Raw genomic sequence first — 72,089 nt, 5'->3', positions numbered from 1 at the left:
CAGACCAGAGACCTTTAGGCTCCTTGAAGAGGGCATAGGTCCAAGACTGCAACACATAGGCATGGGTAAAATCTTTCTCAGCAAGACCTCAAAAGCACAAGAAACTAAAAGGCAGATCAATATGTGGGATTGCATGAAACTCAAGAGCTTCTGTTCAGCAAAGGAAACTATCAAGAACCTCAACAGAGAGCTGACAAAATGGGAGAAAAAATTTACCACCTATTCCTCTGATAGAGGATTAATATCTAGAATATACAGAGAACTCAAGAAACTCAGCACAAGAAAACAATAACCAAATCAAAAAATAGGCAAGGGCACTAAATAGACACTTCATAAAAAAAGGAATTCAAATGGCCAATAAATGTACGAAAAAATGTTCAACATCATTAGCAATCAGAGAGATGCAAATCAAAACTATCCTGATATTTCATATAACTCCAATTAGAATGACAATCATTTAAAACACAGCAACAAATTATGACAAGGATGTGGAAAAGTGGGAACTAAAACATTGTTGGTGGGATTGCAAAATAGTGCAGCCTTAGAAAACAGTATGGAGTATCCTCAGAAGAACAAGAATGAACGTACCCTATGATCCAGCAATACCACTTCTGGGTATCTACCCAAAAGAAACCAAACTACCAAACTAATACATCCATGTGTGTTAATAGCTGCACAATTCACCATTGCTAAACTATGGAACCAGCCAAGATGTCCATCAACAGATGAATGGATTATAAAACTGTGGGATATATACACAATGGAATTTTACCCAGCCATAAAAAAGAACAAAATTATGTCATTTATATATAAATTAATAGAACTGGAGAACATGATACTAATTGAGATTAGTCAGTCAAAAAAATAAAAATTAGGATGTTCTCCCTAATATGCAAAATCTAGGAAGAAAATGGGTCATAGGAAGAATTTTAGATGAAGAAGAAGATGAGAAAATAAGGTGACATGAGGGGGTCGGAGGGGAGAAGAGGGAAATTCTGTAATGTTCATGATGTTCATTCACAAACATATCAAATTCAGTCACTAAGCCAAACATGAGACGGAGGCAGGAGAGAGGGAATGGAGTTGGCATTGGGGAAGGGCTGACTAGGTGATGTGTGCATGTATGCCTCTACCATCTTGTACTCCATTAAGGTATATGACTACAATGCACCAATAAAAAATTAAATAATCATAAAAAGACAATATCATACTATTAACAATCAAAAGCCAGTTCATACAGGAGAAAGCATAGATACAACACTAAGAAGTTGACAATTCCAGTCAAAAAGGACTTCCTAAGTAAAGAGAAATTTATTGGATAAAGGGAGTTCAAGGCGAAAGGACATGGAGCAACACAGAAATTAGATGTAGGGTAAAGAAGTACCAAAAGCAACACATGTTTTACATGTATAATCTTATTATATTATCCCAAGAAATATAGACTATCATCACTCACATCTTCTGCCTGTAGAATTAGATTCAAATGGTACTTAGCAATTTACATGAGACTATTATCTTATAAGTGATAAAATTAAGTTCCAATTTTGGATTAATCTTATTCCCAGTTCTATTCTTTCTATTTATTTCTTCATTCTTTTGTTCTGTTCTTTTCATTTGCTTTTATAGGTAGAGTTCTTTACACAGCATCTAGGTTTCAATTTTAAATTGCTGAATTGGTATAAAGGAGCATGAATAAATAAACTAATGGGGTCTATGAGATTACTGCAATCTGTGTTACTAGTTACAAATCTATTTTTCCTTCCTTCCTTCCTTCCTTCCTTCCTTCCTTCCTTTCTTTCTTTCTTTCTTTCTTTCTTTCTTTCTTTCTTTCTTTCCTTCTTTCTTTCTTTCTTTCTTTCGTGGGTCTGGGGATGGAACCCAGGGGCATTCGACCTCCGAACTACAGCCCCTACACTGTTTTTTATTCTTTATTTTGAAACAGGGTCTCACTGAGTTGCAGAGGGCCTCAATAAGTAGCTGGGGCTGTCCACGAACCGCGACCCTCGGGTCTCAGCCTCCGGAATGCTGGGATTACAAGCATGCGCCACCACGCCCAGCTTAGAAATCCATTTTCTAGTTCCCCTATGCTGTGATTATTTTTAGGAGCATAAATTATATTTCTGGGTAACAAGAACCATATTCTCACCTGAAGTTGAATTTGGATTGTCCATCACTGAAAGAAAACACAAAGTGCCCAAGTGAAGCAAGCAGCACAACACAATGATATTGTTTTCAGCTCCTTTCTTAGTTACACACTTTGCTTTATCTTGCAAGGGATGGGGAGAAGCTAATCATTGTTTCAGCTTATAAAAACTTATCTTTCTTGGGCTTCAAATTTGGAAAGAAACCCAGAAAAAAAAAACAAAGACAGAGAGAGAAAAAGTGGAACTAATAAAGAATCTAACTATAGCAGTGATTTCAATGTCTGGGCACCTCGTTTGAATGGTCTCCAAAAAGTCTATTCTTTACAGTTAAATGGTGTTCCTGAAAGGAAACAAGATTGACACATTTTTTATGCCAAACAAAACTGAATAATGGCCAACAAAATACACAAAAATAAATATGTAGAAAAAGAATCTGATTTTCATGTTAAGGAAATTATTTAAAAATAAACTGGCATCTTTCTGTTCCTGTGAGATATATCAGAAAGAGATAGCATAGAAAGTGTGGAACATAAAATACATACCAAGAAAGGGACAAGGAAAGAGGAAGAAAAGAGAGGAAAGCAGATATGATTATTGGATAGGCAGAGCCCAGACTCACAGCCCAGAGACTGGAAACCACAGAGCCCACAGCTACCCCCTCTCAACCTTGTTCTCTGAGCAGGTTGATAGGAAACCTGTCTGTGGCTTTTTGGTGGCCAGCAGAGAGTTGGCAGACAGTGAGCAGAGGGAGTCATTAGGAATACTCAATTCTTGGGATCAGAAGAATCCTAGTTCACAGATGGGAGTGTATTAAATTACAAGGGCTGCCATAAAGCCTTACCTCTCCTTATTTCCTCGTCTAAACAGAAATCTGCTGAAACAGAAATCTACTGTCTCAGAGTTCTAGAGGATAAAAGTCAGATCAAGGTGTGGGCAGGGCTGGTTTTGCTGGAGGACTGGAAGGAAAGGATCTGCTCCAGTTCTCTCTCCTTGGCTCGTTGATGCCACCCTCTCCTTATTTCTTCATCTAACCTTCCCTCTATGTGTACCCGTCTCTATGTCCAAATCCCCCCTTTTATAAGGATACCAACCATATTGGATTAAGGCTTACCCTAAAGATCATATTTTAACTCTGTACAATCCCTTTCTCTAAATAAGATTGCATTCTGCGGCACTGGGAGTTAGGATTTGGATATAGGAATTTGGGGGGGAGCACAATTCAACTTGTTGCAGGAGATAAGCACTTACTGAAAGCCAGAAGAGATACCTTAGAATTTTATTATTTCTCAACTTCCGTTTTTCTTAATTTAATGAGGAATTACAGTGAATTTTCTCCTAAAGAAATTTACAAATCTTTACTGTCAGACGTGGTATATGAAGAAAACAAGCTGGTTCATAGAGCCCTTTGGGGTTTCACTAGTCATCTATCTAATTAAAATGAAATTGGCTTTTCCTTGTTACTGACATGATGGAATATGTTTTAGTCATTTACTTTAGAGACACTGTCGGATCATTCCTTTCGCATTTGTAGGATGCAGGTGGCTATTTTTATAACCAATAACCAGCAATGAAGATGCAATACAGCAGAACCCTGGCACCTCTTTCTCCCTGCCACTTCCCAGAGACAAGATGCTGTGTCTTCCATTTCCAATTCCTGAAGAATCAAGCAGAAAAAAAATCTCAGTTCTGTGAAGTGATAATCACTAAGTGATATCCCACTAAGTTGTGGAGGGCCTCATTATATAGGTGAGGCTGTCCACAAACCTGTGATCCTCCTGTCTCAGCCTCTCAAGTGCTGGGATTACAAGTGTGCGCCACCACCCTTGGATGATAATCACATATTTTAAATTTAATTAAGAAAAATAATAAAGTTGATATTAAATATGCTTGTGTTCATCTTTTTAATAAACATTTTGAAAATCCACTGAGCGGTGGTAGCTGAGCAATAGACATTGTCCTTGTCTTCTAGTTCTTTTCAGCCTGGTAGATGAAGATTCGCTGATATGCAAAGCTGAGGTTTCTGAAAGCACTTTAGAGGAACAACTGATTAAGAGCTAGTGAAGCCAGATATATACATCTATATTAAAAAAGTTCCTGAAGACCACTGTTTCAAATAATCTTGAAATTATTTGCCACTTGAAAATATACCTTTACAAATACATGGTGAGCCGGGCGTGGTGGCGCATGCTTGTAATCCCAGCATTCTGGAGGCTGAGACAGTAGGATCCAGGTTTGAGGACAGGCTCGGCTACTTAGTGAGGCCCTCTGCAACTCACTGACACCCTGTTTCAAAATAAAGAATAAAAAGTAGGGCTGGGGTGTAGATTGGAGGTAGAATGACCCTGAGTTCAATCCCTAGTACCACAAAATAAATAAATAAATAAATAAATAAATAAATAAACAAACAAACAAACAAACAAATATGTGGTAAAATTTCAAATTTTAAATGGTGCCTAAAACCTTTTCAATTATTTCTAATCTAAAATTAATTACCAACAATACCAATTTAGAGCACTGTTAAGAGAAATGAATGAAAATACTTAACAACTTTTGAAAATAATGTAGAGAAGAGTCAAGTTTATTCAAGCAATGAAATACAAAGCAATGTATCTTAGTTTTATGTTGCTGTAACAGACTGTGTAATTGATGAAGTGCAGAATTTTATTTCTCATACTCCTAGAGTTTGGGAGGTCCAAAATTAAGACACTCACAGCTAGTGACATCTTCTTGCTACATCATAATAGGGCAGGTAGCAACACATGAGCAAAAGGGAGGCAGAAAAAGAGGAGGCCGAGCTGATTACTTTATAAGAAACTCACTCCCAAGGTAATGAACACCATCCTGATATTATGACATTACTCCATTCCTGAGGGTTATGCCCCCATGAACCAAACACCTTTAATCAAATTCCACCTCCCAACCCCACCATATTGGAGATCGAGTTTCTAACACATGAATTTGGGGGAACACATTTAAACTATAGTACACTTTATTCAGTCAATACAACAAACAGAAGTGTCTCCTTGATCTGATATGATTACTAGTTTTGAGAGCTAACCCAGAGGGAAAGGTGGTTGAAACAAGCATAAAGGAAGAGAAAATGACAAATGGAAGAGAAATTGAGAATGAATGAAAAGGAAAAAAAAAAAAAACGGGCATGGTGGTGTACTATTGTTGTAATTCCTTACTTGGGAGGCTGAGAGAGGAGAATGGCAGTTTTGAGCCCAGCTTCAGTGACCTAGCAAGATTCTGTTTCAAAATGAAATGCCTGAGGTGTAGTTTAGAGGTAGAGTATTCTGAGTTCAATCCCCACTAACAAAACAAAACACAATGAAAAGAAGCAAAGACAACTCAAATATCCTCTACATTTAACCCTCTGAAAATCCAGAACCACTTTAAAATAACTTGTTCCTCTTCCTTATTCATGCCGTCTCTGCCCAAATATATATATATATATATATATATATATATATATATATATATATATATATGCATGTACGTGTGTGTGTGTTTCTGCATGTGTGTGTGAATGTGTATGTACATATTTTTTTACCTTTAGAAAGTAAAGAAAGCTCATGAATAGAAAGCTCACCCTATCCTGATATTTTCCAGAAGGTAGGTGGAAAAATGAAAAACAAATATGAAATTGCTTTTCATAGCAGATTCTTCCCTTCAGTTTCAGGAAAGGACTTTGGAAAGAAGGAAAAGAGGCAGAGCCTGGTGACGCCCCATGATCATGCAATCCCAAAGCTACAGGGGAAAAGGGCTCTCTACACGTGCTCTCTCTCTCTTTTATCTTTCTGCTTTTTGCTAGGACACATCTGTGTGTGTGTGTGTGTGTGTGTGTGTGTGTGTGTGTGTGTGTGTACTGGGGATCGAACCTAGGAGTAGTCTACTTTCAAGCTATACCCGAGCCCTATTTTACCTTTGAAACAGCGTCTCACTGGGTTGCCGAGGTCTTCTCTACCTTGCTGAATCTGGCCTCAATTCTGTGATCTTTCTGTCTCAGCCTCCCAAATACTGGTATTACAAACCTGGACCATCACTCATGGCACTAGGCCACATCTTGATCCGATCTAAATAAACAAAAAAGAGAACTTTTTTTTTACTCACTGTTGAGTCTTGCTAAGCAGAAAGCCCTCCAGATGTGTTTACTAGATAGAAACAATTGGCACCTAGCTGCCCAATGAAACAATGAGAAAACAAACAGTGCTTAATACTTACACAAACCTCTCACGTGTTTTATTTTCTTTAAGACATCTGCACCTCCAACTTTCCTTTTGATTGTATCAGCCTGTAGCCATGGAGGGCCTACCAGATACCAGGAATTGCTTTCCTGACAATCATATATCCCACATTTCATTCTTCTGACTTCTAACTCAAAAGCCCTTTTTATTCAGCCTCCCAGTTTCAGCTGTCATAGTCTGTCAAAATCACTATTCTTCTCTCTGGTATTTATGGTGAAAGGAGTCATTACTAGTCATCAGGAAGCCATCTGTACAATGTCATTGAGTAGTGATACATAGACTCATTCGAACTTAAGCTGCAGCATCCGACAGGATGGATATCAACGCCACTAAATCCATCTTCCTCATTCCCACACAAAAGCACCTGTAATAGCTATCATATCTGCACAGCAGTATGAAGGCGAGTATACCACAGTTATCAAGAACTGCCCCGCCGAGCAGAATTACAATATTACAAACAGGAAAGCAGAAAATAGGCTCTCTCTCTCTCTCTCTCTCTCTCTCTCTCTCTCTCTCTCTCTCTCTCTCTCTCTCTCTCCCCCTCCCTCCCTCCCTCTTCGGTACAGGGAACTAAACACAGGGACATTCTATCTGTGAGATACATTTACAGCCTTATTCTATGTTTTATTATGAAATAGAATTCCACTAAGTTGCTAAAGGCCTTGCTAATTTGCTAAGGTTGGCCTCAAACTGCAATTGTCCTCCTGTCTCAGTCTCCCATCTTACTTTATATACATGGGCAGACAAGTCCTGTGTTCAGGTGGTTATAGTGGTCAAGCATGTAGTGGGATTTCCTGGTACTATGAAGATACCCTGTGGTCTCCAGCTCAATTCTAACCCTATAAAAGAGTGATTTTTATTCATCCGGAAAAGCCTTAGAGGGAGCTCAATTATCTGTTTTTTAAAATAGTTTATTTCTTGGCTTATTTGTATATCCTAAAGTGACCCACTATTAATTCTCTTGCAGAGTTTATTGGTAAGTACATCATCTTTGCCTAGTATATAAATCCAAATTAAATTGTGTTAACTTATGAAATATTGTAAGTCTATCTGCAAGTCACTACATGGTCTAGACAGATCATAAATGTACATGAGGTGGTGAGGTTGGACTGTGATTATTTTTTCATGATGGATATTTCAATACATCAACACAGACTTACTGTACTTTTCTACTAAACATGAAAGAGTATGTACTTTAAGTGGACAAACAAGTAGGGTTGATATTTCACAAAAGTTCTTAAAGCCCAAACTTCTTAATTCATTTCTAATTATCTCACTAATGACAGAGATATTAACAAATGCAACAAAATAGCAGTGCATGCTGGGTGGCTAGTGGAGACTGAAATGTGGCATGTGGGAAGAGAGAGGAGTGGTGTAGACTTGTGGGGGGATTGAAGAGCAGGGTCCCTTGTGAGGAGAGCAGCGGGTCCTCAGTTCCAGCCAGCTGTAAGAGAAGCCCAGGTCATCGATGTTCACACCTTTAAAAAGGAAATCAGAAAGTTGTATTTTATGAACTTTTAAAAGTATTGACACTTCATTTTGAGACTAATATATAGTTTGAAGTTTCCTTTAGAAAAAAACAAGGGTATGTAGGCTGGATTGTTGGAGGACCCACAGAATCATACACACACACACACACACACACACACACACACACACACACACATTGGTGAGAGGTGGGTGGGACAAATATACAGAAAAGCAAAGGGCCCCATCATTTGCAACCAGAATGTTGTGCCATGTTAGACAACATTTACTCACTTGACGATTTCTATTTACCTTGAATTTACTCCAGAAAACAGTCACTCTTAGTTGTGATGGGATAGCTGTTTTCAAAAAGTTATATGGAAAACAGGGATTTAGGGGTAGAATGGGCTTTATAATATTGTGTAGGCAAGGACTATTATCCTAGTGACAAAAGCCCATGGGAAGAAATTTTAGAAGATCAGAAGATAAATTTTTTAAAAATATCAGTTAAATATGTGTGCAGCTACTTTGTTGTTCCTTTTTTTTGTGCAAATCCTGTGTAGTCATGCTTTAAAAAAATGCCAATTGAGCCTATTTTTACCAAAGAAACACTGTGGTGTCAAATACCTGTCATATAATTTTATTATGTTTTTATTGAACACGGTCACAATGCCATGACATGCACCCTCACATTGGCCTTCTTGAAACCTCGATATCACATATATGACCTTTAGTGTATTACATCAGTGTATTTGTCTTAGATTGTCAGGCAAAATGTTATTCCACTAAAAACATAAATTTATTATTCATTTTCTTATTTTGTTTTGTGCCTTGAGTTTGAATTAAAGAGAGACAAAAAACAACAAATCCTATGACAAGGAAAGTACCCTGAGGGAGACTTGGGGGCTCCATAGGGTCCCTGAACATACAGACAGACTATTGTGAGCACATGTTCAGACATCCTGGGCCTGGTGTCTTAGTGAGAGACAGACATATTTAAAGATTAAGCTTGAGGGCCTTCTCTTGTCTGACTTTCCAAAGTTCCCCAGTCTCACTGTCACAGCTGAGAGTCACTGGTGGTATTCCTGGGCACATGGAGGGTCTTCAGGGCTATTTTCACTACCACTAAACACCCCTAGCTCTCAGGGTCAACATGAACCTCAGGGAGCTTTGACCTTAAAATTTTTGAACCAAGACACTGCTCTGATGTCTGCCTAGAGTCCCTGCCCACAGAAAGCACAATCTGAAAGAGATTCTTCAGTGTACTAGTAATTTGAACGTGGACATGTTCACCGGATTTGGAGCAAGGGGAAGTTTTTAAAGGCAAAAGAGAGAAATTTATATAGGCTTTTGGTATGCAAAGTCCATTGTCCTTGGGGACCCTGGAGGCAGCAGTTAAGGTCTCCTTTTTGGCAGAGATACTGTTGCTAGGCAGAAGCAGACTTGAAGAAAGTCAAATATGAGCCTGGTGTGGTGGTACAGGCTTTTTATCTCAGAACTTGGGAGGATGAGACAGGAGGATTGCAGGTTTGTGACCATCCTGAGCTACTCAATGAGTCCTTCTGTGATTTCGTGAGACTCTTTTACAAAATAAACAATAATAAATTATGGCTAGGGGGATAGCTGAGTGGTATAATGCCCCTGGATTCCATTCCCAGTACTGCAAATAAACAAATAAATAAAAAAGAAGTCACATATGAAGCTGATGACAGAATCCTGTGCATGTGTGCAGGTGGGAGGCATGTAAAGCACAGGGTGCAGATAGAAGGAGAAGGAATCTTCATGGGGCGATAAGAACTTCTTTGAACATATTTATCTCAGACAGGCAGGTGCAAGCCCTCTCCTGGTTCTAATTTTCCTCACTCTGACAGAGATGAGTTTACTTTGCCTTCAGCCAATTTGATAGCACCTAAAACCCAGGGTCTACAGCCATTTGTAGCTTATTCTCACATATGTAACCCCCATTGCTCTAGTCTAGGTGGGGAAGTTAGAGAGACACAAGGCTGAGATGAGGCCAACTCCAGGCTGGATGCAGAACCTGGGAAGAAATGACAGAGAAGGTACAGATCTGAGGCTCCCTGCAACAACGAACCCTCACCAGGTCATCCGAAATAATCTAAGTAACTTTTAATATGCAGTTCCTAGAGGAAAAATAAATTGTACTTCTTTTCTTTCTATAGAAACACCTTTCAACAAAATCACTATCACATACAGAGATGATCAAAAGAAAGATGCACACATAAAATATGAGGAAAAAGAAATAGAAAATAATGTCCATATCATATTGTCTTGATTTTGTCATATTTGGGGGTTTTTAACTTTGGGAGACTTGGTTTCTTATAATTATTTTTATTCTAAATTAATATGCATGTTCATATCTATGATATATAATCTTGCATTATTTTTTTTCTAAATGAGGAATCACAGAGTTATTTTTCAAAACCCACAAAATCTGATCCATATTTTCTGGTAAGAAAACTGGGAAGGAATCATGTGCTACAATAGAGAGGAAAGAATAAGAATAATAGAGGCTGCCATGACCATGGGAATGCTTTAAAGGCATTCAAAAAGTGTGAACTGAGGTTTAGAGAACTGTGTGTATATAAAGGGGGGGGATTGAGCCTGGTAGGCTGAGACAGGAGGATCGCACAGGTTCGAAGCCAGCCTCAGATACTTAGTGAGGCTCTCAGCAACTTAGTGAGACCCCTGTTTTCAAATAAAGTATAAAATAGGTCTGGGAGTAAAGCCCAGAGGTAGAAAAGCTCCCTGAGTTCCATCCCCAGTACCACCAAAACTTAAATAAAATAAAGGCAGGTGTAGATCCTAGACAATTTACAAATACAAATGTATCATATAAAAGCTTGAATTAAGCTTATTCAATACTGACATGGTTGGAACACTAAGAAAGCACCCATCTTTCTCTTGTGTGGGGAGAAGAAAATCTAAACAAATCAATCCCTTTTGAGACCACTATCACCCGTTTCCCACCTCATCTTAATTGTGTCTGCTATTGATTTTCTCCACACAGGCCCTTTATGGTCACGCCTTAGTGTTACTTTGATTATCTAAATAGTAAATTTTTCCTGCTTATTTCTTCAGAATTATGTCCATTCATCTTCATCTCTCAATTCCTTTGACTTGCTTTTCCATGGTGCCTGTAGACTGAGCAGAGTAAGCATTGATACTTACACAGTTTTTACAGTGATAACTGATAATCACTGCTTTGCAGTCCCCACCTTGGAGCAAAATAATTTTCTCACTAAAACAGGCGCAAATGTATAAGTCAGGGCCAGAGAGAAGAAGAGGGACTTTCCTGGCCAAGGTAGAGTAGGCATTAATTAAAATCAGTCATAGCATTTGTAGCATAAATGTATTTCATTGACACAGAGCTATAAAACCCAAATGAGTTCACCCATAAATGTAAGATGAAGGTAGTTAGTTCAATGCAATTACAAAGATTACTGGGTTACACATATGCAAATGAAGAAATCTGGCTATGAAAAAGATGACACTCTAAGGTGCCACACCCATCACTGAGAGTATATAAATACTCAATGTCTAGAGTGAAATTCAAACTCAGAATCTTCTCCAGTTAGTCTCACCTGAGCTCACATCTCCTCTCAACATGTCCTACAGCTGCTGCTCAGGAAACTTCTCCTCCCGCTCCTTCGGGGGCTGCCTGCCCTACTCTGGCTCCTCCTGTGGCTCTTCCTACCCCAGCAACCTGGTCTACACCACTAACCTGGGCTCCCCCAGCACCTGCCAGCTGGGCTCCTCTCTCTACAGTGGCTGCCAGGAGACCTTCCGGAGGCCCAGCTGCCAGACGTCCTGCGTGGTGTCCAGGCCCTGTCAGCCATCCTGCTACCGCCCGAGGATCCCCACAACCTGCAGTCCCTGCCAGTCAAATTTTGCTGGATCTCCGGGCTTTGGGTCTAGCAGCTGCGGCTCCCTGGGCTTCGGATCGAGAAGTTCCTGTTCCCTGGGCTATGGATCCAGGAGCTTCTACTCCTCTGGCTGTGGATCCAGTGGCTTCAGACCCCTGAGTTGTGGAGTCCGTGGCTTCTCATCCGTGGGCTATGGATCTGGATTCTGCCGCCCATCTTTCCAGTCTTCTTGTTACAGACCCACCTGTGGATCTGGATCTGGGTTCTATTGATCATGTTATCAAATGTTTAATCTTGTAGATTAATGCCATCATTATTTTTTCTCTATTCCAAATTTTTATTGTCTACATTACGTTTGAGAAGAATTATATATGTTCTATAATTATCAATGTCTAGCTTGTCTCTGGCCAGAAATTATTGCAGATAGATGTCATCTGCAAACCATATAATTAGTGTATTACCTCAAAATAAAGTCTAAATTCTGCATTGGAGATGAATTTATGTTATTGTGTTTTATTTCAAAGTTTTGGGAGAAGCCAAACTATTGATTTGATTAAAATATATTGATCCTATTAATTCCCTCTGTTTGTTTTTCTCATTTGTTTACTTACTAGGGTATTTTTTTGTGAAGCATTAGAAGGATTATAAATAAGTCATCAATATCCATGTGAAAATAGGTTTTGAAAGTGTGCAGTTGGGATTAGAATAAACATTTGGAGGCCTCAGATTTTATTTTTTTACTTAAACTATAGGTAGGGAAGGCATATTATTTGAATATGTAATCTTTTATTAAGATTCATAGTAAGAAACTGAATTGATTCATCCTTATAATGAAGATCCTCATGTCTACGTCAAAATATATAGGATAGCAGACTAGTTTACATTTCTGACAGGAATACAGGAAACAAAATAGTATTTAGATTTATATGATATGGTTATGCATCTACGAAAAATGAAAATAATACAAATTTTAACATTTTCTTAAAGTTGAGTAACATTTTTTGGTAAAAATGATGAAATGCTTCCATCTTAATGATGAATATTCAAAGATACCCACTTATCCAAGTATATATAATGACCAAAATTACCATGGAAGTTTGGTTATAAATCAAAGTCACAGAGTCAATATTCCACCCTGGCTATTTTGTTTTAATTTACTTTAACAAAAATAATAATTGAGCACATCTATGAGTGGGATCGTTTCCATTGCTATGGCAAAAATACCTGAGGAAATCCTTAAAAGATGAAATATTTATAGTGGTTCCTGCTTTCAGAGATTTCAGCCTATGGTTGTTTGGCTCTGATTTTAATGGGGCTGTTGTGGCAGCGGCAAATCATTGTGGAAAGATGGACCAAAACAAGGCTGCTCACTTTATGGTGACTGGAAAGCAGAGTAAGGGAAAGAAATGGTTCAGGGAGAAATACTTCTAATGGCATGCACCCAGTGGCCCCAGTCTTCCCCAAAGGCCCCAACATTCTAAAGATTTCACCAGCTCCCAAGTGTGACCAAATCTTCAACGCATGAGCCTTTGCAGGACTTTTGGGAAATGCATTCAGTTCATCTCCATGAGGCCCCAAAGTGTTTTAACATTGCTCAAAAGTCCACATCCTGAGTGTCCTCTGAGAATGGAAGTACCTCTTAGCTGAGACAACCCAAACATCAAGTTATATTACTTCCAACACAAAATAGTATGACAGACACAGGGTAAACATTTTCAGTCCAAAATAGAGAAAGAGGGACAGATGAAATTGAACCTAACCTGAAACCCAGCAGGGTTAACGTTAACTTCTATAGAACTATGTCTTCATCTGGGGCATGTGGTGAATGCAGGCAGTAAAGGGCTTGGCCAGGCTTCCTCTATTTCATTGCTTGGTTACAGTCCCCTTGGCCACTCTCTTGTGCTGGTTCTGCTCGCTGGCTGTGAGGGACTTCCTTTGGCAGGTATCCCACATTTCTGGCATGTCTAAATTTCTACATCATTTATTGAAACTTCAGCATCACTCTTACAGCTTTATGTATAACCCTATCAGGGGCCAATTTCCACTTCTGTCATATGTTGTCTGCCTTGCCAAGCATTCCTGAGACATCTTGGCAAAAACCTTCATGACCCTGTACCTCTTGCATTCTTCATGCCTGCAAAAACAGCATCATGTGCTCTGTTGCCAGTGTGAGCAGTAGCTTGGCTACCTTGGACTATGGCGGTAGCATCCTCTGAGTGCCTGAATAGCTGAATATGATGAAGTAAATCCTGGGAAAACATCTTAGGCAACCTTGGAGGAGCAAGGCAACCCTCTGCTCTCTTCTCAGACCAAATCTTTCAAATGACTTGACACTTTTATATCCTTGAGCTTGTGGGTGAATGGAGTCTGGCCAATTTCTGAGATGCTATCACAATGGAAATGAAAGAATAATTAAGAGCATAAAATCTGGTCACTGAGACAATGTAGGTAAAACTGAAGATCACTGTGCTATGTAAGATAAGTCAGGCACAATGTAGATGAAACTGCAGATCATTATGTTATAAGTCAGGAATAAATAGACAAATGCCATATGACCTATCTCTTATATAAATCTGAAATGGTTGCTTTTCCCTAATGTACATGATATACATTCACAAACCTATCAAGGCAATCACTAAGTCAAACTTGAGAAAGAGAGAGGGAAGAGGAAATGGGATGGAAATTGGGAAGGGCTAAATGAGTGATGTGTGCATGTATGCCTCTATCATCTTGTACTCCATTAAGATGTATGACTACAATGCACTGATAAAAAAATTAAATCAAATTAAGAATTATTATACTTTGAATCTGAAATATCCCCTAAATAGTTACATGTTAAATCTTGATCCTCAATCTATAATCTATAAAGGTAAGCTTTTGGGAAGTGATTAAGTCATGAGGGTGCTGGCCCCACCAATGGAGTTCATAGCCAAATGGATGACTGGGAAATGGTGGAAATTAGATGAGGTGGGACCTAATTGAAGGGTGTGGTCCTTAAAGGTGTGCCTTTGGGTACTAAATCTTGCTCCTGACACCTCTCTCTGCTCCCTGTCCAGCCGGATGTAAACAGCTTCACTCATCACGCCCTTGACCACAATGTGCTCCTCACCTGTTTTCACCACAGGCCCAGAAACAATGGAGCTACTTGACAAGAGCCTGAAACATCTGAAAACATGAAGAAAAACACATATTTCCTCCTTTATGTTGTTTTTCCCTCTGGTATTTTTGTCACAGCAAAAAAGAAAAAGAAAGCTGACCAACGCAAGAATAGAAAGATAGTTTCCAGAGACTCAGAAGAGAGGGCAGGAGAACAGGAGGGAAGGATGGGGAAACGTTGCTTGATAGGTATTAATTTAGAGATTACTAGGAGTAAAATGTTCTGGTGTGCTATTGCTCAGTAGGGTGATAATGGATAACAATAATGTGTTGTGCATTTCAGCCAACTAGAAGAAAAGATTTTGAGTATTTACCATAAAGAAATGATGTTTGAGAAGATAGATGTTAACTTCTTGTACCATTACACAATACATACATACTTCAAAAAGCATATTATTACCATTAGTGTGCCCAATTTTATATTTTTATGCATTTTAGTGAAAAATAAATTTTATTTAAAATTTAAAAAGAGGATTTTGTCATTTGCAATAACATGGACGTTATGCTAAATAAAACATCCAGTAGTATATGATGTCACTTGTGTATGATGTCATTTATCAATATGCATAAACATGTATGAGGTTAAAAGACAGAAACCCCTGACAGTAGTGCAGTATGTAAATTGAGGTAAAGATACATGGCCCTAAAGGCTTCTAACATTCTCGCACTGTACAGCAGGTGATAAAAGTACTAATTTATATTAATAAAGCATGCTTTGATCATTAAAAGTCAGTAATGTCATACTAAAAAAGCAATAATGTCTACTAAAACTTTCTTTTATATTTTCTTAGGTATAAAAAAGGAAAAGAAAAAATAAAAGATATAACAGTTAAAAGTAACAAAAATGCTATTTGTGCTTTACTAACATCAGACAAATCTGGTTATGCAACAAGAGATTATCTGCAGACCTAGATATTTCTTATCTATTTGTTTCTCTCCAATGGATTTGAGAAGAAAATTATAATATAACCTATAAAAAGAAAATTTAGGAATGAATAATCATTGATGACAAATGGAGAGTCTCTGTAAATGTCATTAAAAAAATTCTTCCTCTCAATCCCTACCTATAGTAGGGAGAAACAGCCCCAGTCCATATTTAGGCAGATTCAGTGAGGCTTGGCCATGGAAAGGTAGGGATTATCCCTGTTATGACTGGATGGCATTAAAGGCATGCAGTCATAGCATTTCTGATGCAGGAGTAGTTCATTGGCTTGGCACTATAACAACACAATGGCTTCACACTTAAATATGCAATGTAGAGAAATGTTTAATATGCAATTACAGAAATGATTATTGAGATGCACATGGAGAAATGAGACATTCTAACTGTAGGGAGTTGACTGAGGATGCCGCATCCATGGCTCAGAGCACATAAGTGCCTCTGTCCAAAAGGAGACATTAACACTCAGAATCCCCTCCAGTTATTCCCTGCTGAGTTCCCATTTCCTCTCAACATGTCCTACAGCTGCTGCTCAGGAAACTTTTCCTCCAGCTCTTTTAGTGGCTACCTGTGCTACCCAGGCTCCCACTCCAGCTCCTCCTGCCCCAGAAATTTGGTCTACAGAAGTAACTTCTGCTGTCATAGTACCTGCCAGCTGGACTCTGTTTCTCTACAGTGGCTTCCAAGAGACCTGTTTTGAGATCACCGGCTGCCAGAAGTCCTGCATGGTGTCCAGACCCTGCCAGACGTCCTGCTGTAGCTTAAGGTTGACTTTTGCTGGATCTCTGGAATTTAGGTCTGGCTACTATTGCTTGTGCTGTGGATTCAGTGGTTTAGGATACCTGAATTGTGAAGTTCAGAGCTTCTCTTCCCTGGGTTATAAACTCAGGCTCTCCTCTCTGATGACTTTTGTCTCTAGGAACTACCAGTCTTTTTGCTACAGAACAACCTACGGATCTGTCTTCTATCAAGCAATTTGGCTAAGGGTTCAGAAATCTTGAGCAATGTAATGAATCTCTAAGCAAAGCTTGTCTCATCTTTATTGTTTCCAGGTAAAGCTCTGTATTAGTCTCAGATTAGCGGCTCCTCACCTTATTTCTAGACGCAAATCACTGTCCAAAATGCAGGTTGTAGCATATAATGAACTTTGTTAATAAGTCTCTTGGATAAATAAATGTAATTAATGCAATTATAAAAATTGCTTAGTTATGTAGCGAAATTGAGATTAATACACAGTGAATGAATATCAATGAGTTAATATAGTTCTTATTTTACATTTTGTCACAAAATAGGTGGAAAACAAACAGATATTATCTAATAAACTCATATATCCTGATTTCCAAATTTGCTGTCAAATATTTTTTTGGTTTTGGTTTTAGCACTCCTAGGGATTCACCTTCTCCAGCTACACATCTCTAGGTTACTAATCCATTACAATTAATTTGACTATTGATGAAATTACAACCCCAATGATTTATCTGCATCAATTCTGAACATTAATACACAGGATCTTTAGGGGACATTCTATATCTACCGTAACAGAGCTTTAAACATGTTCCATTTCTAAAACCAGTGTTTTCTGGAATTCTTACATTGTGTGCATAGATTTTATATGAACATTGATCTCAAGAACAGTATATTGCACATTATATTTGATGGATATGGGACTTTTATGTTTGCTGAGAAAAATAAGAAACTTAGAAAATACAGATAAGTGGAAATAAAATGTAGGTCATATGTAAAGTTTTGTACAAAAGCCTAAGAAGCTTTCTTTGATTCAATCAATGTTTGAGTGGCAAAAAGTACCATAGCCTTTCATCTCACCAAGGATTTTATATATGACTAATTTCTTTACATATGTGTAAGAAGGAAGCCAATTATCCTTTATAAGAATTATTTAGGTTTATGAGATGTGAAGTTTCACCCTCTTGTATAAGACTTGACCTAAACATGGGTACAGAAAATCTCTCTTATCATTAGAAATTATTATTTCATTAATATTTTATCATACACATATGTACCCCCTTGATTTTATATTTTGTTGCCATTATGATATTTTAAAGGTTAGGTATCATAGAAAATAATAAAGTGCTAAGATGAGGAGCATATTGATAAGGTCTAAAGGTAATAATAAAGTGTGTTATCTTTGTATACAGATAAAAGCAAAGTTCAAAGAATTTCCTTTTCCATTAATTTTTAGACTTCTATAGAATCATGAGAAATACACATTTTATGAACTACAGTTATTCTACACAAAAGGAACCAAAGACTCAGAGTGGATCAAGGGTTCACTACAGGTCCCAGGCCTGTAAGGAAACCATGATCAAAGATTTTATGAGAGATGAGAAATAATATAAGAAGCAAAGACACCTGCACTATAGAAGAGAATAAAGAGAATTTTGAGAAGATGAAATGAAATGTTAGAGATGTATAGAGATATTTGTGTTTAATGAATTGTTAGAAATCAAGTTACAAGTTGTATGGCACCCCAACAGAAAATCAGTCTATAGATACGTGATACATATTCATCACGTTATTGTTCTTATGTCTTGAATTGGGGCTTATCTTTATCTTAGGATTCATCTGCTAATATTTATATACTGCTTAAAAGTCTTTCTAATTGATCATTCTCACTGTATAAATGTCTGAACTTAAAGTATTTTGTAAAATAACCCTTGTCAAATGTTATGTAAATCAATACGCTGTAATTTTGTACAGATATATGTTTATATCAAATATATCATGAATACTCTCAGAAATCTATAGTAAATGAGTGTACATATAAGAAAGTTGAAAACCTGGGACCTTTTTTGGTTTCTGGAACAAATATATTCCCCACCAAGAAATACCTCTCTAGTCTATATACACAAATTTAGTTAGTATAAGGTGCAGAAAAATATTCTGTATGTGTGTGTCTACATTAAGAGGCGAGGCAAACATATCTGATGGGTCTTATGATGTAAAGTGTGTCCGGGATATAAGTAATGCAATATGGAGTTCATGGTGATCCTTAGCATGAGAATCATAGTGCAGACGTAGATTTGTAGGACCAGGTTTTGTAATCTGCAGTGGAAAATTAACAAATCTTTGGAAAGTCACTATTGGCTCCTGGTAGAGATATAAAATTTGGCCATGAGACACCAAATAACCATATTTCTGCAATTGTCCTTCATGTGCTTACTCCTGTTGAACCCTCCAACATAAATTCATGAAACTTGTGAGCAATTCTTCATTAAGTGTAAATAGTAAACACAGGAGTGAACATAAGTAGGGCAAGAAAGTAGACCATATGAGCAGGAAACCAGACCCTTTTGACAGCACCGGCCTCTTACGCATATCACATTTGTGACCATATTGAGGGTCCCAACGACCAGCTGAAAGAGGAGAAAAAATGTTCAAGCTAGGTTTGCAGATGGATTGAGTCTTTATGCGATAGCATTAAACAGTATGTTGAGAATATTTTCTCTACAGACAAAAATTAATTTTGAGCACCTCGTTATCCACTTGATATAAGATAAAATTTGGTGCCAGCTGATACCTCTAGATTTCTGGACAGTGGCAATTGATCTGCCTTTTTAGTTAAAACATGTAGATGGACATATTGGAGTGGATACAAAGTGTGAAGATATTTGAATTTCTTCTTAATGCCTATGAGAACATATCTACCATGGCTTTGTCAGCATCTCAATACCAGAAAGATGTCAGAGCAATATTTTATATTTTTAGAGAACATTATGGAAACAGAACTGATTTTGGAATGCAAAAGCCTCACTCATAGCTTGAGCAGTGACACGCCTGAGAATACAGATTTTGTCTTTAAATGCTCACTTAATCCCTTTCTGTTTCTAGCTGTTTCTCATTATGTTCTATTTTTCTTTGACTTTTGGATGTGAGCGTGTTACTTAGCAATGGGCAACAGAAAGAAGAATATGAATCAGCAGTGACAATCCAACAGAGTCAATCAATAAAAACATCCTTGCAAAAAATACAGCTGTGCCCTGATCTTTTGGCACAGTAGAAAAAGAACAGAAAGAAGGGCAAAAGAAATAGAAGCAGGCACAAATGGTAGGGTCTCCCTGCTCATGATAAGCTTAGCACTACTGACAAATACTGATAGATTCTCAGGTGTCAGAAACATCCTTGGCTTTGCATTATAAAACAAATTGTAGCACTTATAATAAGTAGGGAATGCATTCCCTGCAATACAGAGAAGAATGATGATTGACACATATTTAGAAGAGGGTGCATATAGATGAAAAATTTAAGTTATTTTGTACCACACCCATTAATAAGAGTGTGTAGGTAAGATAGTCCAAAAAATGACATTAAACTGTAGAATTTTCTCATTGTCATCTATAGGAACTCCCCTCTCCTTCCAACACACCCTATCACTGCTCCTCCGGAAAACCATCCTCCTGCTGCCTTGTGGAACACCTGCCCTACTCGGGTTCCTTTGTGGCTCTTTCCACCCCAGCAACCTGATCCATATGCTAATATCTGCTTTCTCCATAAAGTACCAGTTGGACCTAATACACTTCCTATATAATGAGGATTCTGGACAAAATTATCTATATTAAAGATGTTTATAATTTTTACATCTCTCAGTTCCTGAGGCCTAAAATAAATATGGATTAAGACATAGTCTTTTATATCAACACTTTGAACTATTTCTCTTGGTTTTCAAAATTTAGAATATTATGTTGTTAGTATTTTGATAAAAGTCTTAGCTTTGTCTGGCTGAGAATTTCAGGAAATTGTGATAAAAACAGATCAGTTACTAAGTAATACTATGAATTAAACACAAAATTATCTTTTAATAGTGTTGTGATCAAGTTTCCAATATTATTCCTATTCATTTTTCATTTAGCCTGTAAAATATACCAGTAACAAAGACATTTTTTGAAGAAATGGACACTTAAAGCATATTGGATGCTACCAAAGTTTTCAGTCTTACAGGATAGTCAGTGTGTACCATTGAAATATAGAGCCTCTTAGGTGGGAAAAGACAAAAGGAATTAGAAAGCATGCCATATAAAATTTGGGAAACAAATGGAATGAGCAAAGCAGATAAAAGTGTCCCTTGTGACTGGTGCCAATTGTTTTCTAGGAAGTCGTTGTCAACTGTGAATGAGACAACACTGAACCAATTCTTCTAAGAGAAAAACAAGATCCTGCAAGCCTGGGATCAAAACAATTTCACCAGTAGACCAGCATATCCTTGTGATACATATGCTGGTACTTAACGACATCTTATTTATTATACATCGTTGGCTCACTAACACTGAGCTCACTCTAATACATGTCTGACTAAAGCTTACCAAAGACAGATGTTTTCTCCATAAGGGACATTGCAGCCTTCCCATACTTACCAGCACTATGTCATACTTGAGCACTGTGCTTAAGGACTATTTTAAGAATAAAGTCACTATAAAGAAGTATGAAAATGTATAAAATCCAGCACTAGGAAGAACATGAATAGAACATTTATTTACAGAATGAAAACTAAAACAAAAAATCAGAGTATTGTTTTGTTTTGTCTCATCCAGCAACACTCACATTAAGCAACTAAAACTCATTTTTGCTCTGTACATGCCTGCGATGCTTATGAACAAAAACAAGAATATATATTAATACCTAGTATTTTAATAATTTCTGGTGAGTAGTTATGTACATACAACTCTACTTTATCTGTTTTTCAGTAAATGGTTGGAAATGTGTATACAGTGTTCAAATGAACATAGCAATTAATGCATGCCAGTTACTCACCCATCACTCGGAAGATTTGCTCTGCAGAACATACTAAGCCTTAACTGCATCTTTTCCTGGTCAACCACTAGGAGGCATTAGAGGAATGTCTAGGTTGAACATAGTTATGATTTGTATTTAAAATGCCTACCTGTCTTCATGTCCCATTGGCATGAATTACCTTGCTTCAGCCCTTTAACTTTAGTTTGTTACTATTTTTACTTGTAGGCATTTTACCATGTAGGCAGAAGACAGACAGATTCTGGTTTTAAATTTATTCTGCTATGTTATGTCTTTTATTTGGGAGTTGAGGCCATTATATTCAGTGTGATTATTGAGAGATGATTTTTAATTTCTAATGTTTTGAGTTTTAACTTCTGTTAGAGGTAGTTTTTGTTCTTTGCTTATTTGTTTGCTTGATGGAAATTCTTATTTTTCTGGTTCTGGCATGTATTATTTATTTATTTGCAGGTAGTCTCTGAATATTTTCTCTAGTGCTAGTTTGGAAGACATAAAATCTTTCAGCTTCTGTTTGTCGTGGAAGAGTTTTATTTTCCCATCTACTTTGAGACATAGTTTTTCTGGGAAGAAAATTTGGGGCTGCATGTTGTTTTCTTATAGAGTTTGGAATATGTTACTCCAGTCCCTTCTGGCTTTGACGACTTGGTTTGGGAAGTCTGTAGTGATTCTAATTGGTTTGCCTCTGATTGTCATTTGGTCTTTTGTTTTTATTGCCTTTAAGATTCTCTCTTTGGTCTCTACATTGGTCAGTTTGACTATCATGTAACATGGTGAACCTTTTCTCTGGTCTTGCCTAAAAGAGGTTCTATAAGTTACATGTACCTGTATATCAACCTCTTGTTCTATGTTTGAAATTTTTTTTAATTACTTTTTGAAAAGCTTGTTGATCCCCTTGATTTCACCTCCTATTTCCTCTTCTATGCCTATTATTCTTAGGTTAGCTCTTAATATGAACCTGTATCTCTTCAATGTGCAATTCATGCTGTCAAATTGTTTGTTCTAAATTAAAAACTGTTTGTTCAATTTTGGAGTGATCGTCTTCTAAGAACAAGATTCTATTCTCCATGTGGTCTAATCAATTATTTATAGTTTGAATTGATGTCTTCAATGATTGTATCCTTTATTTTTTTTTGGACTCCCTCTAAATTTTTTTCAGAAGTCCTGTAAAATTTCTCCTGTTAAATTCCTAATTTGTACTTCTGGCAATCTCTGCAATTCTGTGTTTTCAGGTTCTGTTATTGTGGGGTTGTGGAGGCTCATTACTTCCTTGTTATTCCTTCTTCTCATGATTTGAGGGGTTTGTATATATTCCTTTTGATAGATTTTTCTCAGTCTCTTGTGTCAGCTGGTAAATCCAAGGGCAAGTTGTGCTATACTCAATGATGAAGGTTGAGTTAGAAAGGATAAGGGCACAGATGGGATTGAATAAGATGCTTTCCCTAATATGCAGAAGCTAAGAAGAAAATGGGTCATAGAAAGAACTCTAGAAGCAAAAGAAAATACTATAGATGAGCAAATAAGGAAACCTAACTGAGGGGGATGGGAAGGGGAAATAGGAAAATTTTGTAATGTATATGAAGTACATTCACAAACATACCAAAATAAATCAGTAAGCCAAACATTAGAAGGAGGGTGGATAAAGTGGGATTTTGGTTTGGGCTAATTGGATGATGTGTACATATATGCCTCTACCATCTTGTAGTTCATTAAGATGTATGACCGCATGCAACAATAAAGAAAATTTAAAAAAAGAGTCAGGCATGTTAGGGCATGCTTGTAATCCCAGCATTTGGGAGGCTGAGATAGCAGGATCACAGTTCACAAACAGCCTCAGCTACTACTTAGTGAGGGCCTCTGTAACAAAGTGAGACCCTCTTTCAAAACAAAGAATTAAAACAATTAGGGCTGAGCATGTAGAACAAAGGTAAGTGTCCCTGGGTTTCATCCCCAGTACTGCAAAATAAGTAAATAAAATAAAATAAAATAAAAATTTCCTACCAAAGCTCATGTAGTAAGCTATGTAGCCATGTTCAGTAAGTGATATTTGGCTGTTGCGAAGAGTTCCAGTAACACTGTTATCTTAGGTTGGGCTGTGCAGCTTCTGTTCCTCACTCTCCTCCATTGCCTTGAGTTGACACAAGTCCCCCTCCCCTTCTCTATGTCAAGAGGAAAAGGAGGGGATTTCCTGGACACAATAGAATAAATATTAATGTAAATCAGTCACTGCATTTCTGATATAAGAGTAGTTCATTGGCTTTGGCTATAACAAAAAATAATAGCATTCATAAATACACTATGAGGAAAACTATTTGAATGCAACTATTACAGAGAGGTTACTGAGTTACACATTTGTAAATGAGACAGCTCAAATATGTAAAGGATGACCCTGTTGGGTACCACACCTAATGCTGAGAGTATATAAGTGCCTCTGTTCAGAAGTGACATTACAACTCAGAAGCTTCTCCACTTATATCCAGCTGAGCTCACATCTCCTCTCAACATGCCCTACAACTGTAGCCCAGGAAACTTCTCCTCCCGCTCCTGTGGAGGCTACCTACGCTACCCAGGCTCCTCCTGCGGCTCATCCTACCCCAGCAACCTGGTTTACACCACGAACCTCGGCTCTCCCAGCACCTGCCAGCTGGGCTCCTCTCTCTACAGTGGCTGCCAGGAGGACTGCTATGAACCCACCAGCTGCCAGAGGTCCTGTGTGGTGTCTGGACCCTGCCAGGCATCCTGCTACCGCCCGAGGACCTCCAGGATCTGCAGTCCCTGCCAGATGACCTGTGCTCGATCTCCAGGCTTTGGGTCCAGCAGCTGCAGCTCCTTGGGGTGTGGATCAAGAAGTTCCTGCTCCCTGGGCTGTGGATCGAGAAGCTGCTACTCCTCCCGCTGTGGATCCAGTGGCTTCAGACCCCTGAATTATGGAGTCTGTGGCTTCCCTTCCCAGGGTTACAGATCCAGTTTCTGCAACCCAATTTCTTTCCCTTCTAGCGGTTACCGTTCATCTTGTTATTGGCCATTCTATAGATCTGGCTTTTGCTAACTAATTTGTTGATTGTCCAAAACCATTAAAGGAATGCAAATGTAATAAGTTCATCTTTTAATTTTATGTATTGAGAACCTCTGAAATACTACCTGATACATTGACTCTGTCAAGCCATGATATCTTGAGAATCTGCAGCACTTGCTCCTGTTTAGAAGCTGATCTAACATGGACTGATATCTCAAGACTGTGAGCAAATACAATTCTTTTTCCTCTAAGTTGTTAAAGTCGGGTATTTGAGTCATGGTGGTGAGAACACTGAATGAAACAAATATCTTCAGTTATTCTCTTATTCTAATTACACCTACCTACCTTATAAAATAAAAATTCCATCATACATATCTAATACAATGACATCTGTTAATCATGAACAGAGTGATTTTCAAAAATTATCTCAGTAAGAACATCTTACTACTGCATATATGCAAAATTTGTGAGAAAACTAAAAAAGTGACTACAGAAACAAAATGTAGGAAAAAGTGATAAAAATTAGATTCATATTTGTGGACTAATTTTTTTGCCCCAGAATTTTTTTTCTGGTACTGGGATGGAACCCAGGGGATTTATACATCTGGCTACATCCCCAGACCTATTTTATATTTTATTTGGCAACTGCATCTCACTAAATTTCTGAGAACCTCATTAAGTAGCTGAGGCTGCCTTCAAACCTGCACAATCCTCCTGTCTCAGCCTCCCAAGTGCTGGGATTACAAGTGTGCCCACCACGCTCATCCTTCCTGAAATTTTTATAAAACTTCATGAGAGAATCAATGGCATTGTACTGTAATAATAAAAATAAAAAATTAAGATGTTTCCAATAAATTGCATGTGATTTCATTTAAGAATCTAAAAAGTGTATGATAGGTATACAGATGGAACTCAAATACAGCAGCTTCTACAAGAGCTTAGAATCAGAATAACACACCTATACACATAATAAATCTGATGAGTACCAACGACAAAGAAAAACAATTCCAACTAACTTGAAGATTACCTTAAAAATAACAATAAGTGTGAACTCTGAATTTCTTAAAATTCAATTGGACAAAATTTCCAAAATTCTGAAATAAATAAGATATCATACAAGAATAATGGGCACAATAAACAGGTGTTTCAAAATTGAAGACATTTTTAGATGACAAAATAACCAAGAATATGTCTCACCAACAGATAATAAAGTATAACTAAAACTTATCTATTAGTAAGAAAAAAAATCTTTGCAACCACTATGAAACATTAGGTATTAACTGCATTCTCCCATTCTTAAAAATGTTACTCTTTGTTTTGGTCAGTATTTTTACTACTGTAATCTAGAAACCCTGACCACACAACAGAGGAAGGAAGATTCATTTAGTCACATTTCTAGAGATTTCTGAGGTTTAGTTAATGTCAGGCTGATCATATGGGTGTGACACAGGCCATGGCAGCTGGAGGCAGAGGAAGGAACAGAAAGAAATAACTCACAGAAGCTGGAAGCAAAAGGAAGAATAGGAGGAGGAGGGAACAAATATAACCCCAAGATCACGCTTCCCAGAACCCTATCTCAGCAACCAAGCCGTGCTTCCAACATGGCTGCCTGCTTTCCATGAGGTCATGAGATAGCCCTCTCTCATTGGATATATTTGCCATTTTATGAGATACACTATGTTGGGCAAATGCAGTAAGCATATTTTGTGATCATCAGATATGTAGTACATTATATGCTGACATCAATACTAATACTCCAATTTATGGCTTTTGAGTAATTGGTTTCTCATTAAGAAGATGAATCAAAGTTGAATTCTCCAACTAATCAATAATATTTGAGCAGCAACTTCCATAAAATAACTATGTGGGTGACAAAAGTAACATCTAAAATGTGTGATGAAAATCTGTTCATTCTATGTATCACATATCTAAAAATAATTTAAAACATGAAGATGAGAATCTACAAGTATACATTTAGAAGCCACTAGTTTCATATATTTTAAGCATTTTAAGATATATATATATATATATATATATATATATATTTAAAGAGCTTAATAAATAATTTTCTTTTAAAGCAAGAAAAATTTATTAATGCTTACATTGCCAATATATTACCTGTAAATATTTAGCATATAATCTGAAATTTTGTAAGGTCTTATTAAAATTATATTTATTATTTTATCTTCCTTTAAAAGTGACTAGAAAAAAGATTAATGGAGGAAACTGATGGGTTTATGGATTAATGCAAAAATATTTTTTCTCTAGAAATGTCAAAACCTAAATAACAAATAAGGGGATATTTTCCAATGGTAATGAATTTATTTGGGAATGGATGCTGCAATAGGAATAAGTATGTATGTCAGTTAGCTTTTGTTATTCTAGCAAAACACCTGAGATAATATATTAAAAAAGAAAAGGTTGATTTTATCCCACAGTTTTGGAAATCCCAAGCCACAGTTGATTGGTCACACTGATCTGAGTCTGTGATGAGGCAGTGCATTGTGTCAGGAACACATATTGGAGCACAGTGGCTCCACTCGAGGCCAAAACCAGAAGAATGAGGAAAGGCTTAATGTCCCACAATGTCCTTCAAGGACATACTCTCAGTGACCTTATAACCTCTCACTATGATCCCTATGTTTTAAAGTTTTGACCACCACCAAGTTGGTACTGTCTTGGGGACCAAGCCTTTAACACATGGGCTTTAAAGAGAAATACAGTTTTTAAAACATAGTGTTCTTCCTTGGGCCCCCAAAGTTTCCCATTCATCTTACCATTCAAAATGACTGTAGTTCATCCACAAAAGTTTCCAAAGTTTTAACTGTCTCATCCTTGCTTAAAAATCAAAATCTAAAATCTCCTCTGAGACTCAAAATAAAATGAACTGAGACCCTGTGAACAAAACAAAAAACAAAACAGTGATTGCGCACTTCAAATATAAAATGATGAGACAGGCACAGGATATACATGCTTATTCCCAAAGTGAAAAATAGAATAGAAAAAATGGAGTAGACCAAGGTAAGACCAATACCCATCAGAGAAAAATTAAAAATTAAGTCCTTAGTTGGGCGTGGTGGCACACGCTTGTAATCCCAGTTCTTGGGAGGTGGAGACAGGAGGATAATGCAGGTTCGAAGCCAGCCTCTCTGGCTTAAGAGACCCTGTTTCCAAATTTTAAAAAAGTATAAAATAGGTCTGAGAGTGTAGCCTGGAGGTAGAGGGCTTCCAGGAACCCCAGTACCACTAAAAAAAAAAAAAAAATTAAGTCTTTGAGTCCAGCATCCAGGTCAACACAGTGGTAGTACATGAGCTCCCAGAGGCTTGGGCACCCCCATCCCTGTGCCCATTGCTGAGTTCTACTTACTGTCCCGTCAGCTTGCAGGAACAGTAACCTCCAATCACACTGGCTGGTATTACAGGCTTTCCTTTGAAATCTCAGTGGGACCCACCATGCATTTGGCATACCTAAAATACCAGCATCACATGTATACCAGCAAGGTCTGCCATCCACTGTGAACTGTACTTGAGCTCACTTGAGCCACAGATGAATCAGCCTCTGAGGGCCCTAACTGCTGAAAACAGGAAACTAAATTCACAGAAAATGACTTCCTAGATGGTCTTAGTAAATCAGGATGTCTCTGGGGCTCCTTTCCAAATAATTGTGCTCTGGAATGGCTTTAAAACACATTCAAATTTCTATACCTTTGAACCTATGATAGGTGTCATTTCTGAGGTGTCCCTAAAGCATATTTCTTGGTTTTCCCTGTACAGTAAACTTGATTTCTTTTTTATTAATGCTAGCAACACATCTTCCTTAGCTAGACCTTTACACAGACTCTTTGTATTTCTAATTAAATGAAAGAAAAGAACCATCACCTCAACCCTAAATCTAACGCTAACTCTTAGAAGGGATGCCTAACCCAGAAAGCCAGAAGCAGGAATACAAAAAAAAATGTATATTCTAGACCATGATAAGATGGTCATTAAAGCAAAAACATCATAGTATTTCTGACATGAGAATTTTTTTTTACTTTGCTTTATAATTAAATTATTATAGCACTCACATGTATATAGGGGAATAATACAATCTTATAGATTTAATAATAGGAAAATGGGAGTGTAGGAATATGTGCTTTTTTATTTCAATGGGTATAAACATGCTATTAGGTAGAAATGATACTCAGAATTTTCTCAGTGTAACTCAGAAGAACTCATATCTTCTGTCAATATGTCCTGCAAAAAGTACTCAGGAACGTTATCTTTCTCTTCCTTTGGGGACTATCTTTCCGCATGGCTCTTCCTGTGGCTTTTCCTAATTCAGCAACATAGTCTATAGCACGAGTATCTGCTCTCCCAATATCTGGTCAGCTGGGCTCCTCTCTCTATAGTGGCTTCTCAAAGAATTTCCACAGGCCTGCCAGCTGTCAGAGGTCCTATGTGGTGTCCAGACCCTGCTGACTGTCCTACTACCACGCAGGAACCTCCACACACTTTCTTCCCTGAGAGATAATTTATGCTTGACTTCTGGGCTTTGGTGTCCAGGATCTGCTGATTTGGGGGAATACATAGAGAAGCTACTCCTCACTTGGCTGTGGATTTTGTTGCTTCAGAACCATGGCTTCTGGGGTGTGTGGCTTCACTTCTTAGGGATGTGGATCTAGTCTCTTTTGTCCACATATTTTTGGTTCTAGGAATAACCACTCACCTCAGTACCGACTAATCTGTAGAACTGGTTGTTATATAGACATGGAATGCAAAAATAGTAACACTCTGATAAGCTACTAGATGTTTACAAAGATTAAATATGAATCTAATATATGGTGGAATTTTGTCAGAAATATAAAATTTAAGACTTGGATTACTTTTATTAGACTTATCTGATATTGACTGGTAAAAGTAACAAAATCTCTTAAACTCACTGAATAATTTTCCATGGAATTTGTTTCTTTACACTACATAGGAAGGGAATCAGTCATTCTTTTATATTTTTACTTTTTATTGGTGCATTGTATTTATACCAAATTATTCATTTATAAAGAATTTTGGTTCACGATATGTAGGTTTTTACATCTTCACTTTTCAATGGTTCAAACTTCTTATGTCTAAAAATCATGTTTCTATTTCAACAAAAAATGGAGATTATATATCTTTATTTTTATATTTATATTATACGTGAATTTATATCACAAATAATCACACACCAATATATTTTGTAAAAAATATCATGATAAATTTTGCATCAAAACTGTCGTTTTGATGAGAATTTTTATTATATATGCAAAATAATTTAGAATAGACAATAAACCAAGAGTAACAATCATTGATTAGTAACCAGATTATGAGATTATTAAACTGTTCCAGTAAAATAAATATATGGAAGTGAGTCCTATTTAAAACACAGAATGCAAATTGTTGAAAAATGTATTGATTACAAATGTCTAGCTCCAGTTGCTAACTTTTCTTTTTAAATTAACTGTCCAAACATTCCTTAAACATATAAGATGCCTTTATGCATTTCTATTCATCATATTTAATCTTTCCAAACTTCCCCATTGCATTCTATAATACTTTTATTTTGCTTTTTGTAGTTTCTTACAGGAACTGTGGAGATCACTCTTTATATAGATGAGATCAAGGTGGCTAGCTCCTGATTCACTTTGAGTTTCTCTTGCTTCATGTTCAGAAGAAATGCAGGACATAATATCTTTCTCTGAGTGTTGTTTAAGATCTTAAAGTATAATGATTATAAAAATTTCTTTGAACACTTATTGAACCCAATTCAAAGATAAGCCTTGTTCTCCTTAGATGTCTGTCCTTATCAAACTTTGCTCTATCTTAGCAGTATATTGTTTTCTGAATGGCTAATAGAGCGACTACAAAGCTATGGAAGGACAAATTAGAAAGACAAAGAAAAAAATTGTGGTTATTTTTCTTAAAAAATTAAAGAAGTTTAAAATTGTGAAATAATAGTAAAATGTATAATAGCAATTATAAACTGTCACAATTGTTAAATGCAATAGCATTTAACAAAAATGAATGACAAAAACTTAAATGAGTTCAAATGCAAACTAAAATGTTATGAAACAACGCGCCAAACTACCTCTCAGCTGAACTAGAGTGTAATAAGGACCTGAAACCAGGGAGCAGCAGCATATATGGTTGATGTTTATATGAACTGGAAATGAAATCAAACTGATTTAACTTGAAGTCAGCCTTGCTTCACTCAATTGTTTGAAGAATTTAACTAAATTTTCATTTTTCTCACATGCACACAAAAGGGCTTATCAAAATATTTATTTTGTAATGTATGTATATGTGAATGCAAATATATGCACATATATATTTAAACAATTATATTTTATAATTCAGCTTTTATATGAAATGTTTCTAATGAAATAAAACATAATTTTTAAAATATATAATGTTATCATAATTATATAAGAAGTAAAGATTTAAAACAAAATTTAGCAAAAATAAATACATAAAATATATCAGATAGAAACAAAAATGAGAAAATGTAAACTTAAAGGCTTTTTAAAAAATCTTGCAATGTAAGGTACATGGAGAAATCGAGTGAAAATATAATATAATAAAATATTGGAGGTTCTGGAAATATGCAATCTAAAATTATATAACAGAGAATAAAAATAGAAAATAAATATAAACAAAAAATTGTATGCATTTGACAAAAATATAATACCAAACAAATTAAATTTCCAACTTATAGGACCAAGAATCCTAAGATATTTACATCAGATTAAACATAAAGAAACCAGGATAATCATATGATAATTAATATAAAACAAAAGCAAGAATAAAAATTTAAAAAAATAGCCAGAGGAATAGAGAAAGCAGTAAAAATCACAAATGATTTTAGCACAAAAATGAAAGTCAAAGAAAAATGCAAACTTTAAAAGGCAAAAAAAAGTCAATGTAAAATTTCATACCAGTTTAAAATATCCATCAAAAATAAAACAAAAACACTTTCATATAGTTTATATCTTCACAAATCATTAGTAAATAATTAATTTTATTCAGACTGATTGGTATTAAGTCAATGAGCAATGTCTAGAACAAGCTGGGTTTGAAAAGTAAGTTTTATAGTCGATGAATGATGCTATTTAGATTAAAAACGGAATCCATAGCTCAAGAATGTTAATATAAAAGATAAAATTTCACAAAATAATATTTTCATAATGACAAATGCATGTATTTTGAATTTTTTTTACCTGTTTGTTTTCACAGTTTTTTTTTTTTTTTTTTTTGTGTGTGTGTGTGTGTGTGTGGTACTGGGGTTCCTGGAAACCCTTCTCTGGACTATCCTATTTTATATTTTTATTTGGAAACAGGGTCTCTTAAGCCAGAGTGGCTGGCTTCGAACCTGCATGATCCTCCTGTCTCCGCCTCCCAAGCACAGGGATTACAAGTGTGTGCCACCAAGCCCGGCCTTCACAGGTAATTTTTTAATTTATATTTTAAAGAACAGTAATCCTGGAAATCTTCTCCACTGCCATAATCAATAGAAACATAGGCCAGGTTGACTAGAATTTGAGTCCATGTAGTCTTTTTTTTAAGTGATATCTCCTATTATCATTACCATAATATGGCCATATTCTGAATAAAAAGTTTTTGATTAATAACAGAGCACATGTACTACTATGGCCATGAAGGATTTTATCACCAACAAATGTCATAACTGTTTTATTTTTTTGTTTAAGTATACTCTATGATATTCATACAATAAAACTACCTAATAATACTTTTTAGAATGTATTTAGAATATTAAAGGAGGCATGATATTAAAAATGCAAAATTAGATATAAAAATAAAGAAAACTTGGCCTGGTATCACATGTTTGAAATCCCTGTATTTAGGAGGCTGAGACAGGAGGATCAAAAATTAAAACTCATTCTATTCTCTTTTTATGCTTTCACTGGTGAATTGTAATTATACATCATAGTAAGGATCAAAGTGATACAAAACAAATGTACACATCACAGGGGTTGTTTTTCTTACCTACCAATTTTCCACTTTCAAATCTACCAACTTGCAGCCAATTGATATTCGACAAAGGGGCCAAATACATATACTGGAAAAATGATAGCCCGTTCAAAAATGGCATTGGCAAAGCGGGTTATCCATATGCAGAAAAATTGAAATAAATCCCACTTTCTCACCCTTCAGGAGTTCAATTCAAGATGGATCAAAGACTTGGAAATTAGACCAGAGACTTTGAGGCTCCTTGAAGAGAGCATAGGTCCAACACTGCAAAACATAGGCACAGATAAAAACTTTCTCAACAAGACCCCAAAGGCACAAGAAACTAAAAGGCAAATCAATATGTGGGATTGCATGAAACCGAAGAGCTTCTGTTTAGCAAAGGAAACTGTCAAGAACCTCAACTGAGCGCCAACAGAATGGGAGAAGATTTTCACCACCTACTCTTCTGATAAAGGACTAATATCTAGAATATACAGAGAATCAAGAAACTCAACACTAAGAAAACAAATAACCCAGTCAAAAAAAAAAAATAGGCAAGTGAATTAAAAGAAACTTCAGGAAAGAAGAAATTCAAAATGTCCGATAAATGCATGAAAAAATGCTCAACATAATTAACAATTGGAGATATGCAAATCGAATAAATCCAACTAGAATGGCAATCATTCAAAACACAAACAAAAACAAATGCTGGCGAGGATGTGGAGAAGTGGGAACTCTAAAACACTGTCGGTGGTATTGCAAATTAGTGCAACTACTTTGGAAAACAGTATGGAATATTCTCAGAAGAATGGGAACAAATCTACCATTTGATCCAGCAATACCACTTCTGAGTATCTACCCAAAAGAAAGGAATTTTAACTACCAAACTAATGCATGTGTATCTATGTTCATAGCTGCACAATTCACCATAGCCAAATATGGAACCAGCCAAGATGTCCATCAACAGATGAGTGGATTACAAAACTGTGGGATATGTACACTATGAAATTTTACTCAGCCATAAAGAAAAACACAATTACATCATTTACAGGGAAGTGGATTGAACTGGAGGACATTATGCTAAGTGAGATTAGTCAGTCACAAAAAATAAGAAATTGGATGCCTTTTCCAATATGCAAAAGCTAGGGAGAAATGGGTAATAGCAGGAACTCTAGATGAAGGAGGAGATCCTATAGAGGAGCAAATAAGGTGACCTGACTGAGGGGATGGGAGGGGGGAAGAGGGAAACTCTCTAAAGGACATGATGTACATAAACAAACATATCAAAGTTATTCACTAAGCCAAGCATGGGAAGGAGGGATGGGGAGGGAATAGGGTGGGGATTGGGTCTGGGCTGATTGGATAATGTGTGCATGTATGTCTCTACAAGTCTTTTATTCCATTAAGGTATATGACTATAATGCACCAATAAAAATTTTTTAAAATAAATAAAACTTCTCTAATAAAATGTTATGAAAAAAATTTTTTAAATGCATTGGCAGTTATTAACTAGACTTTGGCTGTAATAAAGTGTGATGCCAGCATTTGTGATAGATTTCATTTCAATAAATGTTTTTCTTAAAATAAAATTCACATTATTTAAATGTAGTAAAACTCCTTAACCTCAAAATGGTAAAATAGCAAAATAATTGTCCTTTTCATTATCTTTTTAGTTTCTAATTTTATTTTGTTGCATGTTTATGGCAATTAAATGAAAGATAATATTCCTCTCTAAGTGGGTTTAGTATACAAGGTCTTAAGTAATATCCTCAATTTTAACAGTCTTGAAGTGGCAATTCCCTGGCAGTCTGTAGTTTAAATGTGCAGCTCTCTCCAACTAAAATTCTCAGAAGCAGATAAAACTCACTCAATGAAAAATTGACCAAGTGTTACTACTGACAAGCAGAAGGAATTTAAGAAGCGAGCCATATACCAGGAATATAAATGAAGCAAGATAACAATTTAGGTCTGTGTGGTACATATTAAAAATATATATATAAGGCTGAGGAAAGGATGCCTGTGAGCCCACAGTATCTGCTTTTGAACTCACTTTATTTTAGTAGCAAAGGTGTCAGAATCCCTGCATTTCATGTACTGATTTCTAGGCTGATGGACTTTTCTCAATGTGAGCACAGATGGGTAGGGTCTAGGTACTTGGGATCCACAATGGTGTGTTCCCAAGGCTTAATTAAGCACAGTGCAGCTTAAAATGAGCTTTCACCACAGCCAATATGTCTGTTTCTTTTGTATCTCACCCGAAATCAGATACCCTTTCATTTTATTTGTATGGTTACTTTCTCTGCTTTTATAATATTCTAGGAAATCATCGTTTTCTTAAAAATATGGTTTGAAGCTGAGTGTGGTGGCACTGTTTGTAATCCTAGTACTTGGGAGGCTGAAACAAGAGGATTCCGAAACTTAGAAAGAACCTCCACAACTCAGTAAGATGCTATTTCCAAAAATACAAAACAAAAACATTAAGAAACAGAGCTGAGGGTGTAGCTCAGAGGTAGAATATGCCCCCGGGTGCAATTTGTAGTCCCACAAAAAGTAAAAGGTTTGTTATCAGTGAGCCAAATTTAAAACACAATGAGAAGCCAGGCTTGGTGTTGCACACTTATAATCCCAACTATCAAGAGGCTGAGAGAGGAGGATCACAGTTTAAGGCCAGCCTCAGCTACTAAGGCCAGCCTCAGCTAACTCTGTGAGTCCCTGTTTCAAAATAAAGAATAAAAAATAAGGCTGGGAGTGCAGCTCAGAGGTAGAATTCCTCTGGGTTCCATCCTCAGTAACACACACACACACACACACACACACACACACACACGCACGCACGCACGCACGCACACACACTGATATCTTTGTGTAGAGCCAAGCAGTCTTTTTTCTGATTTTTATTTTATTTTGTTTTTTTTTATAAATTTTTATTGGTGCATTGTAGTCATACATCTCAATGGGATAAAAAAAACTTGTAGAGATATACATGCACACATCATCCAATCAGCCCTTACCCAGTCTCTAACCCCTTCCCTCCCTCTCTCTCCTACCCATGCTTGGCTTTCTGATTGGCTTTGATATGTTTAAGTACATCATGTGCTTTAAAGAGTTTCCCTTATCCTCCCTCTTATCCTCTCAGATATGTCACCTTAATTACTCCTCTATAGGGTCCCTTCTTTGTCTAGAGTTCCTCCTGTTACCCATTTCCTTCTAATATTTTGCACATTAAGAAAAGCATCAGATTTCTTATTTTTTGTGACATTTCACTGTAAATGCCATAATTTTGTTCTCCCTTATGGCTGGGCAAAATTCCATTGTGTACATATCCCATAGTTTTAAAATCCACTCATCCATTGAAGAACATCTTGGCTGGTTCCACAGTTTGGCAATGCTGAACTGTGCAGCTATGAACATGGTTGTCCTTGCATTAGTTTGGTATTTTGGTTTTCATTCTTTTTGGTACATACCCAGAGGTGGTATTGCTGGATCCTATGGTAAGTTTGTTTTTCTTCTTCTGAGGATCTTCTATACTGTTTTCCAAAGTGGTTGCTTCAACATGCAATCCCACCAGCAATGTATTAGAGCTTCTATTTCTCCACACTTAATCCCACTTACTGAAACCCTGAAAGCCAGATGGTGATTAATTTTGACAGGATGATCCACTCACAACAAATTTTTTTTTAATAGAGGTCACCTGGATCTGGAAACCTGCTGACAGATTAGGTGAGGCAGTGGCAGCTTCTAGTGCTTCCTGGCCACACAACTAAAGAAACCTGCCGGCCCTTTGCTGTGAAGCAGGCCCCAGTTCCAGGCTCCCAGCCTGGCCTCGCTGGCTCCAGACCCAGCCTGATCCCGCAGCAGGCTCCAGGCCCAGCCTCTCTGGCTCCAGACCCAGCCTCACCCCACAGCAGGCTCCGGACCCAGCCTCACTGGCAGTTTTAAAGAAATTTTCATGTAATGTCTCACAACTCTACCTGATAATGAGAAATTACCTAATTTATTCTAAGACCTTTCAACATATGAAAAAATAGAGACTCAAAGAGTCATAGACGTGGTAAAAAAAAAAAAAGTACAAGTACCATTCCTTTAAAAAGTGGTAATGCACCAAACTAAGGCACTCTAGGTTTCTATGTTCTATTTTAATATTGTTTCAGTGGTGCCTTATGATATTTTCTCTACTTTTCCTGCTCCTTCTCTTCATTCTCCTTCCATTATCACCACCATATAGCTTGGGGAATAATAATAGTTCTAGAATTTTACTGGAAAATCCAGAACTGAAGACTGAAATAATGAGAGAAAATACAGAGACTATGTTCACCTTTTCCTGACAGACAAAGAAATGGCAATGCCAGGCATTTCTTTGTAAGCTGCATTTTATTCTACTTTTAAACTTCCATGATGTTTCAAAATGTTTTAATTCTCATGTATAAATCCATATCTGTGTACACGTCATCTACCTTCGAGATCCAAAACATGGAATTTGGATCACTGATGTCAGGGAATACTTTTTGGCTAATCTGGAACCATCTTAGATGGTTAAAATTACCTGCATATTTTATATTATTTTATTTTTTGCGGGTCTGGGGATGAAACCCAGGGGCATTTGATCTCCAAGCTATATCTCCTGCCCTATTTTTTATTCTTTATTTTGAAACCGGGTCTCACTGAGTTGCAGAGGGCCTCACTAAGTAGCTGAGGCTGTCCATGAACCGCAATCCTCCAGGTCTCAGCCTCCTGAATGCTGGGATTACAAGCGTGCGCCACCACGCCCGGTTTATCTGCATATTTTAGATGTGAAAGTAATTGTCTGGCTCTTGGAAATGCTCCAGTTAGAAAACCAAACTTGTTTTGAAAAACTAATGAGGGAGAAATTCAATAATAATTACAGAGTATTATAATGAAGGCATGAAGGCCTCACACATAGCTGATAATTACATTGTTGGAGATAACACGTATGTTTACTATTACAATGGTACTGAAGGTACATATAATAATACCGTATTTCAAAATGTAAATATGAAAGTATCAACATTTTATCATTATACCTCAAGAAATTCCTCTAATCTCTTACAAAACCTGTTCTAGAAACAGTGTCCCCTGACCCCCAAATCTTTTGCAACATTTTGAATTTACCAGGATCAAGATGTGAGTCTCTCTATATTCCAGTATTTTAGCATCATAATATCAGATCTCTAGTTCCCTGCAAAAGCAGCCCTGCTCTGGACCAGAATTCCATTTCACCTTTTATACATGGGTCCTGACCCTACCAGCCTTCTCCTACTGCCTCGCCTGCCCATTTTGGTATAGTCATTAGTGCTGTGGGTCTTGAATGCAGGGATTCAGGTCTCTAGCTGTCCATGCAATTTTATTTCTAGGAATTACCTGTCTTAATCCTCCTGGCCAACACATAGCAATTCTTACTTCCAGGGATTAATATATTTTGTTACCCAGGAAACTCATTATGAGTCATTTCTATCCAATTGATTGCATCAGCTTTCTTTTATGTATTCTTGTCACGTTTGTGATTGCAGATAACAGCTTTGTTCCTCCCAACCCTAATTCTCATATTTTATATTAGTCATGCCTCAGTAGCACATTGGCAAACATCTTATCAGTACCAGCCAATTCTCAAAATAATATCCATGTAGCACTGTTCTTAGGGAATGCATAACGTTTTATTACATTTTCCAGGAGAATATATTCATTCATGTTAGTCTGTGATGACAAAAAGTCAAAAGCAAAATTTTTAAAATATCTGGTTCCTCTCTCTCTCTGAAGTTACCATTTAGCAGGAAGATATGTAAATTGATAATAAGATCACTTGAATATGTAAAGATCCCATGTTTTATGTCAATAAATAATTTATATGATGGTGTTAATGAACATATACTCCATTAAAGGAGACTTGGGAATAAGCACAAGAAAAGGTGCAGAAAACTACGATTGACTGGATAAATGGAACTTAAAATCACAGAAGTGCTACTTAGCATCCATCAAACCATTGAAGGAAGTACCATGATATTCATGATGATGTGGAAATCTTAGAACTGTAGTACATTGACAGTGGAGGGAGAAATGATACAACTGACTTCAGGGAAACTCTTTGACAATTTCCAATGAAGATGAGCACTCATGTACTCCACAGCCCAGAGGTTCCATTCTCAGACTTGAAAACATTGATCCACAAAAAGAATGAAATAATGCATAACATCATGCAATGCAGTATTAGTGATCAATTTTAAAATCTTGAGACAATGCAATGTCCATCAATAGGTGAGAGAATGAATATGACACATTGACAAAAAGGAAGAGTAGGCAGAAATAAAATAAAACATGTAATAGTAAAGGATATTTAAAACACCTTTCTGAGTGAGAAAGGCTAAATATGAAAGATAAAAATATGCTATTTTACTTTTAGAAAGTTTTCAAAGTAGATTAATCTGTGAGGATAAAATAATTTTAGTAGTTGTCTCTTGGGGGGTGGGAAGGCTGATTAGAAAGTAGTAGAAGGAAATAGTCTAGGGTGGGAAAATCTTTGTTATCTTTTCAGGTAGCTGTTCCACAAATGGGTATTATTTGTCAAAAATCATACTTTACTGTTTACAATTTGTCCATTTCATTATTTGTAAATACTAATCAAATTAAAATTATTTAAAAAGCTAACAAATTAGGTAATCTTATATTTTTTAAAACCATTTAATGATTCTTATTACTTTTGGGAGAAAGCCTATAATCACAAATTAGACTCCTAAAGACCTGCAGTGAAATACCTTTGTACTGTAATTCCAAGTAATGATTTTCTTTTTCTTAATTACTACTAAAAATAACTTTTAGTTTTATTATGCACATCTTAAGACATTGGCGCTAAAAACACTTCTCTAAGCCACAACTATTTTACCCTACTTATTTTTTGTCATTTTTATTTTTATATGAATTATCCTGAAAATGGCATACATTCACAAAGTGCTTGATAACCCCCTATTTCCCCTTTCCTTCCCTCCCAGCAATGAGTGTCCAGGTTGACCATGCTATATTCATACTTTTAACACATATTTGAATGTAACTCCTCTATTAATCAACCTCAGCTTTCTTCCTCTCCTATCCTTTCAGTTCAGCTTTGCTGAGGTTTCCCCTCCATTGTCTGGAGTCCCTCTGGTATCCCCAATGCTCCCTAGTTTTGGCATGTTAGAGAAAACATATGTCCTTTCTCTTTCTGTGCCTGGCTAATCTCACTTAACATAATGTTCTCCAGGTCTTTCCATCTTCTTGAGAAACACATGTTCTTGTTCTTCTTTACTGCTGAGTAATTTTCATTGTGTGTACTTCCTATAATTTTACAATCCATTTATCTATTGATGGAGACCAAGGTTGGTCCCATATTTTGGCTATTACGAATTGTGCTGCTATGAACATGGTTATGCAAATGTTACTGTAGTTCTCTGATCTCAACCCCTTTGGAAAGCTACCCAGGAGTGGTAGAGCCGGATCATATGGTGGATCTATTCCCAGTTTTCTAAGGAATCTCCACATTGATTTCCATAGCAGCTGAAGTAGTTTGCACTCCCACCAACAGTTCATTTATGTCTTATATGTACTTTACACACAAAATGGAAAATTTATTGTATATAATGCTTTTAGTTCACCTGTGACTTGACTGTGATACATGACATGAGTTCAGGAGCGTAAGTTTTTACTTGTGGTATCATGTGGCACCCACAAAGTTTCAAAATCAGATTTTTGATTCTCTGATGAGGAGTGTTCAACTTTTACTGGACAAAATATTTGACTATACGCCAGGCATGGCGGCATGCTTATAATCCCAGCATTTGGAAGGCTGAGACAGGAGGATTGCAGTTCGCAGACAGCATCAGCTTCTTAGTGAGGCCCTTTGCAAATCAGTGAGACTCGTTTCAAAACAAAAAATAAAAAATAGGCCTGGGGGTGTAGATCAGAGGTAGAATGCACCTGGGTTCTATTCCTAGTACCTCAAAAATTTTATTTGACATATGTGTTGAGGAAAGTAGCAATTAAATTTTTGGAAAGGATTTGGAGAGGACAAAGCTGCTCTGTTTAAGCACTAATGAAATACACCTTAGATAAATAAAAAATAGTTAAATCCAGTGCCTGTCAATAATTCTGGAGAGAATTTCCCAGGAAACTGGTTACACCAGTTCTTGGAAACCAGAATAGCAAAGCAGTTGACAGACAGCGGATTATCCAGTTATAATTGTGTAGACAGCAGATGCTTGATGCTTGGGATATAAACTTTGGAGCTTATACTTCATGGCCTATGCATCTGTCAGTCTGCAGCAAGAGGAAGCTGGAGAGTAAAAGTTAACTAGACATAATCTAGATAAGTGCCTGTTGGTCTCCTGTTAATTGCAGAGAGTGGGATTAACTTGATGAACATTGGAAGACCACAGTGTACTTACTGTACTATATGCAATTGTTGGCAAAGAGAGGGAATAAAAATCTGTATTCTGAGAAATTCAGTGTGGACAGGGATTTAGAGGAACAGAGTTTTAAGATAACAAATTTGTGTTGCTTAAACCACTTAGTTGTATCTAATTTCTTATGGAAGTAATAGGAAGCTAAGAGAGTGCACAGATGCTCCCTGATTTAGGGTAGGCTTACAACCCTACTTTCATATTGTAAATTAACATACTGTTGGCTAAAAATGAATTAAACACAGCTCACCTACCAAACATTATAGGTGAGCAACACAGTAGCCTGTAGACTATCTGTTGCTGTTGTTTTCGGTACTGGGGATGGAACCCAGGGGCATTCTACCTTGAAGCTAGACGCCAGGCCTATGTTTTATTCTTTATTTTGAATCAGGGCCTCACTGGGTTACAAATGGCCTCACTAAGTAGCTGAGGCTGTCTGCAAACCATGATCCTCCTGTCTCAGACTTCCAAATGCTGAGATTACACACATGGTCCACCACAACAAAGGTTGTTTTTTATTATGTATTGTATTGTATTGTATTGTATTGTATTGTATTGTATTGTATTGTATTTTTGGTGGTACTGGGGATGAAACACAGGGGCCTTCTACCTCTAGGCTACACTCAAAGACCTATTTTATATTTTTGTTTGGAAACAGGATCTCTTAAGCCAGCCAGGCTGGCTTCGAACCTGCACGATCCTCCTGTCTCCGCCTCCCAAGCACGGGGATTACAAGCATGCACCACCACACCCGGCTATTATTTTATTTTTTATATAATTTTTTATTGGAGTATTATAGTCTCACATCATAATGTAGATCATGCCGAGAATGGCGACTATTGTTGTGCACTTTGGTTGTCGCTTCTGCCCAGAATCAAGAAAGAATATTGTACCACTTATTACTAGCCTAGGGAAAGAGCAGGATTTAAAATTTGAAGCAGGGTTTCTACTGAAGTCGAATCACTTTCGTACCATCCTAAAGTGAAAATACTGTAAGTTAAAACATCACAGGCCAGGGAGCACTTGTAATATATTTCTAAAACCCAGGAAAGCACTCGCATATCTGAAATCTGAAGACCATGGCAAAAAAGACTTGAGTTTGGACAGTCAGATACAGCTACTCCTAATGAAGTCCCTACTGTTTCCTATGCTTTGGGGTATGGAATGTAACAATGTATTTTGGGTAGAGATTAGGAGAATAGGCATAATTTGAATAATTAATTATTTTCAAATCAATAAAGTTATGCAAAGACAGTTTACAGAGTCTACTACTTTCCATGTTAATTTTTTAATTTTTATTTTTTTACATTGGTATATTACAGTGTCACATCATAATGTAGTTTAAAGTAATCGTTATATACATGCAAAGACCCTTGGTGGGGGTTCCTTGCTCCCCTCTCTTCCTCCCCTCCTTCCTCATACAGGATATTGAGATTGATATTGGTATTTTCACATATATAATCTAAATAAAAGTGATTCCTTCATTGATTCGACCTTTCTCCTCTCCCCATTTTTCCCTAGGCCAAGTCCCTGGCTCCACTGGAGTTTCTCCCCCATTATCTGAATTTTCTTTGGCATCCTGGTTACTGTCTAGTTTCTGTATATGAAAATACATATGACCCTTCACATTCCGTGACTAGCTAATTTACTTAATATGATATTCTCCAGATCCATTTATTTTCTTGCAAATGACAAAGAAAATAATTTTATTCTTCTTTATTGCTGAGTAGAATTCCCTAATTTTGTAATCCATCTGTTGATTAAAGCCTAGGTTGGTTCCATAATATGGCTATTGAGAATTGTGCTGCTATAAACATGGATATGCGTGTATTGCTATAATATTCTGCCCAGTCCATTTGGAAAGATACTCAGGAATGATATAGTTGGATCATATAGTGGATCCATTTTGAGTTTCTTGAGGAATCTTCATACTGATCTCCATAGTAGCTCACTAATTTTCAATTCCACCAACAATGTAGAAGAGTTCCTAATTTCCCACATCCTCACCAGTATTTATTATTGTTTGACTTCTTGATGACTGCCACTCTGATTGGTATTAGAATCTCAATTTAGTTTTTATTTGCATTTTCTTGATTGTAACAGTGTTGAATTTTTTATATATTAATTGGCTATTTGTGACTCTTCTTTTATGAGGTGTCTATATTTCTAAATTTCCCATTTTTTGATTTCTTGTTTTTTATCATTAAGTCTTTTAAATACTTTTATATTTCAGATATTGGTCTTCTATCATAGGAATAGCTGGCAAAGATCTTCTATCATTCTCTAGGTGCTCTCATTAAAGTCTAAATGGTTTCCTTTGATGAGTAGGAACTTTGAGTTTAATGCCATCCTATTTATTATTCTTGTTATATTTTCTTAAAGTTTTTGTATTATTTAGGAAGTTTCTATCTGTGCCTATATTTTAGAGTGTTGGACCTATGCCCAGTGTATTAATTTTAAAATTTATGATCTAATTTCCAGATCTTTGATACATCTCAAGTTGACTTGTATGCAAAGTGAGAGATAGGAATTTAATTTCGATTTTTAAATTTTTTTGTGTACTGTCATACATCTTAATGGGATAAAAGGCTTGTGGAGACATATATGCACACATCATCCAATTAGCCCATACCTAATTCCTACCCCATTCCCTCCCCATCCCTCCTTCCCATGTTGGCTTAGTGATTGACTTTGATATTTCTACAAATGGGCAGTTTTTAGAATATCATTTGTTGAAAAGAATCATTTTTTCCCACCAATATGTTTGACAGTTTTGTCAAAAATCAACTGGCTATAAGTGTATAGATTTGTTTCTTTATCTTCTACTTTGTTCCTTCAGTCTACATGTCAATTTTTGTGCCAGTTCCATGCTGTTTATATTACTTTAGCTCTGTGATATTTTTGTTTGTTTGGTTCGGGTTTTGATTTTTTTATGTGGCACTGGGGATTGAACCCAAGGGTATTCTAACTCTGAGCTACATCCCCTGTCCAATTTTATATTTAATTTGAAACAAGGTCTTCCTAGATTTATGATAATCTCACTACTTTTTGAGGCTGTTCTTAAATTTGTGATTCTCTTGTCTCATCCTCATAAGTATTGGGATTACAAGCATGCACCAACATGCCCAGATTCTTTAGTATAATTTGAATTCAGAAATTGTGATATTTTCTGTATGATTCTTATTGCTGAGAATTGCTTTGACTATTCTGGATGTTTTGTTTCTCTGCATGAAATTTAGGACAGATTTTTCTATGTCTGTGAATAATGAAATTAAGATTTTGAAAGAGATTGCATTGAATCTGTAGATTACTTTTGGTAGAATAATCATTTTGATAATCTTTATTCTGTCTATCCAAGAGCATGGGAGATATTTTCATCTTCTAAGATCTTCTTCAATTTCTTCCTTAAATTTTTATTGTAAATGTCTTTGACTTTCATTAGATTTATTCCTAGGTATTGTATTTTTTGAGATTATTGTAATTGAAATTGTTTTCTGGACTTCTTTTTCAGTGTATTAATGACTGGTATATAAAAAAGCTACTGAGTGTATTAGATTGGCTGTGTATCCTGCCATTTTACTGAAGTTGTTAATTTGGTCTAGAAGTCATTTAGTTGAGTTTTTGGCTTTGTAAATATAGAATTATGTCATCTGCAAATAGAGATCATTTGAATTTTTTCTATTGGGATTTATTCTCTTTCCTTATTGCTCTGACAAGATTCTCAAGTATTATAATGAAAAGGAGTATTGAGAGTATATACCCATGTCTTGTTTCTGATTTTAAAGAAATTTCCCACTTTTTCCAATTCAAAATGTCATTGGCTTTGGATTTATGCTATATTAGCTTAATGATGCTGAGGGAAGTTTCTTAAGTTCAAATTTTCTGCACTGTTTTTTCAAATACCTTGAAGACAGTATAAAGAGGAAAATTCATAGAAATGGGTGCTCACATAAGAAAAAAATAAAATCACCAAATAAATAATATAATGACACATTTCAAAGTCCTTGAAAAAAGGATTAGTCTAACCCCAAAGTCAGCAGAATACAGAAAATTATTAAAATCAGCAGAAATTAATGAAGCAGAGAATGAAAGAACAATTCATAAAGTCAGCAAATTTTGAAAAATATAAACAAGAGGAATAAACCACTAGCAAACCAAACAGATTAAGAGAATCAATCCAAATTAATAAAATAAGAGATACAAAGGAGGTATTACTTCCAAAAATGTGGAAATCCAGATAATATCAGAAACTACTTTGACAAAGTATACTGCAACAAAATAAAAAACTTAGAAGAAATTGACAGTTTTCTAGACACATACAACATTTCTAAATTGAACCAAAAGCATATAGAAAAATTAAATTGACCATAGTAACCAAAGAGATTTAGAAAACAATAAAGCACCTAACATCAAATGAAAGCCAAGGACCAGATAGTTTCCAAAGTGAACTTGAGAAAACCTTTATAGAGAAATTAATTCCAATAGACTTCAATCTATTCTGTGAAATAGAAAGAAACAGGACTCAGCCAAACACTTTCTATGAAGCCAATATCACATGAATACCCAAACCAAATAAGGCAGCTCAAGTAAATAAAAATATAGTATAGGCCTATACCACTGATGAACTTAGATACAAAACTACTAAACAAATTACTAGCAACATGCATTAAAAACCACATAAAGAAAATCATTTCAGGTTTCTGAGGCTAATTTAACATACAAAAACCAATCCATATAATTCATCACATAAACAGAACCAAAAATAAAAATCACCTGAAAATTTCAATAGACACTGAAAAGCATTTGACAAAATCGAACACAAATTTATGCTACAAGCACTGCAGAGAATCAGAGTAGAAAAAACATAACTCAACATCATGAAGGCAATATACAATAGGCCAACATCCAACATCTTATTAAATGGAAAAAAAACTGCAATAATTTTTCCTAAAAACAAGAACAAGACAAGGCTGTTCATTATTACCACGTCTTTTCAATATATTCCTTGAAAATCTAGCTATAGCAGTAAGGCAAGAAAAGAAAATCAAGAGAGTACAAATAGAAAAGGAAGAACTAAATCTATCCCTATTTGCAGATGACATGATACTATATTTAGAAGACCCAACAAACTCAACCAAAAGGTTTATAGAACTGATGAACATACTCAGAAAAGCATCCAGATACAAGCACAATCTTAAAATTTAGAAGCCTTCCTGTATGCCAACAATAACACCACTGGAAAAAATCCATAAAGCACTTGCACTCAGAATATCCCACACAAAAAATAAAATACTTAGGAATAAAATTAACCAACAAAGTAAAGCATCTCTTAAAAAAACTATAAAACATTAAAAAAAGATAGAAGGATCTTCCATGTTCTTGCAGAAGCAGAATAAATATAATCAAAATGACTATTCTTCCAAAAGTCATGTATAGATTCTATGCAATACCCATTAAATGACTAAGATCAGTCCTCACAGCCATAGAAAAATCAGTCCTTGAATTTATTTGGAACAACAAAACCAAAAGTAGCTAAAGTAGTTCTTAGCAATAAGAACCATGCAGGAGGCATCATAATACCTGACTTCAAACTATAAGTATACAAAGCCATATTAATAAAAACATCATGGTAAACAAAACAGACACATAGACCAATGGACCAAAATAGAAGACTCAGAAACAAATACACACACTTATAGCTAATTGATTTTTGACAAAGGAGGCAAAAACATACATTGAAAAATAAGACAGCCTCTTCAACAAATGGTGTTGACAAAACTGGTTAACAATATGCAGAAAAATGAAAATAAACCTAACTTTCTCACCCTGAACAAGAGTCAATTCAAGATGTTTCAAAGACCTGGAATTTATACCAGAGACTTTGAAACTCCTTGAAGAGGGCATAGGTCCAACACCTCAACACATAGTCACAGGTAAAAGCTTTCTCAACAAGACCCCAAAGACCCAAGAAATTAAAAGTGGATTAATATGTGGGATTCCATAAAACTGAAGAGCTTCTGTATAGCAAAGCACTATCAAAGTACCTCAACAGAGAGCCAAAATAATAGGAGAAAATGTTTCCAACTTTTTCATTTTTGTTTTTAATAATTTGAGTTTATTCCCTCTTTTAGTTAGGTTGTCTAAGGGCTTATCACTCATGCTAATATTTAAAAAACAGATTCCTCAACAGAGAGCCAAAATAATAGGAGAAAATGTGTCCAACTTTTTCATTTTTGTTTTTAATAATTTGAGTTTATTCCCTCTTTTAGTTAGGTTGTCTAAGGGCTTATCACTCATGCTAATATTTAAAAAACAGATTATGTATTTATTAATGTATTTTTTATTCCTAACTTCATTTATTTCTGCTCTGATTTGATTTTGTCTTTAAAAGAAACAAATTTTTGTTTTATTGATTCTTGTATTGTTTTTTATTCATTTCATTTATTTCTGTTCTGATTTGATTTTGTCTTTTGCCTTGTACTGGCCTTGGGATTAGTCGGCTTCCTTTTTTCATTGGCCTCAGAGTTTTTCATAAGGTTGTTTATTTGGTGATTTTTTGTTTTCTTATGTGGGCAGTCAGTTGCTATCAACTTCCCTCTTGAAACTACTTTCAAAGTGTCCCATAGATTTTGGTATTTTTGTTTGATTTTAGAAATTTTTTTATTTTTTTTAAATTTATTCTGTGAGCCACTATTCATTCAAAAGTATACCATTCAAGCTACATGTATTTATGTAATTTATTTAGTCTTCCTGGTGTTAATTTCTACTTTCATTTTATTATGATCTAAAATGATGCAAGGAATTATATTAAATCTTTTAAATGTGCTGCTATTTGTTTTGTAGCCCAGATTATGATCCTCTTTAGAAAAGGTTCTATGAGCAGCTAAGAAGAATGTGTATTCAGTTGTTGTTGGTTGGAATATTATATATATATCTATTAAGTTTATTTGGCTTACAGTGTTCTTTAGCTCTGAAGAGTCTTATCTTTTGCCTAGAAGATATGGAGGTGAGAGTGTTGTATTAAAGTCCCCCAATAGTATTGTATTTGGATCTAGTAATAACCTAAATTTCTAAAAGAGTTTGTTTTATAAAATGGATGTGTCCACATTTGGAGAATTAATGCTCACTATCATTATATTTTCTATTTTTATGTATTTATTTATTTGTTTGTTTTAATTAGTGCATTAGGTTATTCCTTTTATTAGTAATAATTGACCTGCTCTCTCTCTCTCTCTCTCTCTCTCTCTCTCTCTCTCTCTCTCTCTGATGGTACTGGAGTAGAACCCAGGGGCTTTCTACCTCTGGGCTATACTTCCAGATCTATTTTATATTATATTTGGAAACAGGGTCTCACTAAGTTGCTGAGAGCCTCACTAAGTAGATGAGGCTGGCTTTGAACCTGTGCGATCTTCCTGTCTCAGCCTCCCATGTGCAGGGATTACAAGTGTGTGTCACTACTCATGCCCAGCTTGTCACTTCTTTTAATTTGTAGCTTAAAGTTTTCTCTATCACATATGAGCATTAATACTCCTACATGTTTCCAATCCAATCTTCACTTGTGTGGTATATATTTTTTTCCACCTTTTACCCTTTAGGCCATAGAAGATGGCCTGTAAGATGAGATTTTTTTGCAACCAGCATTTAGTTAGACTATTTTCCTTTATTGCCAGTCTATGGCTTCTATTTGGGAAGTTTGACCTTTGGCATTCAATGTATTATTGAGAGATGGTTTTCATTTTCTGTTACCTTGAGTTATATTTTCTGTTTAATATAGTGTTATCTTATTTTAGCTTAGTTGCCCATCGGTGGAAATTTCCCCTTCTCTGTTTCTAATATTTCTTTTTTCTTCTGTCTGTTTTATTTCTTTACTTACTATCTATAGTGTTTGCTTGGTAAACTTTCTGTAGTACTAGCTTGGTAGTATTGCATTATTTTAGCTTCTATTTGTCTTGGAAAATTTTTATTTCTCCATCAATTCTGAGTGATATAATTGCTGGATTTAGCAGTCTCAGTTGGAAACTGTTTTCATTTAGTGCTTTGAGTATACTATATCAGGACTTTCTGGCTTGCATGACTTGGATTAGAAAGCATAGAGTCACCTGTTCTTTTTTTTTTAATGCATTTAATTGTTTTCTTGACCATTATGATGATTATGTGTCATGAAGTTCTCTTTTTTATCTTGTCTTGCAGGTATTCTAAATGTCTTTTGCATGTGGATGGCTAACTATTATATCTGGAAATTTTTCTGATATTATTTCTCTGAATAGATTTCTAGTGACCTTGATTTGTGCTTCTAAACCTTTGTTAATGACTATTTGGTCATTTCATATTATTCTATATTTCTTGGATGTTCTGGTCATGTTGTCAAATAATCTCTATATTGTTGACAGTGTTATAAGTTTTAAATGAGTTGTCTTTTAGTTGTGAAACTACATTTTCTATATAACCTTGTCTATAGGAGGTTGTTTCTATTCAGACCTTTAATTAATTTATTTTCTCTTCATTTCATCTAAAACCTGTTTTCTGGTTTTCACACAGGGCCTCAATTTCTTAATTTATATATTATTTTATTTTCTGTACACTTTCTCTGATTTCATTTCTGGAGTCTTTGATCATACTACAAATCAAAGGCTGAATTCCCTTTCCAGCATTTTCTGTAGATCAGTTGTGGGAGTTTATTGTTTTCTCATTCATCTTCATTCCATTGTTATCAAAATTCTTGGGTTTGAATTACTGTATCATCCTTTGCCTCTCTGTGTGAGAGTCATATGTCTATTTGTTGTTTTTCTTTATAATAGGGCCTATGCTGAAGGTATTTTTTTGCATTACAAATCTGTCTCATATAATCACACTTTTGAGTTTGCCACCTAGAACCTCTTTAACAAAATATAGTTCTAGCCAGTGTAGGCAAACAAAAGTCTTTGACTGGCTATAGGCTACTGTGTTCTCCAGGCCCAAGCTCAGCAGGACCAGAGACTATGACGTTCTGCTTAGAGCCTGCAGCCTGATGGTTGAGTTTAATGCCCCTCAGAAATCACCACTGCTCTGCTAGTTGTGAACCTGTGAAACACTGTACAGCACTGGCCTCTGGTCTTTGTGGTCCGTGGGCATAAGTTCGATAGGGTCAGAGATTGCTATGGTTTAATATTTGGTTCCTCTCCATCAGCTTTGCTGGCTCAGAGACAGAATGGCTGATATTCTGGTTGTAATCATGTGAAACCCTATAAGTCACTGGCATGTTTGGCCACCAGGTAGAAACTCTCCTGGTAGAGCAAATATTGTGTTACTAACCTTTATTTATGAGTGCATGAACCACTACTAACCCCTGGTTTCCCTGAGAGATTGCTCTGCGCTGAGCCTGGTGATTGAATGGCTAAGTTATCAAGCCCCAGGGATACCACTATTTGTCTTAGCAGCTGCGATCATGTGAGAACTTGTTGGCCTCTGGTCTTGGTGATTGTGGTGTTTAAACTCTGCTAGGCAAAAGTATATAGCTTTTAAAGCCTGAAGCTTGGTTGGATGAGTTATTTCACATACCAGATACCACTACTGGCATCCTGTGGTGGTTGGTGGGGCACTGCAGTGGTGTGCAAACTACTGACCCTAGGTCTGGCCTGCCTGTGTATCCCTAGGGACTGTCTGCTAAGTCACATTTTTGCTTTGAGATTAGAATACCACCCTCCATCATTGTACAGGGATGATTTTTAAACTCACAAACACTAGGGGTCTTTTTGTTTCCAAGCAGCCCCTGTATTTGAGCAGGCCAGCTGGGTCAGGTTATAAACCCACAGTCTTAACAAACACTGCTCAGTTCTCTGCAGGAAGAGATGAGTTCAGTTACAATCACAGGAGTTTTCTGGGAGGCTTAACTGGTTGCTCTGTAGATTCACAATGGTCTTGAGGTGATTTATAGCCACTGAGTTTCCTGTGGGAAGATCCTGTCATATGTAGGTTCAAGTTCAGCTACAGAAGCAGTTCACTGAACAGTTGGTTGGGCTGTATTGGGAGTTGCAGTCTAGAGGTATTTGAGCATGGAGAGAAGAATGCAATTTCTTTTTTTGTTAGTTCTCTATCATCACTAGCTCAGCAAAATTCTGCATCACTTTGCTGGATTTGGTCTCTACAAGGCACTATCCTGACAATCACCAGCCCTGGCAGGGGCTTATCAAGATGATGACCATCTCTGCTCTCAGCTCACCAGATGAGACACACGGGGCTCCTTCTATTCCCCTGTTTTCTCCCAATCCTAGTCAATCTGTTTCTAATGAATAAAAACAATGAAAACTTATTTGGATAGCAGGATCAAGATTTTATTAAATTCAAATTATTTGACTTTCTGTTTTCTAAAGAAATGCAGAAAAATATTATATAAGCAACACAATTTATATTACTCATTAACTTTGTAGCTTGACAGAGTCAATGTATCAGGTAATATTTCAGAGGTTCTCAATACATAAAATTAAAAGATGAACTTATTACATTTGCATTCCTTTAATGGTTTTGGACAATGAACAAATTAGTTAGCAAAAGCCAGATCTATAGAATGGCCAATAACAAGATGAACGGTAACCGCTAGAAGGGAAAGAGATTGGGTTGCAGAAACTGGATCTGTAACCCTGGGAAGGGAAGCCACAGACTCCATAATTCAGGGGTCTGAAGCCACTGGATCCACAGCGGGAGGAGTAGCAGCTTCTAGAGCCACAGCCCAGGGAGCAGGAACTTCTCGATCCACACCCCAGGGAGCTGCAGCTGCTGGACCCAAAGCCTGGAGATCGAGCACAGGTCATCTGGCAGGGACTGCAGATCCTGGAGGTCCTCGGGCGGTAGCAGGACGTCTGGCAGGGTCCAGACACCACACAGGACCTCTGGCAGCTGGTGGGTTCAAAGCAATCCTCCTGGCAGCCACTGTAGAGAGAGGAGCCCAGCTGGCAGGTGCTGAGAGAGCCCAGGTTAGTGGTGTAGACCAGGTTGCTGGGGTAGGATGAGCTGCAGGAGGAGCCTGGGTAGCGTAGATAGCCTCCACAGGAGCGGGAGGAGAAGTTTCCTGAGCTGCAGTTGTAGGGCATGTTGAGAGGAGATGTGAGCTCAGCTGGATATAAGTGGAGAAGCTTCTGAGTTCTAATGTCATTTCTCAACAGAGGCACTTATATACTCTCAGCATTAGGTGTGGTACCCAACAGGGTCATCCTTCACATATTTGAGCTGTCTCATTTACAAATGTGTAACTCAGTAACCTCTCTGTAATAGTTGCATTCAAATAGTTTTCCTCATAGTGTATTTATGAATGCTATTATTCTTTGTTATAGCCAAAGCCAATGAACTACTCTTATGTCAGAAATGCAGTGACTGATTTACATTAATATTTATTCCATTGTCTCCAGGAAATCCCCTCCTTTTCCTCTTGACATAATTTTTATTTGTTTTGTCCCTGAATACTATGGAAAACTATTTCTATCTGACAGGGAATGAGAGTAAGTTACCTTCTGTTTTTTTTATTTTTTCTTTTTCTTTTCTTTTCTTTCTTTCTTTTTTATTGTCAATAAATTTGAAGCAAAACTTTGGACTTAATGAAGAGGTGACTGAAAAGTAACCAACTTTATGACCAGCCTTTCCCATTTTCCAAAATTACTATCCAGGGATCATGTACCTTTATTTATCATATCTCAAATACAATATAAAATGGAAACTATGAGCCTCCAAAATGGAATGATACTGATATTTAATACAAGAAAGAAATCTAGATAACTATTAGGCAACATGGTGACAATGAGGAACAGAACTGAGTAAAGACCCAAGTGACTACTAATCAGGGCCCTCACGGCGAGAAGTAAGATGGTAAACACTCATAAGATGAGAGGAAGAAAAAAATAAATTTGAGATTTGATATATTTAATATGAGGTTTGTGGTCCAACTGGAATCTCATCTGTATGTGTGACATCCTGGATAATTCACTTCTCAGACTTTATGCTATACAGGAAACTTAAATGACTTAAGGTTCTATCTGCTGTAGTGCAAAATCTAACACTGCATTTAGCAAAAATTTGCTTTCCATGGACTACTTCCAGGCAGTGACTAAGTCCAGGAGGAGACATTTGGACCCTGATAGACAGGAGATGCCTTGACAGCCTACTCTGATTCAGTTTCTCCACTGCTCTTGAGAAACTAATCCTACCTTTAAACCCTAACACTAACCTCTTAGTCTTCTTCATAGGTAATATTTCCCCTCTCTTCTCCAGCCTTCTATAAAGGAAGATTCTGATGAAGAAGCAAAACCACAAGAAGTCTGAATATATTAAATCTTTTTTATACCTTTCAAAAAATAAACTAATCAAGAACTAGATAGCACAGAATTCACAGTGGATAATGTCTTAGGCATGCCACTTAGGTTAATGAAGAAAATTATTTCAGTTGTTTAATGATTTAAAAAAAACTTGTAAGTAGCCACGCATGGTGGCACACACTTATAATCCCAGTATTCGAGTGGCTGAGACCAGAGGATCATGGTTCACGACAGCCTCAGCTACTTAGTGAGGCCCTCCACAACTTAGTGAGACCCTGTTTCAAAATAAATAATAAAAAATAGGGCAGGGGGTGTAGTTCAGAGGTTGAATGCCCCTGGCTTCCATCCCCGGACCCACAATAAATAAATAAATAAATAAATAAATAAATAAATAAATAACATGGAAGTTTAGCTTTAGAGTCTTTGTAGACTATCTCTGGGTAATGTCTGCTGAGCTCAGCTTTTAGTCATCTAAACCCTGGTAGGGACAGGTCTACATCCTTTTCTTATCTCTATTTCACACAAGAGGCAGTGTCTTTCATCAAAATTATAAATCTCAGCTAGAGTCTTTTCAAATATTGTTTTAGCCCTGATCTCCCCTTCCCCTTTTACTTAGATTCCAATTATAAGCTAAAGTTTTTAAGCAGGCCACATTTGTCTCATAGTGTCTCCTGTGTTTTCAATCATTTTGTCTATTTGTATTTAAGTTTGGGGATTTCATTCTGTCCCATTTTTTCAGTTCACTTACAGGCTGCATCTACTCTCCTCTCTAAACCTATTCACTATGGTTTTTCAATTAGTTACTGCATTTTAAATTTCTAATTTTTAAATAGATAGTATTGTATTGTTTGCAGTTTTCTACTAGAATTCCTAATCTTATCCTTCATTATTTAAGTAGAGCTATTTCTGTAAAATAATGTATTCCTATACTTATCATTAAATCCTTCATGGATACAATCCTTTGTCATTTAATGGCAGGCACCCATTCTAAGAATAAAAACAAAAAAAATTCAACAAAAAAGAATATCAGAAAATAGAATTCTAATCATAGGAACCACATCAGCAAATGACAAACCAGACATTAAAATACAATCATGTCCGACATAGTGTTTTAGTGACAAATGGCAGAGACAGTGGTGGTCCTATAAGTTTATAAAGCACAATGACATAATCATCATTGTTTAAGTACACCTTATGATGTCAGAAGTTCATGGGACAACCGCTGTATGTTTCATTTGTCGCTAAAACGTTGGTATGTCGTGCATGATTGTGTTTTAATACCTTGTTTTGTCATTTGCACAGTATGAGTACTGTGATTCAGATTCTATTTCCTGGTATTCTTTTGTGTTACATTTTTCTCTTATTCTTTCTGTGTTTGGAAAGCACAATGGATACGTTTGAAAGAAAAAAATTGGATGATTTTACCTTCCACTGGAGAGAATTTACTTGTTTCTGACAGGATGCTAGAATAAGGACACCCATATTCTAGAACACTTTAATCCAATCAGGGATTGATATAATTTAAACCTGGGCTTTCGTCTTCATAAGAAACCGGCTAGTGGAAATTCAATTTTACTTCTAAGAATTAGTTCTTTAAGGTCTGGGATATTTCCCAGGGCCCTAACTCTTTGATAAGCTCTGAATTCCAATTTTGTGTCTCGAGCCCCATGAGTTTGCGATCATTTGGCTTGGTTTCTTAATCACCACTTTCATAATCAACATGAAACCTTCAGGGAACTGCAGCTCACAATTTTTTACTTCAGTTCTGCCTCTTCATCGTCTTAGTACTTCTCTGAAGTTTGCATATGGATGCACATGTATGTAAACATAGTTACATGTACATACACATGCGCACACATTTCTGTATTTTCTTCAACTTTCCCACTTTTTCTTAGAAACAATGGTTTCATATTTTAAAAAGCATGCAATTTCTAATTTTATATAATTTTGACATATTTATTTATGTGAAAAATACATAAGAATGGCCCAAATATGTAAGAAGCTAGCATGAGGCTGACAATTTCAGTTTAATACATTAGTTTAATCATAGTAGATGAGACCTAGTGAAACCTGGAAAGTGGCAAGGCTCTAGAGAATATCTTGTCTGAACTTCTGACCCTCTCTGCCATTTCTACACCATATATATGCTTTTTATTGTGTTACAATATGGTTTATAACTGACCACATGCCTTCATAATATTAGTTTATCTTTTTTTAATCTTTATTGTATATCTGCTACTGAAAGTGACATCCCATCCCTAATATTAATCTTTGACATTCTATGACTTTTGAAGAAATCATGTGTACACATTGAGGACCGGTTACTGGGAACATCTAAGATTTTTTTTTAATTTGTACTAAAGATGTATTCCCTTCTTAGAAGCATGGTATATCCCTTTAAGGGATTCTGCACTAGAACTGAGAGCCACATGCCCAGAATGGTAACTGGCTCAGTGACACACCCTGTCTTGTACTCTTTATATTCCCTGGCACATTTTACTTCTCCCTACAGGGATTTACTTGGATCACCTCCCAAATAAACAGTGTATAGCTAAATCCCGGTCTCCGATCCTCTTTTTAATTGGACAATTCATAGAAAAATAACAGAGTTGTTTGTTTCATCAGTATGTCTATTGAACAACTTTCAATGTTTCTCATCTTTATAAAATTTTAATACAATGATCCCTAGAAAAATATTTCAAGAATATGTTACGGGGCAAAATGTGCTCCAGTATTTCATATGTTACCGTTAAGAGAAACATTCATGATATCTTTCTCAAATAAATTTATCATTGAGAATTCAGAGTTGAAGTGCCTCTAATAATAAAAAGAACATGTTGTGTGCTAATATTTAGTAGTACACTGTGATTAAAGAAAGTCTTTATATAAGTAGTTTTTGTTGTTGTTGCGTTAGTGAGGATTGAACCCAAGGGCATTCTACTATTGACCTAAATCTCCAGCCTTATTTTATTTTGTTTTATTATTTTATTTTAACAGGGTCTTACTAAGTTGCTGAGCCTGGCCTCAAGCATATATTCGTTCTGTCTCAGCCTCCCAAGTAGAATTACAGGTATGCGCTAACACACTCAACAAGTGTTGACTTTTATTTATAGAGGTTCTATGTTAACTGACTGATTAAAGCAAGATCCCTCAAAATATAAGTAACAAGTTGACTAATAATTTCAAGAAGAAAGGTAGACAAGTCGGAAATTTCAAATTCAAGCAGGAAAGCTGCAAATTTCAACTATGGATGAGATTCTGCTGAAGCACTTTTCAAATAGCAATTTTTTTTTTTTTCTACAGGCTATTGCCGAGAACCTACAAAACCTACAATCATAGATCAGAAACTTCTGTTTATATAGCCCTGACTCATACATTTTATGTGAAATGTCTCAATTTTTAATTGTTAATGAACAATTCAGTTAAAAAATGACTAAAATCTATATTATACATGACAAATATTAGAACTTCCAAGATAAATTCAGGGAAAAGTAGATGATTTATGAATTCTTTTCAAACTTATCTTGATTTAATAAGGACAAAGTTTTAGAAACAAAAATAAGGGAGGAATACCTCTTAGAACTGGTTCAGAGAAGTGTCCTAGAATAAGGAACTGGGAGTAACTGAAGCAAAATTCACTATATTCTCCAGTTTTACCTTATAAATATATCTTCCTACTTTTTCCCCCAAGCTAGAAAAATAATTGTACTTTGGTGTAGCAATAATACCCCATTAAGATGTATGGCTACAATACACCAATTAAAAAAATTTAAAAAAATAGTTTTGTAAAAATTTTCAATAAATAAGTGAACAAGAATTTGCAGGATTAAGATATGTTTGTGATCTCATAGGTAAGTCAATTTTAATGGCAATGGTATTCAAAACTATAAATAATTTAAGAAATGAATAAAAAATCAGTAACACGAGGTATTGACACTATTTTTAAACAAATGATAAAACATTGTCTAAATTTTTTAGAGCCTATATCATTAAGAGTGACTTTAAGAAAAAATATCATATAGTAATAATATGCTCTCCCTTTAAAGCCTAAATTTTTTCTTCAAGATAATTTTGAAAATTTATAGGACACAATCTCTTTGCAGAGACACAAAATAAGGAGACATGAATTCTGCCTTCAAAGAATAGAAAATAAATGGCTCAGAATAGCTAGTAGAGTTAAAAATGTACTGCTTTCCTCATTTCTCTTCCTTCTAGAGGGTCTATGCTGTTACTTTTTAAAATTGTCATACAGTTGACATTTTTATCATTATGGTGGTTAATTTGATATTTTATAAGAAAATAAGATAGAAATATGTTACCATCACCTACAGCAGTGTACTTTTTTTAGTACTGAATATAATTTAACTAGTTACATTTTAACCACAGAATATATAAGTTAACATAGAAAGCAGCTGGTTATACTCTGAGATACTGGTACATCTACCAAATTAGTTTTTTTAACTTTGTATTTATTGTTCACCAAAGGCAAACCAACACACCAACAATAAAGAAAAAACAAATTTAAATAAAAAAGATAAAATCACACTTAAACACAGAAGAAAACAAAAATGAGAAGTGGAGATAGTGGAGCTAGAGAAAAGAGAGAGAAGACATAGTCATAGAGACTTTCATATACACTCCAATGGAGAACTGAAGAAGGAATAACTTCAAGGCAGAAAAATGCAGGCTTGTGCTTGACTATGAAAGTAAAAGGGAGTCATGGAAAACCCATACTGTGCAATGCTGGAGACACTCTAAGGGCCAAAGACCCTATATATTATAAATATAAATAACAAAAGATTGCTATATCAAAATTCCTAAACTATGTTAATTTTGCAAAGTTTTTAGTATAAAGACATTGGGATAAGACAAATCATAGTTTAGGAGTGAATTAGGAAAAAAAAAAAACCTGTAGTCCCTGACCCTTCTTTCTGTTTCTATCTCAATGTTTTTCTTCCATTGTCTCTCAAGTGCTTGACTTTTGGCTGCCTAAGGAAAAGCCAGGTCAATCTTCCATTCAACGGCTTCAATAGAGCCCTTTACCATCCATTCTAAATACATGTTGTTTTGAGTTTCTAGCCATCTCTCTCTTGCTCTCTTTGTTTTGTCTGCTTGTCTGTTCATTGAATGTCAGACGCTGTGAAATTGTAGCACTCCGTGTCACAATTTTTCATCACTGCTACAATAAATCACAACATAATTTTGAGGAGTGGAAATGTGCCGCATCAAGGTGAATCCCTCTCATGAAAGCCCCCATTTAGGTGGAAACTGACCCATTGTAACTGGAAGAAAATAGTGTTCTCTCTTTCTCTAGTCTTAGGAGATGAGCGGCCAGCACCAATGCCAGAAAGGAAACCTATACCCCAGAAATAGGAAGGGCTTCCCTGGTCATGATGGCATAGACTTTATTAGGAAATAGTCATAGCATTTTTTCCTCTGTAACAACAGAATTATAGCACCCATAAATACAGTACATGGAAAACTATTCGAATCCAACTGCAATTACAGAGAGATTACAGAGTTACACATTTGTAAATGAGAGAGCTCAAATATGTGAAGGATGACCCTGTTGGGTACCACACCTAATGCTAAGAGTATATAAGTGCCTCTGTTCAGAAGGTGACATTAGAACTCAGAAGCTTCTCCACTTATATCCAGCTGAGCTCACATCTCCTCTCAACATGCCCTACAACTGCAGCTCAAGAAACTTCTCCTCCCGCTCCTGTGGAGGCTACCTACGCTACCCAGGCTCCTCCTGCGGCTCTTCCTACCCCAGCAACCTGGTCTACACCACTAACCTGGGCTCTCCCAGCACCTGCCAGCTGGGCTCCTCTCTCTACAGTGGCTGCCAGGAGGCCTGCTATGAACCCACCAGCTGCCAGAGGTCCTGTGTGGTGTCTGGACCCTGCCAGACGTCCTGCTGCCGCCCGAGGACCTCCAGGATCTGCAGTCCCTGCCAGATGACCTGTGCTCGATCTCCAGGCTTTGGGTCCAGCAGCTGCAGCTCCCTGGGGTGTGGATCGAGAAGTTCCTGTTCCCCGGGCTGTGGCTCTAGAAGCTGGTACTCCTCCCGCTGTGGATCCAGTGGCTTCAGACCCCTGAATTATGGAGTCTGTGGCTTCCCTTCCCAGGGTTACAGATACAATTTCTGCAACCCAATCTCTTTTCCTTCTAGGAGCTGCCAGTCTCCTTGTTACAGACCAACCTTTGGATCTGGGTTCTATGGATTCCCTTGTTAAGTGTCTGTATTCTTATGATCCTTGAGGTCAAGTGTCTTCAGAGCAGCACTGTTTTCATTGTTACTACTGCTCCTATCCTTTGATTCTTCAAATGACAGCTTTCTTGCATCTTAAACTTTTGGCAAACTCTAAAATTAATAAGCAATATCAAACTGTTTTAGTATCTGTACTATGGATATGTGTGTATGTATGTCATATATATGCAATTTGATTTTAATCTAAGAGCAGTATAAAATGAAAATATGAATCTAATAAATTATGTAATCTGGCCCTTTAAATGTTGTTCACATTATTATTATTATCTATCCTCCAGTTTATGTTTTTAAGGATTTGAAATATTTTAAGTAAGCTTCACTGTTACTGTATAACTTGGTTTGGGACACATTTTATTTGTAAGATTTGAGAAATATTTGTTTCTATGGGGTATGTTCCCTACCCTCTATGAAAGTAACAAATATTTGAAGACCATTTTTGCATGTGCAAACTAGTCTTAGTAACAGTGAGAAGTACTTGAGAATGAGGGATAGGTACTTCTGATAACACAGGTGAGCAAAGAAATTAGTGTGCAAACTAGAGATGCAGATAAGAAAAATAATCTATGAGGAGCTGTATACTTACACACCAACATATCTAAGTCTAATGTATGACTGTAGAGAAAAATGAGCTTTCAGGATCTTTCAGAATGAAAATTTCCATAAGGGAAATTTTTATAAAAATGTACATTTTTGAGATGGCTTTATGATAAGCAATTGGGAAACAACCCTGCAGGGACTTTTTAGGTGGATATGGAATGATTTTTGGAATTGTACAACCTAGACTCTCATCTACAAAAACAAGCATTTCTTCATTGGCTTCTCTATCTTTAATTGGTTGAACAATATCTGGAACACATAATTCCCAAGAACCTCCTTATTTTCTGAGACCTTGATTGCAAAGGATCAATCACAACTGGCTTATGTTTTTCTCATGTGACTTTTCAGATGCTCTGGTCTACTAAAAGTATGGCTTCTATACTCGAGGGGAGACGCTGTTCAATCAAAGGCGGTTGAAACCTACATAAAATTGTTTGCCATATCTATGCCTGCAATAATTGGCAATAACTCACTACATGGCTTAAGATAATACAAAATAAACAATTTTATGTAACAATAATTTATCCCTGTGACGGGGCAAAGATTACATTCTATAGGTCATTTCAGACATGAAGGAAGAAAGACTTGAAAAAATGCAAACTCTGCCCAGCTTTTAGACTAAAGACATAGTAGAGCCTGAGATCTTAAATGAATTTTGTATTAATATTATTTTCTGAATTTTTTTGTTTTGTTTTATTTTAGTTGTATAACTCTTAGTTCAACCAAGGCATCTTCAGTATTTTTGGCACTATGAAAATTGCTTCATCTGAATAGATTTAATCTACTATTAAATCTATTTTATTAGTCTTATGAATACCCATAGTAAAGAGTAAAAATAAAAATGAATTTAGATTTAGGAAATGAGCTTCAAGAAAGTTTGAAAAATTTATTTAAACATCATGGCCAATAAATGCATGAAACCATGGACATCATCATTAGCAATCAGATATGTGAATCAGAACTACACTGAGATTCCATCTGACCTCAGGTAGAAAGCAATAATTAGGAAGCCAAACAACAATAAATGCTAGCAAGGATGTTGAAAGAAGGAACTCTTCTACATTATTGGTAGTGTTGCAAATTAGTACAGTTGCTATGAAGATCAGTGTATATATGCCTCAGAAAATTAAGAATAGATACACCATATGAACCAGTTATACTATTCCTGGGTATCTTTCCACAGGGACTAAAATCAGAATATTATAGTGACACATGCATATCCATCTTATAAGAGCACAATTCACAATAGCCAAATTATGAAACCAACCTAGGTATCCATCAAGAGATGAATGGATTACAAAATTATGTGATATATAAACAATGAAACTCGACTTATCAATAAAGAAGAACAAAGTTTTGTCATTTTCAGGAAAATGGATGTACCTGGAGGACATTATTTTAAGTGAAATTGGCCAGTCTCAGAAAGTGAACCGTCATATGTTTTCTCTCATATGTGGAAGCTGGGGAGTGATCAGGATACCAGAGGAAGTTCATTTAATGGAGAAAAGACTCCAGTGGAGCAAGGGAGAGTGGTCAAGGAGGACTGAGAGGGAGAATTAATAAAATAAACACTTCCATTGACTTATGTAAATATGTGAGAATATCAATGCTATTTTCAATATCCTATATAAGGAATGGGGGTAGGGAGGGAGCTGAGGAAGAGCCCACCAAGTGCTGTGTGCGTGTATGTCAACCATGAGTATGAATTGCATTATGGCATGAGACCTTAATGCACCAATAAAAGTAAAAAATATTATGTTAAATTTGTAAAATTACAGAGAAGTATTTGATAACATCTCAGAAAGCAATTGCTAGAAAATTAGAGTTCTATGACAAATTATTATATCGGTGTCATTTACCTTATAAGAATCAAAATTATTATGTTATAGATTTCTCTTTTTAATACCATTGAACAATATCAACAAAAATAGTGGTTTCCAAAATCTCGTGATAGTAACTAAGAGTATAAATCAGATTCCTAGTCTGGTGAGTCAAATTGAAGGTTAGTGGAGTCAATCAAGTGTAAGTCATGAAGAATCCTTGATGAAAGTAGTGTAAGATGGAGGAAGAGCATAGGTTATGAGAATAAAAAAGAGCAGGAACATAGCATGGAAGTAAATACAACTCAATTAAGGAACAGGAGAAATTGCTTACATTTGCCTTGCTATATGAAATAACAGTAATGATTACTTCAATTTAACAACACAAGAATCTAAAGCAGACAGAGGTGAAAACAGTAAATGACAAGGTGTTACAGTTTAGGTATATAATATACTCCCAAATGCTCATGTGTTGAAAGCATGGCCCCCAGTGCAGCAAACGTCAGAGGTAAGGCACAGATGGAGAAGATGAAGAAGGTGGAGATGGTGTGGTGTTGGGGACAGCATATTTACCTAGACCCTACTCTCTATCTCTTGGCTTTTGGCTGCCATAGTAAAAGTAAGTTTTCTATACCATGTGCCTTGTTGCTGGTTGGAGTCAGCAGACCACAGATTAACTCATTAAACTGTGAGCCAAATAAATTTTTCCATCTCTAAGTTGTGTTTGTCATGTGTTTTGGTCACAAGGAAAGAAATGCTGTCTAAAACACAAGGAATTAAAAAGGTCGGATTGCTAAAGTCATATAGATTGTATACAATTCCATTTACATTTTTTAATGTAACAGATTCCACTTTGATTACTGAAGCTTATTTTAACATAGTGAATTATGCAGTTGCAGTTAAAAATGTATTTTTATAAGATTCTTCCTTTATTGTCTTTACCATGCCATCCTTCACCAAAATTTGTGAGATTTATTACTTAGACAACAAATAATTATATCTTCAATGTTGAGGGTTTTAAGTGACTTTGAATTTGCATTATCAGTAAGAACACTGTGAACTTTCCATAGCTTTATTTGGATTTTTGAACCAGAGAAATAAATCAAATAATTGGAATTAATTTTATACTTAAAATATTTGAAAATCTTGATATAAAAGTTATTTTATTTCACCTTTATTAATGTTTTACTTCTGCTAATGGAGAGACATTTTATCAGCTATTGCTTTTTTTTTTACATGCACATGAAAATTTAGAATTTAACATGAGTGAAATTGGAATTGATTTTATTCTTGAAACATTTGACCTTTGATATAAAACTTACTTTATTTTAACCTTATTAATGTTTTTCTGCTGCTAATGGAGAGGCATATCATTAGTTATTGCTTAATTTTTTTTTACATGCATATGAATACTTAGAATTTAACCTGAGTAAAAATGAGTTAAAAGTTACTGGACATAAATGAAAATTTATGCATCTGAGTACTATATAGCTTAACACTTGAAATTGTTAACAATAAGAAATATCTTTAGAAGTAGCTTTATTAAATATTTGCTATCTTTTTAAGTAGATTCTAATAAGTTTTCAGTAAAACTGGACCATTTATTTTTATGTGGTCAACAATATCACCTACTCACAGTTGAATAATAAGAATATTGAATGAATTTGATAATTTTTGCACAATTTATGTACTCACAATCAACTTGCTTCAGTAGTAAAACCTCAGTAAAATTTTTTGCTTTAAAAATTAACTTTTCTAGCCGGGTGTGGTGGCATACGCTTGTAATCCCTGCACTTGGGAGGCGGAGACAGGAGGATAGCACAGGTTCAAACCAGCCTCGCTGACTTAAGAGATCCTGTTTCCAAATAAAAACATAAAATAGGTCTGGGAGTGTAGCCCGGAGGTAGAAGGGTTTCCAGGAACCCCAGTACCACCAAAAAAAAAAAAAAAAAAAAAAATTAACTTTTCTTTTTTGTTCATTGCATCTAAAAGGATGTCTTTATATTTTTTAAAGAAAGGTGTAGTTAACAAACAAAAAAGTCATTAGATTTTCACAATAGTAGATTTTAGCAATATAGTGTATAATAAAATCATTAAATCTAGAGCATTCATGCCCTCAGAGCAGCATCAAACTCATGTCCATTCTTCTAGCATACTTAACCAGAAATTTTCATTTCCCACTAACTCCACCTGCTGGTGATTTTATGGATATTGGGGCACCTTGCTGGGCATGGATCTGGCCTATTGGCTAGGTTAGAACAAGTGACCCAGCACATGGGTCGTTTGTTCAAATGTGTGGGTTGTGTTACTCTTGTATCTGAGTACAATTTTATTTTCAAGTGATCCCTCCACATCTTTTAAAAGAAAAGTGACAGCTTTATTCAGAAAGGGGATTTAAAAAAAAGGATACCTTGTCTTTCTTTAGATTTAAAAAAAGGATACCTTGTCTTTCTTTAGATTTAACAGTTGGTCAAAGTAAAAAGTGTTGTCTGCATATACACTTCATATGCCTCTACAAGAATCCTGGCAAAAGTCCAGTGGAGATACCCTAAACCTTCTCCCACTTATGTGAATGAAATTATTATTGATTATAAACAAAACATAAAATTCTAAGACAATTGTCAAATGGGACTGGATGCTGAGAAAAAAAGAGAATAAGATGAGATATATCTGCAGGAAAAGATCTAAATCATGTCTATCTTTAAGATGTCAACTTTGACTTGAGTGATACAAAAATTTGGTGCAGAACTGATGATTCAATTGTTATCAACGACTTAGATATCCTACTGAATTCTGCAAAACAGAACATTTGCACTGATTCTGAATTTCTTTTACAAGCAAGTGCTATTAATTCAGACAGCTAGAAAAAAATAAAAGAAAATTGAAATTACACTAAATTTATAGAATATTATAGGGAAAATGTTTGACCTACTTGCTAATAAATGTTGAAAAGTATTAAAATTTTTATTTAGAGACCTGATTTTTTCTCTGGCTTTATTTCTTCTCTGTTATTAAAGTTAGGAGTACTAGCACTCTCACCATTTCGAACTCACTAACATTAAACTTCTTACTGGATAGTTTCACTCCAATTTCTAACATATTTTAGAGTATAGTTTATAAGAGTATAATTGCCTGAAAAATTATATGGCCTAGCCAACTTAATGCTCCTTGTGAACTATAACTATTTCACAGAAAAAAATTATATAGGAATTAATATAATATAAAATATTACATAGGAAGCTAACTTCCTATGTAAGCTTTAAATTTCCTAAATAACAGAAAGCCACAGTTATGAGATTGTTTGCTATCTTAAAAATGTGCACTCTTCACTTTATTATTTGAAAATATTAACAGATGTCATAATCCTGAAAGATGAAAAATTTCTTTAAAATCAAAATGGATGATTTTATACCTTAAAGTTAAAATTTATAACCTTAATAAGTAAAAGGTAAATAAAAACCCAGACAGGTTTTGAAGTCAAAAACAAAAACATAAAAAATTACCAAGATATGCAGATATCAGTTTATTCATTTTTATTTAAACTTACAACATTTTCTCATTGCAAAATTTAAAACAATACAAGTATGGTGGCACACACTTGTAATCTTAGCATTTGGGAAGCTGAGACAGGAGGATGGCGGTTCACAAACAGCCTCAGCTACTTAGCGAGGCCCTTTGCAACTCAGTGAGACCCTGTTTCAAAATAAAGAATAAAAAAGGGGGGGCTGGGCATGTAGTTTGGAGGCAGAATACCCCTGAGTTCCACTCCCATTACCACAAAATACATACATACATACATACATACATACATACACATACATACATACATACATACATACATACATACAATGCAGTAGAGAAAATAACTAGGCGATGCATTTGAAATTATGCTTTAATATTTATGTCTATAAAATGACAAGAACACAATTTGCGTATCTTCCCCCAAAGAGTACATTTTCCAAATACTGAAATCCAAATGGTTTCTAATCTACGAGGGTCAGAGTAGAGGCCAAATACCCAGGGTAATGACAGGATAGAAGATCACAGGAGACTGTGGATCTGCGGAGAGGAGGTATGAGGCTTAAATGTCTGGTTCATCCTACAGGTGACTAGTAGAAGCCACATCCACAGGATGGCTGGTAGGAAACAGATTGGCAGCTCTTAGAAGAGAAGAAGGTTGGGCGGTAAAAGTTGGGTCTACAATTCAGGGATGAGAAGGTGCGGGAACCACAGCCCACGGACTGGAAGCCACTGGATCCAAAGCCCTGGAATGGAGACCCACACCCAAAGGACTGGAAGCCCTTGGATGCAAATCCTGAGAAAGTCTGGCGGGGACTGTAGCAGGTTGAGAAGGTGGGGCGGTAGCAAGATGGCCGGCAGGATCTGGACACCACGTAGGAAGGCTGGCAGCTGGTGGGCTCGCAGCAGGTCTCTTGGCCGCCATTGTAGAAACCCGAGTCCAGCTGGTAGGTGATGGGAGTCTGTAGTTCAGTGCTGTAGAATACTTTGTTGGGGTAGGAGGAGTCACAGGAGGAGCTTGGGTACTGCAGTTGGCCCCCGAAGGAGCAAGAGGAGACGTTTCCAGAGCAGCCGTTGAAGGACATGTTGACGGGAGACAGGACTTTGCAGGACAGTGCTCTTGGGGCGAATGTCACTGCTTGGACTGGCCCGTTTATATACCCCATCGCTGAGTGCGTCAGCCCCCAGAGTGCGCAGGAAAACAAGTTGCCTTTAATTGAACCGCAAAGGTCATCATAGATTGTAGTCACCCAAATGCAGTGTTTGTGGTTTTGCATCTGGAAGGCACAGTGCTGTTTGTGGCTCTGGAATTCAGGTAATAGTGTTGAACCTTCAAAGCACTTACTCATCTTCCCTTCGCAGGGGTCACCCTGTAGATCACTCAGAGAAGTTCTTCAGAGGTAGACCGTGTCTGGGCACTGAGGAAAGCCGGCTTAATTAAAAATAATGATACCTGTTTCACAATCTGCTTCAAACCTGCTGCCATCTGCCTAGCAAAGCTGTTAACTGATCTACTCATAGTCATTTGTTTGCAACAAAAACACACATTGATTGTTGCCGCCAAGTGGCAAGCTCACTTAACTAATATTGTCATCCAGCGTGACAGTGCTACTGCCCGAGATGTGTAGGATCTTTTATTTTAAATCAGATCTCAACTTGAGAGACCTTAATGAAATATTAACTGAGAGATAGCCTTATTTCCTCAGTTCCTGTTTAATACTGTAGGCAGACTATCAAGAGCTACTCATCTTTTTTTTGTCTTTTTGCATGTGTGTTCACTGTGATATGAGTTTAGTATCATAAATTGCCTTATGGCACTTCAAAATATTATAAATTTTCATCTAAAACGCTGGAAAAAAACATTAAAATAAGAGGAAGTCATGGGACCAGAACCCTCAAATTTCTTTTATGTCTAACTAGAGTCAATGTTTTGCATTGAAAGGATTCCTCAGAATCTGAAAAAAAAAAAAATGTTCTTGCTGTAAAGGAACTTTATAAAACCTGAAAGCTTAGGCCTGAAGAAGCTATCTTAAGAAAATTCTTTCTTTTCCTAGGAAAGCAACATATATCACTTTGACTTAGGTTGTTTTCAGGTGTTTCTGACAAGCATTACAAAATTTCTAAAATAAGTGTCATATATTTTCTTCTTCCATGACTTGTGATCCTTTTTTATTTGACCTCTAATGAAGACTGATGCATGAAAGAAGGGAAGAGATTGAGAAGGTTTATCTTGCTGTAGTTTTGGTGAAGTTTGATTTTTCTGATTCATAGAAAAGCTTTTCCTTTCCACTTCTGAACAAAAACATTTGAATACTTTCTTTGAGAAAAGAATGCTCAAAATTGCTTAATATCTAATCTCATAGAATATTTTTCTCCTAAAGAGATGTCAAATATAAAAAAAACAGATGACTAAAATAGGGAAGCATATCAATTTAGGTTAGTTAAATATTTAGGAGGATGTTTCAGTTTTCAATGTTTTACTGACAAATAAAATAAGATTTGTAAACTACTAGAAAACTTCTTACTACTATTAATTAAGTGGTCTAATAAATACGACTTGTTTACTTTAGAAATAGAGGACAAACTATGTTACCAAATACATGGAACTTTATTGGAGATCAATTGGTTAATTCAAACTGTTCAAACTAATAAAGTACACAGTCTGGGAGTTAGTTTGGCAAAGATCTCTAGTCTTTATCAGATTGGAATCCAATGTACAACATTCTGATTAGATATACCCAAGAGCCTGAGTAAAGAAATCTCATTACTTGTGAAAGCAATGCATTTTGGAATTTTACTTAGAACTTTAACCTAGTAACTCCAACTCTTTATAAAATGTGTTTCAGCTCATTTTCATTATACAGTATTATTACATTTGAATAGGGATGTCTTAAAAATGTTTGCCCCTTCCCGCAGGTTATTTAAACCATTTCCTGCATCCATGCTCTATCTCTATTTATATTTAGCTATTGTAATTTTTATGGTAAATTCCGAAATTATCTTCACAGGGTCAAGTCATTTAAAAAGAAAATGTGTGTCACTTGATGGAAAAATTTGGAGATACCAAAGGCATTCATTCCCTCACATTATCATCTCTTTTGATATCTATACCCACTCATATTTATAAAAATCATTTGTAAGTATGAATTATTAATATCCTTGATCTTTCTATGAAGTCTACATGGGATGAATCTATTCTGTATGTTTTTGTCTTTCTTAACCCTGTATAGTAAAATCCCACCCTCTGGGAGAATAGAAGGTAATGGAATAAAGTCCTATACTTTATGTATATTGCTTATTGTTTTCTTTTCAATAACATAAACTCTATGAAAAATTTCTTAAACTTTATAGATTTGCAACGTTTTGATGGCACAGTTTTTTTAGTTTATTGCCTCTTTCATCAAGAGGCAAGTCAATACATTGGGGATAGAGGTCAGTGATATAGCACATGCTTAGCGTGCACAAAGCCACGGCTTTAATACCCAGCACCACAAGAAACCAAACCAAAACAAAGAACAAGTCAACTTCAGATAAAAAGTTTCCTTGATTTAAATATTTTTATATAATGTAATTGCTAAAGCATTCCTGTGAACTTCAGACATTTTTGGGGGGTATGTGTGCTACTGAGAATAGAAGGCAAGGCTATTTTACCTCTGTGCAACATCCTCAGTCCTATTTTTTATTCTTTATTTTGAAACAAGGTTTTACTAAGTTGTAGAGGGCCTCACTAAGTAGCTGAGGTTGGCTGCAAACCTGTGATCCTCCTGTCTCAGCCTATATTAGACCATTTTTTCTAATGTGTTCTTGTCTAGTCTTCTTTTTTTTTTTTTTTTTTTTTGGTACTGGGGATTGAACTCAGAAGTGCTCTACCTCCAAGCAGTGCCACCAATCCTTATAATTTTTTATTTTAAAGAAGAATCTAAGTTGCTGAGATTGGGCCTGGACCAGCGATCCTCCTGTCTCAGCTTTTACTTAAATTACAAGTGACCCTTCCCACTGTTTTTATTTTATTCATATTTTGAGTTGCGGGATAGCATCAGAATTTGATGCTGTTGCCTAAGACATTTGGTGCGCTATAAGTTCTGCCTGGGCTAGAGCTCTCTGGAATTGTGTCCAGAAATGACAGCACTCTGTGTCACTACTTCTTGTGGCCATATGCATCTGGTACTTAAAAGAGGTCCAGGCTTCAACCTTTATTCTCATGTGTCCCTCATCATTATCAGAGATTGTTATGCTTGGAACTTTATATACTTTGTTTAGCTGTATCTAATTATAAAAATAGTAGAGGGTTTATTTAAAAATTAAATGCTCTAATGTAAAAATCACAAAAACAAAAAACAAAAACGAGGGTAAATCTGCAATTGCATGTTACAGTACAAATTGGTCCTAGTATTAATATCTTAGATAGTCATTCTGGGGATATCCCCTGAGAAATGACTTTTAAACCAGTACACTTCTTATATAAGATTCAAAGTCATAAAAGCTTTCCTTGCTATTTTACTCATTAGTTTATTTGCTTAGATATTTTCATGTCAATAAAAATAACAAATTTTTTTAAACATACATTTCAAACATACATAAAAGTACAGAAATTATATGTAGGTACATTGTCTGTCTTAGTGTCATAGAGATTCAAGGTAATTATTTAGCCATTAAGTATCAGACTGAGCGTCACTAAAAGATAACTTTTTTAAAAATATCATATACGATTAACAATAAGTTATTATCATTATCACATGGGCAGTAAATCTTCTGATTTTCTTTATTCTCTCAGAATATAATTTTTTTTAATACCTGCATCTCCTTTGTACTTTATTCCCCTTTAGGGCATCTTTTTTTCCAGGATTTCAAACCATGCCTCTTGACTAATATTAGAGGTGGGATCTATTTGTCGTGTTTAAGACTGACTGAGGTTCTGCAGTTGGAAGTTTATATTTCCCCGGCTGAAATTAGTATCCTTTTGACTGTGGCCCTCGAGTGTACAGCACATTAATCTGACCTACCAGGATGGAGCAAAAAAGGTGACTATTACAGACCTGAGCCAGGCCCTTATTTCAGACATTTACCCTGTGCTTTATGGAGGGGCCCATGCTGTCAAATTTTATTATAGTAACCCTCAAAGGCAAAGGCATAGGCAGTAAAATTGTCTAAGCTGTTTGTTTTCATCTAAGCACATCGATGATAGCTTACCTGGTGGAATACAATTGGCTCTTTGGGATGGGTTTTGGAATTGGGTTTACCAGGTGAGTAACTGGGTGCTGGGAGGAATGGACAGAACTTCTAGGTCACCAGACAAGGCTGTGTCAATCCCTTCTATCCATTAGCTTCTGACCATACTTTGGAAATATTTTTTTATCAGTATATTAACTGCATTTTGTGCATTTATTCTATTAGGTGTTTGTCTTATTTTTTGTGTGAATGGAGGTCTCCTTTAATTGCCAAGTCTAGTCTTAGACTCCTAGAATTAAGTACACCTGCTCATTAGCTGACCCTTTGCTCTTAAGTGCCTACGTACAAGAAAACAACTTTACTACTTGAATTATATAAAAAATTAATCTCAAATATATGTCATTCATTTAGCATTTTAACCAATTAAGGATTGTCATTAGGCTATGTCTCAATAAGGCCCACAAGATTTGGAAAAAAAATATATATATATATGTATGTATATATTTCTTCATTATATATAATGAAGATTTTTTTTCCTGTTCCCAATTGGATTCCTAAATATGGAACAATATAATTGTCCTCTTCAGACTACAAATGTGTTTTAGAGCTTTAAACACAACAAAATTCTCACTGTGTTACCCATTTGATCTAATATCTTGAAGGATAGGATGAATAAAGCATCAGTCTTACAGACACCATTATGGTTGGTTTTCATGAGAAATGGCATTTTTGTCTCATGAACAATTGCTTTGAAAAACTAATGAAATTCATTCAGTTAAAAGTCTGCATTCATAAAAAGGTCTTTGAAGGTTAATGCATTTCATTTTTACTGGAGCCTAATTAAGAATTCCCATTAAAATGGGCACATGCAACTACACCCAGTTCCAGGGTATATAAGTAACCAGAACAGAAGGGGGCATTTACTTGCAAACTCTTCACTGCAACTCAGCTGAACTTAGAGCTCCTGACAACATGGCTTACTACTGTGGCTCTGGAAACTTCTCCTCTCAGTCCCTTGGAGGTTACCTGAGGCACCCTTGGTCCACCTATAACTCCTTCTATCCCAGCAAAGTAAACTACTCTTCAGGAACCTACCAGCTGGGTTCCTCTCTCTACGGTGGCAATCAGGAGTTCTTCTGTGAACCAGAGAGCAATGAGGAATCCTGTGCTGGAGTCAGATCCTTCCAGACATCTAGCTATGGCCCAAGGAATTTCATCTTCTCCAGACCCTGCCAGACAAATTACTCAGGATCTTTTGGATATGGCAACAGCGGCTTTGGATCGTGTGGTTCTGGAAGCTTCCAGTCTGGTTTCCAGTCTCCAGGTTGTGGGTCCAGCTTCAACCGTCCAACCTACTTTCCCTCCAGAAGTTGCCAGTCAACTTG

At 36.1% G+C, this 72,089-nt stretch overlaps 6 protein-coding genes across 6 annotated transcripts in view; 4 read left to right on the top strand and 2 right to left on the bottom strand.

Moving 5' to 3' along the window:
• Window positions 1–11,483: 11,483 nt before the first annotated feature.
• Window positions 11,484–12,014, top strand: LOC308262984 (keratin-associated protein 13-1-like; the record flags this gene model as incomplete). Its single annotated transcript, XM_080695790.1, has 1 exon — window positions 11,484–12,014. The coding sequence occupies one exon, from the start codon at window positions 11,484–11,486 to the stop codon at window positions 12,012–12,014; it is 531 nt and encodes a 176-aa protein (XP_080551916.1).
• A 12,090-nt stretch (window positions 12,015–24,104) lies between these two features.
• Window positions 24,105–24,650, top strand: LOC308263441 (keratin-associated protein 13-3-like; the record flags this gene model as incomplete). The annotated part of the gene is made up of 1 exon (XM_080696466.1): window positions 24,105–24,650. The coding sequence occupies one exon, from the start codon at window positions 24,105–24,107 to the stop codon at window positions 24,648–24,650; it is 546 nt and encodes a 181-aa protein (XP_080552592.1).
• A 26,914-nt stretch (window positions 24,651–51,564) lies between these two features.
• Window positions 51,565–52,110, bottom strand: LOC308263440 (keratin-associated protein 13-3-like; the record flags this gene model as incomplete). Its single annotated transcript, XM_080696465.1, has 1 exon — window positions 51,565–52,110. The coding sequence occupies one exon, from the start codon at window positions 52,108–52,110 to the stop codon at window positions 51,565–51,567; it is 546 nt and encodes a 181-aa protein (XP_080552591.1).
• A 6,896-nt stretch (window positions 52,111–59,006) lies between these two features.
• LOC308262983 (keratin-associated protein 13-1-like) lies at window positions 59,007–59,564 on the top strand (the record flags this gene model as incomplete). Its single annotated transcript, XM_080695789.1, has 1 exon — window positions 59,007–59,564. The coding sequence occupies one exon, from the start codon at window positions 59,007–59,009 to the stop codon at window positions 59,562–59,564; it is 558 nt and encodes a 185-aa protein (XP_080551915.1).
• A 6,561-nt stretch (window positions 59,565–66,125) lies between these two features.
• LOC308262942 (keratin-associated protein 14-like) lies at window positions 66,126–66,620 on the bottom strand (the record flags this gene model as incomplete). Its single annotated transcript, XM_080695715.1, has 1 exon — window positions 66,126–66,620. One exon carries the CDS (start codon window positions 66,618–66,620, stop codon window positions 66,126–66,128), a length of 495 nt encoding a protein of 164 aa, XP_080551841.1.
• Window positions 66,621–71,676: 5,056 nt separating this feature from the next.
• Window positions 71,677–72,089, top strand: part of KRTAP15-1 (keratin associated protein 15-1) — a gene marked incomplete at both ends in the record, with an annotated part of 459 nt that continues 46 nt past the window's right edge. Inside the window, one exon of the mRNA XM_080696464.1 lies at window positions 71,677–72,089. This exon is cut by the window's right edge and continues 46 nt beyond it. Within this exon, the coding sequence (XP_080552590.1) occupies window positions 71,677–72,089 (413 nt within the window).

Source organism: Muscardinus avellanarius, assembly GCF_963383645.1.
Source record: "Muscardinus avellanarius genome assembly, chromosome: 5".
In the NCBI taxonomy this organism is placed as follows: Eukaryota; Metazoa; Chordata; class Mammalia; order Rodentia; family Gliridae; genus Muscardinus; species Muscardinus avellanarius.
Note: the sequence above shows the minus strand (reverse complement) of the source record. Positions and strands in the feature narration are given on the sequence as shown.